The following is a 72,089-nucleotide window of genomic DNA, read 5'->3' as shown; positions in this document are numbered from 1 at the left end:
CAGTGGTACATGATATACATTATCATGAAATCTAGTCACATATAGTGATCAAAAGGAAACATGTAAAATGGAGGGATATGATCGTTTGCAATGTGTTATTATATCAAGTTTTTATCTATTATGTTCGAAAAAATTGAGATAAAGTTGTGTGTTCTCTCTCAACCTCAATTTGCATCTTGACCACTTTTGAGCATGACTTTGAAGGTCATAGTATCTTAATGCCACGTGCTCGTATGTAGCACGGCTTGCCCTAAGGGTGCATATACTCTCTCTCTCTCTCTCTCTCTCTCTCTCTCTCTAACTTCTTCAAGTTTCAAGCTCTTCATCAAATTGTATTTATCAAGGGTACTAAGTTACTAACTCCTAAGACCACATGCTCCTACGCACAATGGGCTCTTTAAAGGTGATAGAATTTGAAGAGCACATATACTCCTGCGTCCTAAGAGCTTGAGTGGCACATAATCTTGAGCATGACAAGCTTCGAGGACCAAGATTTCAAAAGACCACATGTTCTATAATAGGACGAGCTTTGAAGACCATAAAATCTAAATGCCCATGGGTTGTGATTGACCACACCTATGGAGAAGCTATTGTTTTTTCTTGAGCCACAAGCTCTTCTTCATGTTCTAGTTATCAAGGGAACTAAGCTAACAAAGTTCTCCCTTTGTAAACACTCTTTTAAATATTATAATTGGGGTATCTATAATCCAACTAAGGGTTTCTACTTAATTAGTAGCTTATTTACATTGAATCTTTGCCTAATTAATCATGACAGCCTCGATTGATTTAATCTCTTCAATTACAATTATCCATCTCTCTATTTAATTAATATCCAATTATGTGTCCATTTGCCATATAATCTACTAAGCACAACCTCCTTGTTCCTACTCTCACACGGTTCGAAACCCAATGGTTCCACTTGACATGCACATATCCCTCATTTTCAATGTGACAATTGTGCTTAGATCCATGACAACCAATGAATTCTTTGGCTCTACTCCAACCAAGACCTCATAGTCTGAACTTGGGCAATGTCCACGAGGTTACATGAATCCAATACATTGGACTTTTTGCACTTTTGCAACATTTAGTTTTTCTTTTTGGGCTTCTCCTCTTGTCCCATTGGAGATTGTGGCCTTTTCCATTTGTACTAATTACCATCGTTTAGTGCACTACGTGATTGTGTGTTCGAGACGCTGTCGTGAAGAAAACCGTCCATAAGCGGAATCGGCGCACCAAGGCGTGGGAACCGGTTCTTCACGCGCGCACGCTCCAAGTTGTACATAGAAGCGAATTAGGAGGATAATCGGCAGGAACGGGCCCTAACACGAGTGGAGACAAAGACCGCGCGAACAGTCTTTTCGGTCGCGCGCGCAAACTGTACGAGTCGGCGGCGTAACTACGCGGATGCGTGAAGAACGGAGCGGATCCCTATCAAAAAGGGACAGGGAATGAAGCTGACATGACGGCCTGCTCGTCGGCCTATATAAGGAGCAGGAAAGAGCTGTTGCAGGGATCTCGCGCAGAGAGGACGAAGTGCTGTCGGACCGTTTCTGGACGCTTCTCTCTCTGTTTCCTTCCTTCTTGAGCTCCATAGCTTTCCTGTGCAGGGTTCCGAGGAGGCCCGCGCTGTTTCGAGGAACGCCCGAGTGCTTCCGGCAGCACCTCCGACTTGCTACCCCTTTGTGCGTCGAAGCGAACAGGCATCGGCATCTGTTCGCCGGCCTGTTCGGTTGTAACCAACCTGTGCCCCATCGAGGGTTGTAGTCGTGTTAGCCATTTTTGTTAATATACGTATTTAGTCATTCGCATCTGTCTGTGTCGGTGTCTGTTCGCGTTCTCCGTGTTGAAGGGCCGTGTCCCTGTGTATCCCCGGTCCTGCGCAGCCGGTTCTCTCTCTTTCTCCTCCCTCGCTTGCTCTTTGGTTCGAGACCCCCGCGGTCCCGCCTCGTTTCCACACGCACTTGCGAAATATCTCGACATCTTTGGTGAACCCGACGTGAAAGAGGCGGCAGAAGAGCAGAAGATGAGGGGGTCGGACCTTGCAGAGGCCATGGCTTCGGCCGTGGATCGGATTGTAAACGCGCGCGAGGGCACCGGTGCCCTCGACAGAGCTATTGAGGCGGTCGTCGGCACGATCGGCCGGTTCGATGGGAAGGATGCCACGAAGTATTTGGCGTCCTACGGTGCAGAGATGCTGATGCGGGACATTCCGGAAGAAAGGCGTCTTGCCGGATTTCCCCGAGTGGCGATGCCGAGCATCCATGCGGAGGTGCTCGAGGTGCGGGCGGAGAGCCGTACCTGGGAGGAGTTCGAAGGTCGGCTCCTAGAGAAATACGGGCTGGACGACGCGCTCCGGCTTTCGAAGCGAGGGTTCATGGAATGGGTGGAGTCCCCGGGGAAGGGAAGAAACGCGTCGGCACTCCTCCGGGAGTTCGAGGAAAACTTTGCGCGCCTTTCGGCGCTCGACCGAACCATCCTGGACACGAGCCGGGTCTTGCTGTTTGTCAAGTCGGTCGACGAGCGGGATCGGGAGCAAGTGGGCCTCTTACTGGAAACCGAAGACGGGCTCACTACCGACTAGGCGGCTGTCAAGAAAGTCTGTGGCCGTTTCGACAAACGGCGAGAATGGGCGGATAACGGGGCAACCGGGTCGGGCTCGGTCGCAGCAGGGAAGCTCGAACCAGCGCCACAGGTGCGAAAGGAAGAGACCCGAGAGTGGTTGGAAACCGGTTCGGCTTCGACCGGCGTAGTCAGAGGCTCAACCGGAGGAGCGGCGCTGGAGGAATTGACGAGGGCGATAAAGGACCTCCAAATCGCGCAAGCCCGAAGGGAAGGTGGCGAACCGGCTCGTGACCGACGGCCGGCGGCAGGAAACAGGTGCATGTGGTGCGATGAAGTCGGCCACATTCGGAAGGACTGCGGCGACTTCGCGGAGGCGTTGAGGAACAGGGTGGTGTACCTGTGGGAAGGACGGGTGCATGCCAGCGACACCCGAAGGGCCCTGAGCCGAAACGACGGGCGAGGTGGTATGAAAAGGTTGATGGAAGAGGCGGCGGCCCGACACGCGGAAACCGTCCACTACTCGGCGTCGGCCGGCATTCGAGTCGGGGGCGGCGAGGCCCGAAGGGAAAACAAAGCCGGATTCTGGCTGACGATGCTGGAAGGCCTCGCCGGTGCAAGGCTTAAAAGGGAGGAATCGGACCGTGCGGAGAAACGGGTACGGGAGATGACCGGGTGGAGCGACCCGGTCGAGGAAAAGACGGGCTTCGTGGAAGCCGCTTGCCAGAACTACGAGGCTCTGGTAGAAGAGAAGCGGGTGGGGAAACCCGGGACGACCGGGCCCTCACAACGATACGAGACCCGGTCCGGGCCACGACGGCACGAAGCCGGCGGGGCCGGTACGCAAGATAAACCCCAGAAGGGCGGTTACCGTCTGGGGACGGAGATAGAAAGGACCACGGACTTACGAAAGGTCCTCGAGGAACGGATCCTCGACAGCAAGGTGGAGCTGTCGTTGCGAGAGGTGCTGGGAATCGCCAAGAAGGAGTTCCACGACTCCATCGTGGACTTGGTGAAACGGAAGAGGCTGTCAACGGAGGCAGAACCGGAAAGACCGGTGGAAGTGCGGACGACGCACCTAGACGACATGGCGCTGGGAGACGAGTGGGCGGAAAGCCACTATTCGAGACCACACTGGGCCCGAGCGACCACGGAAACCCCGGTGAAGATCGGCGATGTCCAGGAACCGGTGATAGCTTTGGTGGACCACGGATCGGAGATCAATTTGATGTCCATGGACTTCTATAAGAAGGGCAAATGGCCGATCAACACCAAGCACGGGTGGAAAATAAGGGCAGCAACGCGCGCCACCGAGGAACTGCACGGGGCCTGTCCGAATGTGCGAGTCAAGATCGGCGACATCGAGATTGACCAGCACTTCTTCGTGCAGGAGACGTCTTCGCATCCGGTCATACTGGGAGAGCCGTACATCACGGCGGCGTGAATGGAGACCAAGGTGCTGGACAATGGTTCGGCCTACGCGAGGGTCAAAAGCCAAGACGGGCGCCATTCGGTCCAGTTTCTGACGGTACGGCCGAACCACGAACGTAACCGCGACTCCCTCGGTTCCGGAAACCGAGAGGATTTTTAGAGAGGACTGCCAAGGCGTGGGGCCGCGACAGTCCGGATGCTCCGGGAAAACCCCACATCTGTACGATAAAACCGTGTACAATAGGTAGGAAATTTTGCTTCTCCGACAGCGGAGCATGTACGATGGTCGGCATCGCCGGCCGAGAGAAAACAAAGACGGAGGGGAGACTTCGAGCGTGCGGAGTTCTCGGCCCTGACGAAGAAATCAACGGAGCCGTGGAGGCAGTCTCCTTCGACGACACCTTGGGAATGCTGGGGAAGGTAGCCGAAGAAGACCTTAACGAAGACCGGACGATACCGGTATGTTCCGAAGAAATGTACGAAGTCATCGCGGACTTCGGTCGAGGGCTCGAGTCGGAACGGACGGCCCGAATTAGCACCAAGTACAAGACTGTGGACCGGAAGGTGAGGCCAGTTGCGGCGCCCTTACCGGAGGGCAGCGAATCCCGAATCAAAGGGGTTGCGTCGGACCCCAGCTTACGAGATCCGGCCTGCATAGGACACACCTTCACCAACGAGACGCTCCGCGAGCTGAAGATCGGTGGGGGCGGGTTCCTACTGCCGGTGGAGGAAGACCGGTTTCGGAGAATGCTCGGAAGGCATGGGAAAGCCTTCGCATTCTCACCGGAGGAAATCGGGTGCGTAGACCCGACGATCGTAGAGCCAATGGTGATATTCACGGTACCGCATGTACCGTGGAATCTCAAGCCAATTCCGGTTCCGAGAGCTCACATCCCGAAGTTGATGGAGCTGTTGAAGCAAAAAGTTGATATGGGCATTCTCGAGCCGTCGAGCGCCCCATATTCAAACCGATGGTTTACCGTACCAAAGAAAAACGGATCGTTGCGCTTCATTCAGGACCTGCAGCCGGTCAACAGAGTGACCATTCGAAACGCAGGGATCGGACCGACCATAGACGAGTTCGTGGAGGCCTTCGCCGGAAGGTCGATTTACTCGGTCGGTGATCTATACTCAGGGTACGACCAGTTCCAGCTAGCCGTGGAGAGCAGAGACATTACGACGATGCGAACTCCCCTCGGCCTAGTGCGGATGTGTACGCTGCCGCAAGGAGGGACCAACTCGGTGGCCCACATGGTGAATGCAATGAACAAGGTGCTGAGGGACTGCATCCCGGACATCACCATGCCGTTTCTAGACGACATCCCGATCAAGGGATGCCCGGTAGAAGAGAAGGACGAGACGATCGGGCCGGACGAATGCCGGCGATTCGTGATGACGCACATCGACGACTGCGAGAAGGTGCTGCAAAGGCTAGAGGATGCGAGGCTCACCTTCTCGGGGGAGAAGTCAGCCTTCGAGCAGTCGGAAATCATGGTGGTCGGGCATTTATGTGGACCATATGGCCGGAAACCGTCTCCGGCAAAGGTAGAAGCCATCTCCGCGATGAAGGCTGATTGCAGCTCGGTCACGGAAGTACGAAGATTCTTGGGAGCATGCGCCTTCTACCACATATGGATCCCGCATTACGCGCACGTCGCGGAGCCGCTGTACGGATTATTGAAGAAAGGGCGAAGATTCGAATGGCTAGACAAGCACACGGAGTCGGTCCGGAAGCTGAAGGAGGCTCTTTCGGCAGCACCGGCGCTCCGAAAGGCCGTCTACAGGAAGGGCACCCCAGTGTACATAACGGTTGACACGAGTCCGACCGGAATCGGGTGGGTCGTCAACCAAGAAGACGAGGACGGCAATCGGTTTCCGATCCGATTCGGCGCGAAGGTCCTCAGTGAGCGGCAGCGAGGATACGCCCAGGTTAAACACGAACTCTGGGGTATCGTTTCGGCGGTGAAGGCCGACAAGGACTATCTGATCGGGACGGAGGTAATCATAGAGACGGATTGCATGCCGATTCTCGGCATGGTTTCCGGATGCGCGACGCCTGACCTGGCAATGCTCAGGTGGATAGCGTACATCAAGTCCCTGGACCCGGAAATACGACACATTTCCGGGAAAGACAACGCCATGGCCGACATGCTTTCAAGGGCGAGATTCGATGACGAGGGCGGCATGGTTTCGGAGGACGAAGAGGTCGGCGTGGACTTCTTCGAGACTGTGTATGTAACAACCGACGGAACAAGCACTCCGGCGCTTAACGACTTCGACGCGAGCAAGTACGACGGGGAGTGGCTGCAGATCGGTGGGTTTTTGAAGACAATAACGCCCGATGCGTCATGGACGAAGGACGAGGCCAACCGGATCCGGAAGAAAGCGTACCGGTTCTTTCTCCGGGATGGCTATCTATGGAAGCACCCGAAGAAGAGGGACGGCGCTCCACTCCGGGTGGTGGCGATGAAGGAAGATCAGGAGGAGCTGCTAGCGGCCTACCACGACAGCCCTTGGGCTGGACACCGTGGAACATGGGCTACGTTTGAGAAACTGAAGGGGAAGTATTGGTGGCCGGGGCAGTACCAGGACGTGCATCGGTTCGTGACAACTTGCGAGAGCTGTCAGATGCACTCCATAGTCCGACATCGAGACGAGCTTCACCCTACGTACCCTCCGACCATCCACTTCAAATGGATGGTAGATCTGGTGACGATGCCAATGGGGGTAGGACAGATGCGGTACCTGGTCCTAGCGCGGGAGGATCTGACGAACCAGGTGGAAGGCCGGGCCCTTCCGAACAAAACGACCGCGGCCGTATGTCGGTTCCTAATCGAGGACGTGATATGCCGGTACGGGTGCGTCGGGAAGATCGTGGCTGACCGAAGGGAGTTGGACGCCGAAGAAGCCGCGGAGCTGTTCGACCGGCTGGGAGTCAAGCTCTCGCTCACCACTGCGTACAATCCGGAGGCGAATGGAAAGGTGGAGTGCGGACACGGACCGATCGTCAAGGCGTTGGTTCGGGCATGCGGAGGCCGAGTCGGTAACTGGCCGCGACTGCTACCTTATGCTTTGTGGGCAGACCGGACCACGCACAGTTCGGTAACCGGGTACATGCCGACGGAGCTCATGTTAGGCCAGAAGCCGATCATGCCGATGGAACGGACGATCTCCTCGTGGGCAACGGTCGACTGGAGGGATGAGATGAACCGGGAGGAGTTGTTGGCCGCGCGTATACGACAACTCGAGCGGAGACCGGAGGACGTGAAGCTGGCTGCGGAGAAGCTCCGGGTGGCGAGGACAAAGAACAAAGCCAGGTTCGACCGAACGCACCGGCTCCGACCGAAGAAAATCGAAGAAGGTGACTGGGTGCTCGTCTACGACAGCAGCCTCGACAACCAGCACCGAGCTACACGGAAGTTCGCACGAAGGTGGTTCGGGCCTTACGTGGTACGGAGCGCCAATGACAACGGGACATATCACCTGGCGGAACTCGACGGCACGAGAATGGCGGTACCGGTTGCAGGGAAGCGGATCAAAGCGTTCAAGAAGCGACACGACGACGAGCCAAACCCGGCTCTCCTAGTCAGCAGTGACGAACGATCCGAAAACGAGGAAGAACCGACGGGCGAGGAATGAAGACGGGCCGGTTTTCTCCGTCCCAACTCTCTTGGCGCATACCGGAGGATGCGCGGTTAGGTGGGGGCGGATGTCGTGAAGAAAACCGTCCATAAGCGGAATCGGCGCACCAAGGCGTGGGAACCGGTTCTTCACGCGCGCACGCTCCAAGTTGTACATAGAAGCGAATTAGGAGGATAATCGGCAGGAACGGGCCCTAACACGAGTGGAGACAAAGACCGCGCGAACAGTCTTTTCGGTCGCGCGCGCGAACTGTACGAGTCGGCGGCGTAACTACGCGGATGCGTGAAGAACGGAGCGGATCCCTGTCAAAAAGGGACAGGGAATGAAGCTGACATGACGGCCTGCTCGTCGGCCTATATAAGGAGCAGGAAAGAGTTGTTGCAGGGATCTCGCGCAGAGAGGACGAAGTGCTGTCGGACCGTTTCTAGACGCTTCTCTCTCTGTTTCCTTCCTTCTTGAGCTCCATAGCTTTCCTGTGCAGGGTTCCGAGGAGGCCCGCGCTGTTTCGAGGAACGCCCGAGTGCTTCCGGCAGCACCTCCGACCTGCTACCCCTTTGTGCGTCGAAGCGAACAGGCATCGGCATCTGTTCGCCGACCTGTTCGGTTGTAACCAACCTGTGCCCCATCGAGGGTTGTAGTCGTGTTAGCCATTTTTGTTAATATACGTATTTAGTCATTCGCATCTGTCTGTGTCGGTGTCTGTTCGCGTTCTCCGTGTTGAAGGGTCGTGTCCCTGTGTATCCCCGGTCCTGCGCAGCCGGTTCTCTCTCTTTCTCCTCCCTCGCTTGCTCTTTGGTTCGAGACCCCTGCGGTCCCGCCTCGTTTCCACACGCACTTGCGAAATATCTCAACAACGCCGACGACAAAATCTGGCTATTGGCTACCATAGTGCCGCTACGTAGCACGTGTACGTGACCGAAGGAAGAAAAGCAAAAACGAAAGACACTACAATCAACATGAACACACAAATGGGTAGCTCGCTCCCTAGCAGTGTTGCCTTTTGACGGCCGTTTTGAACGTTTTTGACAAATTTAACCGTATATGAAGGTTAATTTGAAAATGAAACCGTCAATCTTGATGGGCATATATTTTATAAAAACGTAAAAATGAAGGTTTAAATTTTGTTAATACCGTCAAAATTTGCTAAGGCCAAAACAATAGTACATGTATTAGTAGTTACAAATTACAATTCATAGGCCATAGCATATAGTTTTATTTAAGGAAAGTAAATGTGTAAAACATATGTTATGTGATATGATAAAAGAGAAGGAAAATAAAGTTAGGGTTTCTCCTATTTTCAGCCCATTCCTCTCTTTGGTTTGTTTCTTTCTTTCTCTCTCTCTCTCTTTCTTTCTTTTTCGTAAATAATGGGTTTCATTATGAAAGAAAAAACACCACCATGACTAACTTACAACAAACTATAGAACCCCTTCTATCCAAGGAATCTAAAGAAAACTACGACACCAAACTCAATGTCACCCTACACACCAATTCAAATGGCGAATATGATGATATGTGACCTTGCAGAGTTCTCTCTCTTCCTGGTTGAGATTTCGTGACTTCTCGAGCATTGTCAATTGCCACAAAAGAAGTCCTTTTAACTTTAGAACATATTTTCTCACCCCCACTTGTGAATCAAAAATGAAGGCATTCCGCATATTCCAATTGAACCATAGCCCACAATACCTCAAGAACTCAAAAATAATTTGAGAATGAGGCATTGGTTCATTATTCTTCATATGTGCAAAAACCCAATTGAAGGAAGATAGACGTACTCCGGTTAGAGACATCCACACTAAACTGATACACCTCCAAACCATCCTTGCCATCGGGCAGGAAATAAATCGATGCCTACTATGTTCCAATTCTACCGAACAAAAGAAACACAATCCTTTAGTCATGTTTATTATTTTTAATGCATCCCCCAATGGTAAAGCTCCAATCATAACACTCCAAACAAATACCCTGGCTCGTAACATTAATCGAGAACACCAACCTGCCTTGATCACATGAAACCACCAAGTAATGGGCTTATGAAAACCCCATATCTTTATAACCCTTTCTTCCAACCACTTATGTTTGTCAATCAACTTGTGATAAGCAACATTCGTTGAGATCATAGTCAATCTCTTATTTCCAACAAACCTCCAATCAAGCTCTTGAGATCGTCCATCAAAATCAAGAATTGGCTCATGCAAAGATAGTATTTGTTGCAACTTATCCCAAATAAAGTTATAACCTTTTGGAATACGAAATGTTGATCTTATTGTTCGAAAAGCCATTAATCTTCTTTGTGAAACCAACATAGCATCCTTAACTCTTACCAAACCCAATCTAGCCATCCAATTAAATTGAAGGTTAAGAATTTGTTTACCTTCCCACCTCAACAACCTTAATGTTGCCAAAACCTCCATTTGTAATGAATTGGCACATCCCCTTTCTTGTGGGGGATGCCATTCCACAAAATCCAACATACTTTGCCAAGATGTCAACAAATGATTAACTATCATAGACCCTGTACATTTGACATCCCTGTCAGAATTAATTACATTCCACCAATTCGCTTCAACCTTCATGCTTCCAAGCTTTATTCTGTTCTTCTCTATAAAGTATGCCACCATTTCTGTCCAAAGTTGTACACCTTCAAACATGAATCGAATGAAAGTAAATCGACGAGCCACCATATGCTCATATAGATTCAATATTGATGCCCCACCAAGACGCTTCGGAGTACAAACATGATCCCATGCCAACCATGACAAGGCACTTTTCCCTTTTCTTTTCCATAACAACATTCGCATCGAGCGTGACAACATTTCAAGAGCTTTCTTTGACCATGGGAGCAAAGGAAGATAATAAGATACCATAGAGACCATAATCGATTGGACCACCTTAAGTCGTACATGAAAAGGCCAAATTTGAGACCTTCAATACATAAACTTATCCTCCAACCTTTTGGATACCCACTCAATAAGTTTCACATGAGAAACTTCCACCCCAATTGGATATCCAAGATGACGACAAATCATACCACGATGTACTATCCTTCCTGACCACCCCAACCCTAACACATCTTGTTCTGTACATGAAATGATGACAAATTTATGTATATTAATTCTCAACCCCGAAGCATTTGAAAACAATTCCCACACATCTCTTGTCTTACTAATATTTTCCCGATTAGGTGCCAAAAACATAATATGGTCATCTGCGAGAGCTTGAACAATACATGGCTTCCCTGATGGCAACCTTAGTCCAAGCAATTCTTCCCCCATAGCCATATTGTGTAACTTAACAAGAATAGGATGTGTCACAATAGTGAATAGTAAAGGACTTACCGAGCATCCTTGTCTAACTGACCTCCGAATAGAAATCGGTTGGGTTACTCCTCCATTAAACATCACATGTGAAACCGAATCCTCCCCTAATGTGTATATCAACTTAGACATACGATCACCAAAACCCATATGAGACATCAATTGATTTATAAATGACCAATCCACATTATCATAGGCTTTCTTGATATCCAATTGTAGCAACACTAATTCTTGTTTAGACTCCTTTGCATAGTCGATTGCCATTTGAACATTTAAAATATTATGTAAAATGTCTCTTTTTGCTAAAAACCCATATTGAGAATTATGAATAATAGAAGGTAAAACCTTATGCAACCTATTGGCCATCACTTTTGCAAAAATCTTGTACATTCCCCCCATCAATGAAATAGGCCTCCATTGAGCAAAGGAAGATGGAGAAGGCACCTTCGGCAAAAGCTTGATCAAACCAATCTTCCAAGAATGAGGCATTTCCCCTGATGTCCACACCTTCTGAAATAAAATTGTAAAAGGCCCCTTTAACTTAATCACATATTTCTTAAAGAGTTCATGTGTTAATCCATCCCACCCAGGACTCTTATCATTAGCAAGATGTGACATGACATGTTCCACCTCATCCTCTGAAATATTAGCATCTAATGATTGTGCCACATCATGCGATACATGATTTTTCACTCCATTAAAAAATACATCTCTATCCTTTTTAACATTATCATCGATACACACTTGTACATCCAACAATTGTGTATAATATTCTATGCATTTCTTCACAATTTCTTGAGGATCGGAACACATGATACCATTTTCCTCTAACCTTACCACATTATGTCGTGCATGTGATTCATGAAGGTCATGGAAAAACTTATGTGATTGACAATTAGCATCATCCACTTCTTGTCTTAGACGATGTAGTCTAGCATGTTGATAATTTTTTGCCGTTAGGTCATGCATCGCAGAAATTAATACCTCTTGATATCCCATCAACTCTACATCCGTTGGCCAATAAGTTAACAATGAGTTACATTTATCAAGCAAATTAACTAGGAGACTTAATTTCTTTCTCCTTTTAAAAGCATGGTGAATTCCATAATATCTAGTTAACCTCTGAACATTTGCAACAAATACTTCCCACGCTTCATACCCATCAAATTGAACACGATAGGCAAATGCATCAATCAATTGACACATATAGGCATGGAAGACCTCATGATCCAAAAATGATGAATTAAAAATCAACGGTGGTTTTCCGAAAAACTCATGAAAACCTCTAATTGAGTGGTGATTGAACTCAAAAATTAATGGGAAATGATCTGATATAATTGACCCATAAGACACTAAAATATCCAAAATCTCTGGTAAAAAACCTTCGGTATGCATTACATACGTTCGATCCAACCTACTCCAAGTATCCTTATATTGAGCCGATTGAAAGGTATAACCAGGTTCATCTCCCTTGATCCATTTCCATACATCCCTTAACATGACTTCAGTCTCAAAATCTCCCCATTCTTGAGCCTCTGGTCCATCCATAATAGAGTGGATAGATGTTGATTGATCTGTCTCACAACAAACATTAAAATCTCCCATCAATAAACCCGGTCTACCATTATGAAGCACTGAGTTTAGAGATCTCCATAACAACTTTCGTTCTTGTGAAACATTTGATGCATACACACCAACTAACCAAATAGCTTGCCCTTCATAACATATCTCTACCACAATAAATCTTCCAAATTCATCTGAAACAATTACTTTTGGGTGAAATTTATCTCTTATAAACATGACAATCCCAGAATAATCCCCATGAACCTTGCCAGCATAACATAATGTATAACCCTTAGAATAACTATTTGAACCAGCATTCTGATGATCTTTATGCTCTACTGCACATAAAACATCCCATTGCTCACTTAACACAATCCTCCAAACCTCATGCATTCTAAATCTAGAACACAATCCCCTCACATTCCATGTGGTGATCTTCATACTTTATTTTTTCCTTTTATTCGAGAAATCTCCTTCTCCTTCACTGCTAATGTTTCTGCCATATCCTGAAATAAATCCCCTAAGATTGCGTATGAATTACTATGGGAATGCAAAACTCCAGACCCTGATGGCTCCTCATGTGAACGAGGCACCGATTTCCGTTTATTCCAAGGAACATACAAATTACCTTTATTATCAAAAGATAATTTCTTTGGATAGTCCTCTTGACGAGCCCATGGTTTATTCCGCATGGGATGTGTCGGTGTGACCTTCTCCATAGATACATTATGCCCAACATTTTTATTAGACTTCTTCATCTTTCCAAAAACTATTGACCATTGTCCTTCATCCTCTAGAGTCTTTCCATCCTTCTCATTCACAATTTGTGGTTCCTTTGTTTGCTCTGAAATTGTCAAATCTTGAATCTGATCATGAGTTATAGGCTCTTCATGTACCACTTCCACTACATTATTTCTTTTTTGAGGACATTCAGCCATAAAATGCCCCAACACACCACAATGGAAACAATGTCTTGCAAATGTACCCCATTTAAGCCGAAAATACATAGGTGGCATACCAGAACATGCAATCTGTAAACAACTTGGCCTCTTTATAGCAGTATTCCAAAGAATACACATCTGATATCGATTTTGAGCATTAGCACTAGGAGGCACCAAGATCTTTCCCAACTTTTCCATCGCTGACCGTAATATTGGCCAAACCACTGAATATGTGCACTCTACCTCAACCCATACGGGACACTCTTGCTTTAATATATCTTGATATTCCACTAATGGTCTCCACGGAACAATATGAACCAAACTTTTCTCATAAAAAACTGGCAATTTATTGAGTAATTTCTCTTTATACTCTTGTGATACCAAAACAACCTCATAAAATCCACGAGGACCAGCATAAACATCCTGAACACAATCAGCTTGTAAAATCCCACGTAACCATTGTTTGACCCTCCAAAGGAAAGGTATCTTTCCCGTGAAAAACAATATGACCCCTTTATCACACTACTTTTGATGAAAAACAATATGACCCCTTTATCACACAATATGACCTCTTTTGATGAAATTATGGCACACTACTTTGGTTATTCCATCTAGCACGGTTTCGTGTGAGAGAGGGTTCTCTAAGCAAAATCTCATCAAAGAGATGAAAAGAAATTGATTGAATATAGACATTTAGATGATTTAATGCGAGTCTCATTGAATGGGCCACACATTGAAGAATTAGAATGGAATTGTGTATATGAAATTAGGAAAGATGCAAAGGATAGAAGGGTATAATATATTGTTTAGTACGAATATTCAATGTATTTACTTTTTGAAGGGCAATTTTTTTGACAAACCATCATTCGACGGGCAAATGTTTTGGAATACCATTCTCATGACAGGCAATGTTAGCTGTCAAAAGGCAACACTGCTCCCTAGTGAAAAGCTAGACCGGAGCAATTATTCATCTTGGGAGTATAAGATGAACCAATACCTTGTCGGCCAAGGGTATTGGAGCTACATCAACGACGCATAAGAAAATCGACCCAACCTAAAGAACACTGACTACTCAACATGGGAGCAAGCGGTGAGTCGAGTCATGTATTGCTTGGCAACATGTGTCCACAACCACAGGCTTAGCCACATTCAAGACGCCAAGACGCCTAAAGAAGCATGATTGAACTTAAAGAAAATGTTCGCCACCAACACGACTACCCGAAAGCTTCAACTCCGACAAGAGTTGAACAATATTCTGCAAGAAGATATATCCGTGTCGGACTACACCACCAAGATAAAGAGCATTTGCGACTCGTTTGGCTCCATCAACATAATCGTCGACGAAGACGAGATGGTTCACGTATGCTTGGGCGGCCTCACACAACAATTCGACCCATTACAGACGCCAATCTTGGTAATAGAAAACCCTCCTTCGTTCTTTGACCTTCAATCAATGCTATTGGTCGAAGAGAACCACGTCTGAACCAAGACCAAGATGTCAGAAGGAAAAATGTTCTTCTTGAATTCGGATGGTGGCCAAGGACGAGGTCAAAGCAGTAGAAGAGGCTGATTCGACCCATCACACGAAGGGAATTGAAACCTTCGACAACAAGACGGAAGCCATCGAGGAACCTTCGGAAGAAGGGGGAGCTTCCATGCCGAACAAGGTCGGCAAATGTGGCCCATCACTTGCAACTATTGTGACAAAATCGGCCACTGCGAAGAGGAGTGTCGGAAAAAGAGAAGCGAGTCGGCTTCGACAAGCCGACAACTCACAAATTACACCACCAACTCCGAATACGACGACTATGGTGGGCTATTCGTAATGAGACATAAAGCAAATTCTATGTCGGTCTCCGACTACATGAGCACCTCCAACTCGGAAGACATGTGGTTTGTCGACTTCAGTAACTCACACCATATGACGTCACACCAAGAGTGGTTCATGACTTAAGAACGCCGGATCAACCTGGCTACATAGAGACGGGAGATGACACCACACATCTCATTCGGCACATCAGCAATGTCCCATTCGGGAAAGAAGGCGAGCAAAATTACATCAAGAATGTCTTGCACATGCCCACAATAACAAAGAATTTGGTCTCAGTCAGCCAAATCGTGGAGCAAGGCATGCAAGTTCGTTTCAACAACGAAGGATGCTTCATAGAAAAAGATGGTCAACTCATGGCTAAGGGACGGAGAGACGGCCAAATGTTCATCCTCGATTTGAACGAGGTAAAATTGGCCATGTATGCCAAAGGTCTCAAAACTGAGACGAGCATCGAGTTGTGGCACAAGAGAATTGACCACATCAACCTCCAACGGCTTCGAGCTATGCAATCAAAGGGAGTCGTCATCGAACTTTTGACATTCGAGTCGAAACGAGTTGACCAAGTATGCGAAGCGTGTCAACTCGGCAAGCAACATCGACTCCCATTCTCGAAGGAGAGCTCCGCAAGCAAACGCCTCCTCAACGTCATACACTCGGATGTATGAGGACCGGCTCAAACGCCGACGATCGGCGGATGTCGATACTACGTCACCTTCGCTGATGACTACTCGCGCTATACGTGGATCTTCCCGATGAAGAAGAAGAGCAAAGTGCTCTCCCACTCCCAAAAGCTCAAGGGCCAAGTGGAAAAAGAAAGTGGTCGGCACATTCGATGGCTACGATCGAATGGAGGCAAGGAGTACTTCTCCGATGAATTCACTTCCTATCTCCAATGTGAAGGCATTCGGAGAGATTCTCATGTTGACACACACCCCAACAAAATGGAGTAGCCGAAAGGAAGAATCGGCAAATACTCGAGGTAGCACGCGCCGTGATGCATGAGAAGCACATGTCAAACTTCTATTGGGCCAATGCAGCATCCACAGTCGTCTATCTCATGAACCGGTGCACCACCAATGGAGTGCATGAGCTAACTCCATACGAGCTCCTTGTCCGAAGGAAGCCGATCCTGTTGCGCCTCAAGGTGTTCGGAAGCATTGTGAATGTATGCATCTCGAACGAAAGCCAACAAAAATGTATCCTCGTCCGAGAAGAAGGCATACAAATGTTATAACCCTTCGACCCAAGTGGTTGGGGTGAGTCGAGACGTAGTCTACAACGAAACAGCATCATGGTATAAGCCCGATTTGGCTCCACCGAGGAAGAGTTGAACATCAACTTGGAGGATGATATTCGGCCAAGTCCTTCACCAAAGGACCGTCCAAGCTCTATCGAGCTAAGTGGACCACACGAGCCTTCAAGCATTCCAAGCACGTTGCGGCCAAGTACGACCTTGGACAAAGGCAAAGGTAAGATGCCCGAATACGAAGTCGATCACCCCGACGACAGTGATTCAGATGTGTCAAAACCCTCATTAGACAATGAGTTTGGTGTACCCATAATGCAGACACCTGGAGTAAAGAAGGCGCTCACATCGGCGAGCGAAAAACTTCGACGCTCTTCTAGAGAGAAGAATCTCGTCACTCGGCTCGGCTACAACGAGTATATGGCCCATCATTATGCCTTCATGATGAAGGTAGCGGCCGAACAAGAGCCTGAGAACTCTACAAAAGTGGCTCGTGACCCACGATGGGTGAAAGCAGTCGACCCAAGCCTTCGTCATAGGCTTAAGGGGGAGGAACCGAAACTGCCACGAAAATACCGACGAAGAAAGCCACAGAGAAGCTGACATTGAAAGCCGGACAACACTGAAAGCAAAATCGGATGTTGAACGCCTCACACTTGAGCTTGAGGAGGCGTGTTGAGAGATCAAGCTCAACTAAAGTTAGTTAGTTAGTCAACCACGAAACTTTGTAGTTACTTAGATAGAATCTAGTTAGAAGTGTTCACTATAACGCCTTAAATAGGACCTTGTACTTAAGTGGGATATTCTAGATCCTCCACTCCTAAGTACATTTAATATAGGACTTACACGGGACTTACTTAGATAGAATCTAGTTTAAGAAGTGTTGACAATAACACCTTAAATAGGACCTTGTAATTAAGTGGGATATTCTAGATCCTCCACTCCTAAGTACATTTAATATAGGACTTACACGAGACTTACTTAGATAGAATCTAGTTTAAGAAGTGTTGACTATAACACCTTAAATAGGACCTTGTACTTAAGTGGGATATTCTAGATCCTCCACTCCTAAGTACATTTAATATAGGACTTACACCGTTGTACCTATATTCTCCTCACACATGTGCACCCTTGCACATGAGATCTATACATACCTCATTGTAGGTATTTTTGTATTTGATGATACTAATTTAATATAGAGTTAATCATCCCCCATCTTGTGTTGTTCATAAGTGTCAACTTTCTCTCTCTTCCTCTCACACACATATCACTTAACCTTCTGCTTAACTTAATCACATAATTAGGTACTAATTAACCCTTGCTTAATTACCTAATGCTAACAACAAAGTAGACAATGAAAACAAAATACACATATGTTAGTGGAGTGCCAAAGCTCCAAAATTTTAACCCATCTATCATATTCAATGTGTTGCTTTTTCATTACCCATTCATTATGAGGATTGATTATTGGTGCCTGTTCACACCTAACAATTCACATGGCCTTGAAGAGCAAGTCTAAGCAAGACACTAAAATAAAATTGGCATAGCTACCAACCAAAGCTTTGCCATATGATAAATTCAAACTTCAAGCGTTCTTTTCCATCTCAATGTTAGAGTTGTGAGGATGTTAATATCTATGTTTGAATAATGATGTCACTCTTGTAATAGCTAATTCACCAATCTCAAACTTTGTTGTTAGAAGAGCAATAAGTGTTGAACCATAACAGATTCTAAGCATCCAATTTATTCAAGCATTATTGGTAAATATCACCATGAACATGGTGGGTATGAACCATATTTCTACAAAATAACATATTATCTACATATATCATTTTGGAGATAGAATCTTCACGAAACCATATAATCTCCAAATTTTGTTGGGATGCTTCGTGTAATTGGATTGAAGTGTACCTATGGTTCCATGAGACCCGACCTGTTCTTAATCTTGAGTTTTACTCCATAGTGTATACTATAACATATTAGGTGACCAAATGAGTGATTTCGGCAAGAAAACAATAAATCATTAGAATCATTATTACGTGTACAATTTTGACTCAAGTAGCAAATGTCAATGTGTGAATCTATGCACGATCAATAAATATATGTTTGGATGAAAACGTTATTGTAGCAAAGTTGATATTGTGTTTTATAATCACCATTAAGTTTTGACTTGCTTTATCCATATTGAGGAATCAATTTGCCTTTATTCAAGTATTTATCCTTTAGACTTCATGGAGAAAAGCATTTATACTATTAAGAGGAGGATACGTCTCAAGGTGGGTGACTCTTTGTACTCGTAAAAAACTATACTATAGAGTGACAACATAATGCCAAATGTGCATATGCGGCAAACCTTGATACATAGACTATTACAAAAAAAGTAGATTTTGTAAAAGTGTTCATTGCTTTTGATGATGACGACAACAATGATAATAGCAATAAGACAAGTGGGTCTTTTTAGTTAGAACATTCAAATAACATATGTCATAAGAACATTTACTTTGGTCCATGATTTATTGTATGCAAAGTTAGAAGAGGAAGCAATCATTTGTTTCAATACTATCCATACATAATTACATTATAACAAGTCTTTAAAGTGATGGTTAGCACATCGTCCATGGCAACTATTCGAGTTTTTATATTATGGGTTCTTTCCAATCACATCATAATCTATATCATGGATCTCCTTTTCGAACAAACTTAGGATATTGTATTAACAAATAGCAATAGGTTATTCTTCTTACGTATCTAGAAAAAGACAAAATGACTGACTAAAAAATAATGGACAATAGTATCTAAGTAAAAACAAAGTTGTTTGTTGAGACTCCAAACCCAAAGTGAGTCATAAAGAGCCTCTTCAATGAGAAGTACAACACAATCGACAAAGTTATTTCTAATAAGAAGAAAGAAGCGAAGAGTTGTGGCTCCAATTATCTTTACCAAGAGGCATTTTTTTGGATTTCCAATACATTGGCATTGATATTTTCAAAAGATAATAATCAATTACTAAGAACACATGATAAGAAGAAGAATGAATTAAAAACAACATAGAAGTGATTTTAATGAGAGGAAAACACCGTCACTCATGACTCATTTGCCTTATGTGTAAACATTTCCTTTGGTTTACTTGATACCCCAATACACTTCATATTTAATCCACACACACACACACACACTATCAATCACACGCATAACATAGGTGAAGGTAGGTCACTGATATTTACAAAACTTAAATGAAAGGTATATTCACTAATGTTAGAATGGGGCGTATGTGATAGGATAGATGGCATGAGAGGTGCATGCACTATCGTGATTTCGTTAACCAATGAATGGAGAGGTTTTTAGGAAAGCACATCTATTCAAGGGGCTTAGGAATAAGTATAAGTATGAGATCTAACTACCCTCATAAAACACATTATTTCTAAAGGTTGAAGTTTTTAGACACTTGCAGTGTGGGCTAGGCTTTCATTGGGACGATCGTTTTACCTCTTCGAAGGTATTAGTAATCCTAATATTCGCCAACATGAGCGGTATGTTGGCTATGTCTTAATCAAAGTTAGGAGGTGGTTTGGGGGAGCGGGTTCTTCTATACAATCTATCCATCTTTCTTTCACTTTTATTTTTTCTATTGATTAGTAAAAGATTTTTAACACCCTCGTGAATGTTCTATTTAATCGTACATGTTTCGATGTGAATGCTTGTAAAATATGAAGCATGAGGTATCTTATCTTTTGAACAAGGAATCTCTCTCTATCATGCAAGAAAATGCGGATGAGGAGCAACTTACACTATGATGTGACTCATTTATGGCCATTCGGAAATGCCTCTGCGATTAACTATCACATGTGCTAACCTCACACAACTCCTCCAAGGTGGAACAAATCCCTACCTATTAGGACATAGATACGCTCTCTACTTAATCATATGAGTGAACCAAGAATGAAGAAATCAATGGAACCAACCCCAACCATTTGACAATCAAGGACTTCAACACATGAAGAATTCAACAGAGAGGTGTGTGAATGCAAACTGCATTTAAAAACATTATGCATTGATTGAAGTGAGTTAGAGAACTCATTTGAAAAAACATTGGGAATCCGCACTCTTAAGGTAGAAGCACTCTTAATGTGGTGCCCGTTGGCGAATGGTTAGATAAACGTGGCGGCCCGTTAGGCTGCCCACTGTGCTCTCTACCTATTGAGTCTCTGAGACATTGTTTGTGGGATTGCCCTCAAGCTCAAAAGGTATGGGATAGAGTGACTCGCCTCCTTGTGGCATGTGAAGTTGAAGGAACAACCTTGTGGAGCGTTGCGGCATGGATTGATCACTCGGTCGAAGGGTGGACGGACGCCGTCAATGCGGATAGTTGGTGCTATGTATGCACGAGAGGCAAAATCGTCAAGATCCGTTTTGAAAGAGGCTTGCAACCCGCATCCCCTAGGTTTTCGGAAATCTGGATGTTGATCGCAGGTTTCACCTTGTGGTATATATGGAAAGCGCGTTGCCTCAAGGTCTTCCAAGGTACGGTACGGCCCCCGGAGGAAATGATCATGGACATATGGTTCACGCTTATCAGCTGCCTACGAGGGCAACTGGAAGAGGTTTGCAGCCACTCCAACGACGTGACCACTGCCCGTTTGCGCTTTTGGCAGAAATGGCGGAACACACCTATGGTGATGCAAGGCGGGAGTGGCCCGAGGTGGAACTACCAGCCCCCACGTTGGTTGTTTCCTACTCACCTGCCACCCTCTCTTCGGTGTAGGCCCCAAGAGCCGACTCGTACTAGGCAACATTGAAGGGTATCGCCTTGGATACAGGTAGCTTCTTACATTAAGTTAGGCCGCAAGGCAATGTAAGTGGCTCATCTTCTTTGGCTTGATCGGAGGAAGTCTCCCCGATGTGTGTATAAGTCTCCTTATAGACTCTATGTAATAATCCTTCCTAACTAATGGGAAAGTAGCTTTACTTTGGAAAAAAAAAAAAAAGAAGCATCATCCAATACTCTAGATCAAGCCACATGAATGATTCAACATAAAGGTATGTACATGACAACTACAAGGAAAATATTGGGCATATATGGCTACATTCACAATGAATTCTATACAAATAGCTATAGTGTTGAAAGAAGACAAAGCCAAGCTCCTCAAGTACATTCGATAAAGAACTAAGAAATCATAGATTGAGAACTTCATGAGTGAAGAAGAAGTCAAGAAGAATTGAATAAGATCATGGTAAAACATTACACATATAGAGATAGAATCACAAAGTGCATTGACCAAGAAACCTTAAAGAAGCATATTGAAAACTAGAAAGTGAAACCACTATGAAGAATGAAATCAATGTCTTGGTGTTGAACCACACATGGAATCTAGTTCCATTACGGAATGAAAGTAAACCAATTAGTTACGATGGATCTTCTAGTGAAGCATACTACAAATGGTATGATCAATCCGTACAAAGCTCATTGACGCCAAAGGACATATGTTGAACCAAGGAAGAGATTATCTAACTTAGTTGCCAAAATGGCAACCTTTCATGTGATATTTAACCCGGCTATAGAAAAGGGTGCTCTCTCCATCATATGGATGCCAAAATTTCATTTATACAAAGAGCACTATAGGAAGAAGTATATATGTAATGACCACCTAGGTTTGAGAGCCCAACGAATGCTAAGTTAATCTACATAAGGCGTTGTTTGGCCTAGAGCTAGTGCCTTGAGCATGATATTGTAAGCTCTCAAAGCCTTCATCTAATTGGAATTTATATGCCAAATTTGATGATTCCTTTGTATTTGCAACTAGATGAGGACTTTATGATGTTTACTTTGATGTATATAGATAATCTTATTGTGGTGGTGAATCATTGAAGCTCCAAACGAAGAATTACGCAAACTTCACTATTTTTTTGCATAGAAAATTTCCACACAACAACAATATGAGTAAAGCTCATGAAGAAATACAATGTGATAGAATGCAAAATATCCAACCCCTTGGAGAGAAATATTCATATAAACTTTGATTTAAAAAAATGCATATGAAGTGAATAACCACCTCCACAACTTAAAGTAATCTTACATAAAAATCCACTTGAAAGCAAACATTACTAAAGATCCTCATAAATGCAGATTTTTTGGATTCATTTTTTGTTGTTATCTAATTGGACTTGAGGGTGTAGAAGCAAGCTCAATGTTTTTTGTTGTTACCTAATCGGACTTAAGGGAACTAAGTAGAAACAAGCTCAATGTTTTGCACAACAATTAAGCTCAAGGGTAGGTAAGAATATAAGCTTAATGTCTACATTTAATGTTAGTGTAAGGGTGTCATAAAAATCCGTGCATCCATGCGAAATGTGGGTGGAACCGTCGGGATCTTGAACCATGGAAGATGGGGTTGAAGATAATGGCTTCAGAATTTGTTGAAGTCGAACTATCAAGGCGGTATGAAAGCCCCTACTCCATTATTTTGTTTGTCGGTAGGTGGGGAGCACTTTTGAATTGTGCCCAAAAGACCATGTATGCATATGGGTGCATGAAAGTAAATTTCCCCCTTTAGATGTGTTCTTGTATGGCAAAAGTGTTTGCCCAAGAAGGCGTGGAACTATGTGTTCACAAATGAAAGCTGCATTTTGTGGTTTATATGTCCACTACGTTTGCAAACATGTGGAATAACTTGTATCGATCTGAATTCAAGCATGGACACATTTACATGTGTCGGTGTATTAATATACATGTGTATGATACATATATGAGTGAAGAAGGTGTCTATGTTTAGCTTAATTGTGTGAGTGAAGGTGTATGAAAGTGGAATCATATGTATCATTAGTTATGTTATATTTCAAAGTGCACGTGTTTTTGTATTTGGATGTGTTTGTGTACATGAGAAAAGGGGCTTTTATTTTCAATGAGAAGAACAGAAAGGAAAATGACATTAGGAATAGGGGAAGGATAGTTAAGGACTTCAACACATTTAGGTGTGAGATGTTTTTTTAATATGTGGTGGTTGAGGAGGATGCCAATCACAAATTCCTTAAATGCTTAGTTTCTAAAGCCATTTGGGTCATCATGTTGCAATCGTTGGCATCGTTAAGGGATAAACTTGAATCATGCTCTCAATGAGTTTTTATTTAGGGAGATAATGTTGTGGCCTCACTCATTGTATTAAGGTAGTGTTCAAATACTAGTCTCAATGGAGTACTACAATAGGCAAGAAAGGTGAAAGAAAAACTTATTTGCTTGTTTTGGCAATCGGGCATTGCAGCCACATGTTCCCTAGAGTGATTGATTTACATCAAGTTAGTCTTCTATAGGTCAATAGAAATATAAGCTACCACCATTGTACGACCCCAATAGTTGTCACCTAAATCAATCATATCACTAGAAAACAATTAAAATTTGGAGTGAGTGCCTTATAACATTTGTCTAAAACGATGACACACATGCATGCGTAAACACGTGTTATGGATACTTGAAGAACTCATTAATCCATCCTAGATGACTACATTTTTTTTACTTGTTGGCGTGAAATATAAATAGGGAATGCGATTTTGTGTTATTTCCCCACAATTTCCTATTAATTTCATGGATGAAAAGGAAACTTGATGGGTCAATAAAGAGGGTGTACGCATGTGTGTTAGTGATTTTAGATCTAAAGAGGACATTCCAAATGACGAAGTGAATGTCATTACCGACTTCAAAATTGGAGCATGGAGCGTAAAGCTATTTACGAAGCAAGTTCGAGGAATTTTATGTTATATATGGAATTCAACTGAAAGCTATACATGTAATTTGGAGGACGAGTCTTTATAGAGAGGATAAGGCACACCTAAAAGAGTAAAGATGGACAAAGAAATAGTGATGACAAGGTGGAAGGTGTTTTTGTTGACTCTTTCTACAACCTTTTTAGAGGTTAGGAATCAACTACATTCTACAATGGTTGGCGAGAAAACGAGCCAATACACACTCGATATGGAGGTCACACGAGGTTGCAACGTGGTGATGGAGTAGAGGTGTTGATCTCGAAACCGTCCTAACAAAGTATTTGGATTTAGAAGCGAGAGCTATGTGGAAGGAGAATAGAGTTGTCAAAGTAATGTCATCAAAACCAATAAATGTTGCCATTAATCTTGAATAGTGGATTGATTGATAACATCCATCATCTTATCCACATCAAAGTAGTATTGGGAAGGTGATTTGAGAAGCATGGATACTTCATTTGTGGAGGAATTTGGCAACATATTCACATACAGACATAAAATCTCGAACAAGAAGAGTCTTAATTGGACATTGTTTGTTCCTTTAAATTCCTCTCTACAAATTCCATCATCCTATCTTGTTTCCTTATATATATATATATATAAATATTTGAATTACATATGTAGAAAACTCGAACTTGAGGCTTATTGCCACAAGGTTCTAAGTCATACTAGTTGTAATGAGGGTTGTTCGTGAATGATTTTTAGACTGTCTAGTTGTGAAACTGGTGCAAGAGCGATCTTTCCCTTTGCATCCTCACACTACACAATCGAGGCCAGATGATCGAGTTCACGAAAAACTTACATGCACCACCGATATGAAGTAATCTCATGAGAGAGAGAGTACAAAATCTTTCCTTCGTGGAGTGTTCATCTTGTCTATTGGTGGTTCAACATGTCCCACTACCCCTTGTAGTGGTGACCAGACTCAATTGTGGTACCATTCATTATAGCATTTGTTTTTACAGGCCTACCTTAGCCGCAGAAGGGGGCATGCAAACAAGGGGGGGGTGGGGGGTGTTTGTTCGGGGGGGTCTTTTATCCAATAACGGGTATCAAACGATGACAACTCGAGATCATAATTTCCCTGTAATGATTTTCTGTTCTAGGGATAGGAGTTCTGGCCGATCGCATCTTTGGCAAAGAATGAAGAAGGCTCCCAAGTCGGGAGGGTGGAACGTGTCCTCGCGAGGACGTCTTCAAAGATGGGCAAAAATCTCTAGGAGATATCGGATGGTTGAGCTGCAAGCAGACTGTTTGGGGTGGGGGGGGGGGGACATCCCGAGATACTGGACTATGGGCATCCATCCATCTTTATGTCTATCCATCCATCCATCCATCCATCCATCTATCTGTCTATCCATCCATATGTCTATCGGTTTGTCTATTTGTAGACTATCTATCCATCTGTATGTCTGTCTCGTGTGCATGCAATTGGGTGGACAAAAGGGAGAAGTGGGCGGACAAAAATCCAAGGAATGCCTACTGGTAGGGCGGCGATCGCCGAGAAATCGCCTGCCTACATCCATACATCCATACATCCATCCATCCATCCATGCATACATCCATCCATGCATACATGCATGCATGCATACATCCATCCATCCATCCATCCATACATACATACATACATACATCCATACATGCATGCATACATACACACATACATAGTTAGGGTTCCTGCACATCCATTGTCTGCTACCCTGCTCCTTCTGCTGCTGCTATGTTAGGGTTTTCCTCAGAACCAAACTAACCTAACCCTAAATGTGACCCCCCCCCCCCTTTCTTGGACTCTTCCCCCACATTATATACTACTATATATATATATATATATCTTTTGGAGAATTCTCAGAGCACACTGTCGAGAGCTCATGTGATCCTCAGCCCCTCCCTCTTCTTTGGCCACTGCCGACGGGATTCTGTAAATCAGAAGAAATTCCTAACCCTAATTGTGTAATGTCTGGTCATCTTGGTTTTATTTCCCCCCCCCCCCTTAGCTATGGTTTGAATCCACAAAAAACCCCAACCCCAACCCTTAACCCTAACCTAATGATTTCAGTTCTCAGCTCCTCTAAAGCTGCTCTGCGCACACACCTCAAACCCTAACTCAAATGCCCTAATTGTGCGTGCGTGTGTGGGCTGCAAGTGATCAAATTCACATTCCAGCGCGTTGTTGAAGAAAGTGTTAGCGGAGAAGAAGAATTAGATGGAACAGATGAGTATGAGAATCTTAGCATTGAGCAGCACGCCTATGCCTCCCTGGAAAAGAATTTAATCAAGTCTGAGTAGAAAGCTTTCTGGGAGAGCTTAATGCCGAGCTAATTAGACCACTCTCTCCTCTCAATTATATATATATACATATACGCATCTCATAAGAACCCTAAAAGAAACCTAAACATCCTAAGATAACTTAAGAAACCCTAAACGCCATTCAACTTTAAAACCCTAAAAAGCTTTAAAACTCTTAGCACTGCCACAACCTTAAACCCTAAACGCCTCTAGACCCTAGAAAACTCGTCGAGTTTAAACCCTAAAACCCCTTTTGACGCATAACAAAGAAGTAGGAAGCCTACTGTCATTTTTTCCAGCGTTCTAATTTCGCTGGTCGGAACTTGAAAGGGAAAAAAGAGACGTCTGATTTCGAGAAATTTCATAAGAGAAGCGGTGCTTAGATTCGACCAAAATTCAGAGAGCGAAAATAGCAATTCAAAGAGAATGAAAAAACTCTGCTTGTCATAACAAATTCATTGACACAAAAAGGAGATGCTCGATTCCAAATTCAAAAATATATAAGGAAAAAATCTGTTCCATCTCGATAAGAAGTTTGGAAGAGGAAAAAAATCACTCTGCTTGATTCATAACAGATTGCTTGATTCCGGATGAATATCTCATACCCGAAAGGTGCTTGATTCCTGAAGATAAATTAAGACGCTGAAGCCACTTTTGAGAAGAAAAGAGTTGTTTTGATTTCGTGTGAAACAGATCCGAGGTTCTTCTGTCTTTTGGACAAACAATATGGAACTCCATTATACACTGCAGAACTTGTGTTTCGAGTCAGGATGGTGTTATGCTGGTTTCTGGAAGCTCGATCACATGTAACCATCTCTTCCTTCCTTTTGTCACTTCCTTCTGTTTGAGCTTTTCAAATAAGAAATATTTGTAACGAGGGATCGGTCCTACTCATGCAATTAACGTAGTAAAACAGTAATTAAGAAATTAACATAATTCATACATGATTGCATGAATTAACAAAGAGAACGACCGGTGTAGAATTCTCCTAGTTGAGCACATCAAGACAAAACTGGCCATTGCTGACTTCAAGGAGGGCGGGTTTCTCCATTTCTCCATAGATTGTATGAAGTAGAGGGATGAAGAAGAAATAGAGAGAGAAAATAGATGGTTAATCCTTTATATACAGTTCATGGCTAGACTATGGATGCTCTTCCGTTTGATTTAATTCATAAATCCTCATGCATAACTAAGGCAGTGTTGCACTTATGGCTGTAATGATTTAATTATGTGATTATGAATGGTGAAATTCAAGTTATCTCGTTGCATGCAGGATAGAAAGATTTAATAATGTAATTATGAACCATGAACCTCTCTTTACCTCAAATTATGAAGTTGTAGGGAATATTGCGAGATGGAATTATGTCGCTATGAATCTTGAAGGTCTTATTATGCCAATGCATGAAGCGTTATGATATAATTATAATTCTGCTGACTTCTGCTCTCATTCTGCTCTCATTCGCTCTCATTCTGCTGACTTCAGGAACTTCATTTTGCTTTTTATCTTTCAAGTCTGCTGTCCTTTTTCTGTTAAATTTGTTGGTAACACAGTTTGAATTGTAAGTATGAAACTTATTTTTGCTGTTTGTTCTGTATGCTTATTGTGTGTATTCTTTCCATATAGGGCTCTGAGATGGGAGGAAGGATTCTTTCAACATCCACTGTCCAATACGTACGAAGATGAAGGAAATCCTTCTCATAAAGGAAGTTGTGTGTCTGAAGCAACAAGTTATTCAAAAGGGCGAATTATAAGTGCTATGACGAAGATGTCTTACTCTGTTTACCCAATGGGTGAAGGGTGAGTGAGCTCTGTTTATTTTTTCTGCGGATTAGCTTTTGAGTTCAAAAACTTTATCCTCTTGTCTGGAAAATAATTTTGTAGTATTATTGGGCGTGTGGCTTTTACTGGAAAATATCAGTGGGTTTTTGCTGATGGGGGAGGGAATAGCAAATTGGGAATAGCACCTAGAAACACTGCAAATATTCAGATGCTTGAAAAGGTGGACACAACTGGTTTATACAATATATTCTTGGGCTAAAACTTTTGGATTTGTGCTAAGTTTGGTTCTTTCTCTACAGTACCCCGCTAGCTTTGGTATGCAGTTTGCTGCTGGAATCAAGGTAATGTACGCCCTATCATTAACTCACATTTTTAATGGTATGTATGTTGGAGAGAGCTTGAATATCTTCTTCTCCCCTTTTTGTAGACAATTGCGGTAATTGCTGTTCCTCAAGGAGTTGTGCAACTTGGCTCCAGCCAGATGGTTAGGCTAATGGCGTTTGCTTATGTCAATTGAGGATTAAATGCATGCCCATCTATTGATGCATTTGAATGGTCACTTTATATCTCTGTTTTTTCTCCTTATTTACTGTGATTCTTCTATCAATCATTCTATGCGTGATGCACAGATAATGAAGTGCATGCCTATCTGCTCATGTGTTGGATCGATTCTCTCTTTATAACTCTTTTTCTTCTCATTATCTAACATTCTTTGATTAATAAATCTATGTGTACTGCAGATACCGGAGAATGCAGAATGTGTAAATCGTGTTAAATCTGCGTTTGGAGCCCTTCGAAATATACGCATGTCATCTTTTTCTGACCTAGTTCAGGGAAGGAAAGCAAGCGAAACAATGGTAAGTGGTTCAGGGAATGATACTTATTAGAAACCGATGTGAAAGTAACCACATGTTTGATCTAGACCTTTGTTTTTTGTTCTCTTTGTTGTTTATGTCCAGGATAGGGGGCTGCAATTGCTTACATATGAGTTACATGGACAGTCAAGCAATGTGGAAGAGAAATCAAACATTTCAAATCCTCTGGCTGTTTGGCAGGAGATAAAAGCCCTCAGATATGATATGCATATTGCAGATCGAATCATGTGTACATCGCAGTTAGATGAAATTTCACATTCCACTTCGAATAGCAGTGGACAAGCAGCTTCTGTGATACCACTTGGAAGAAGTTTGGGATCAGAAATATATGTCAATGGGCCAGTATGCTTGCAAGCTCATATGTTTACAGAGGATGGAAATAAATCAAGTGTTGATTCACTGCTTTCCTGTAATAGTATCCTGGATTCCAAAAGTTGCGTTTCTGCTACTTCTGTCATTGGCAGTGCTTCACCAAAGTCAGAAGTAGCACTATGCAATTTAGCACCCCCATTAAGTGATAATTGCAGTGTCCCTGCAGCAGCCTCAAATTCTAAACTTCTAGATGAAACTTCGTTTAGTTCTCTGGGTGCTCCAGATGGTGAGGATTTAGTAGGATACAGGGACTTTGCAAATTATGGTATTGTACATGGAAGGAGGAAATGGGGTTGCTCCTTTCCAATTGGGGATGAGCTATCACAGGCATTAGTTCCAGCATTCAGGCAGGTACCGGATGAGAAGGAGATGTGGGATGACAATTTGAATAAGATGAGCACCACACAGCAATCAGGAACAATGTATGGATTCCCTGAGGAGAGTATGGTTCAGGTAGTACCAAGTTGGATTTCAAGCATTATGAAAGAATACGGACACTTGCAAGGAACTAAATCCGAACCTTTGTTGGATGCCGTGGTGGCTAATGCGTCTAGAAGTCACCATTCAGTTTCCTCCATTGCAGATCAGAGTTTCTCTGCTAGGGCTTTTTCGGGGATGGACAATGAAACGTCTGTTCTTGATACCACAAAAGAAACCAGTTTCAAACGGGCAAGGTGTAATTTTTCTTCAGATGAGGTTCTCTCAGGAGGATTTGTGAAAGCTTTCCATAGAGATTGTGATTTCTCTGGTGAACAACACACTTCGAATATGACTAGTTTGAATGCATCTGATGATGGTCTGCCACTGAAGTCGATTCTTAGTTTCTGCATGGAAGGCATGCCAAGTGATAGCACACACATTTCTCAATCAAAAAAATCTGAAGTTCTATCCAAAGTTGCAAGAAAAAGAGCTAGACCAAGTGAGAGCACACGACCAAGACCTAAAGACAGGCAACAAATTCAAGATCGTGTGCGTGAGCTGAGGGAACTTGTTCCTGATGGATCAAAGGTTTCTTCCATCTCTCACCATTCTGTTATTCTGTTGTAAAGCATTACTTTCATAATTCTGATTCATCTTGTGAATTTTGTTTGGTTGCAGTGCAGCATAGATGTGTTGCTGGAGAAAACCATAATGCACTTGCTTTTCTTGCGGAATGTAAATTTACAAGTTGACAATCTAAAGCATAATAGGGAAGAGCTTAAAGTAATTGGCTTGCTTAACGCTGGTGTAATCTATGTCAATATTGCCAGAAGGTAACATAATACTCATTGTTTAGTTGTGCGTTCTCATATCTTTTGCTCTGACAGGATGATGGGCAGTGTGGAACAAGCTGGGCTTTTGAGTTATGTGGCGAGCAAACTGGTCATCCAATCCTTGTGAAGAACCTCAACCAATCTCGTAAACTACTTGTCGAGGTAATGCAATCTGTTGATGCAACTAACCCAAAATTTTCAAAGCCATGTGATTTGATTGATTATTAGCTCATATACTACAGATGTTTTGTGAAGAGAAGAGCCATCTCCTAGAGGTTGCTGATGCAATACGAAATTTAGGACTTTCCATTCTTAAAGGTGTGATGGAATATCGCTGTGGCAAGATTTGGGCACAGTTTATTGTTGAGGTATGCAACTATGAATGCCTCTCTCTCTCTCTCTCTAAACTATACCATATTCCATGCCTCCATTTCCTTAGCACACTGTCCAGACACCATATTCCTGGGAGTATGCTCCAAACTTGTTGGTACGACGCAGACTGTAAAGAGATGCATTGATAACTTTGTACAAACGTAAACCTTGGGGAAATCACACAATAAATAGCTCGCAAGCATATGTGAACATTACATGCCAAAAAAGGCACACTGATTAGGAAGCACAGTATTGGAATTTATACCTCTTCATGAGTAGAGACTCGGTCACTGTCTGATTTACGGGCATAACCTTAGGGACCAATTCTAAAGGCCAATTTAATCTGGTTTAAGAGTATGAATGACAAATGATGAAGAAAGTCAATCTTTCTTGAGCCTCAAAAGCATTGGGAATCAGCCTTTATATTAAAACACTGGATGCAATCGCAATCGCGATTACATAACGCTGATTTCTTCCATTGTTCATCACCAACCAACTCTTCCACTAACAACGTGCCGAGGAGTCATTGTAGACAGAGCAAAGGAAAGCCCATGACAAAGGAATCCATAAGTAACCAGGACATGGGCGCGCGGGCTGTCTCATTACCAAATAATGGAGTCCATTGCTTGTCATATCTGATCGCACGAGGACAGTCTCATAGTTAAGCTATAGCATTTCCAGATAAGTCACTTTTTGAATTTCATTATAACCTCATTCCACCGTATCAGCCAACCTTACATATATAAATCTACAAGCATAGATATATAAATCTCTTTCTCTCTCTCTCTCTCAAAGAGCATTATATAGATTTGGTGCATCAACTTTTCTTCATTTGGAAGAACTTTCCATTTTGGATTGACCGATACTAGCAATCTTTTTGAAGTAAAAAATTACAATCTATCAGACTTGAGAATCGTACATGTATAGATAACAACATTCTTTACTCACATTTTATTTTTATTTACATTTACTTATTTACTCACATTTATTTTGGTTCGTTCTGAAAGACGAGAAAACATTTAATGATGTAATAATCTCTTGTTTGGTATTGTAGGCCATTTTTGGCCTCCGAAAAAGACGTCATTATATAATATTTCTTTCCAAAGTAACTTGATTTCACGTCGTTTATGATATTATTCACTTAACTAGATTATTCACTCGATTGTATTAAGTTCATTTCATTTTTTTCTCATTATGCCTCCCCTGTCACATTACCTAACCCATATATATTAGTTATTGACTTGATGCTTGTGAAGAATCTAAAGAATCTTTAGGAAACCTATAGCTTTTGTTTTGTTTCAGTGTGCTGATTTCAGTCTCTAGTAGGCGTGACATTAATATAAATCTATCTGATTTCATTTTCATTTCAAGAACACTGAGGTAGGTTACAATGCCTTAACAACATCTTATTTACTCGACCTGTATTTTGCTGAATGTCAAGTGTTACAATTGTGATTTGTTAAATAAAGAATGCTTTATAGGGCTAATAATTTCTGGGCCTTGGGACACAGTCTAGCAGGGATGTCCATCGACTGGAGATAATTATGTCCCTAATGCATCTTGTTCATGTCAATGATAATGCCACATCATCAATGACCAATTAGTAAAAGTTGGGTCTCCTCGGACAAGAAACAGTAGCAACAGCTCTCAATATCGAGTGTATGCGGATTTCAGCTAGCACCACTCATAACCTTTTGTGGTGTTCTTTCTCAAAGTTTCAATACTCCAGGTGTTGTGACCAGGAGCTCAGCCTGGTAGTTGCTCCATTTTTTACCATTTAATAACTGATTTATTTAGATGGCATTTCAGGCGCTTCTCATAACTGTGGTTGTTCACAGGTAGCATGGTTGTATCAAGATGTGTCGACATTCACCATTGGTCTGCCTGCTTTCTGCCATGAGCCTATCTTGATTATCTCCTGAAACCAAGAAATTAAAGTTCAATACACATGGGTGATACCCTGAAATTGTACAATATACTGGGATTAATAAATTCAAGATGATAATTATAGTTTACCTACCTCTATTGTTTCCTTGATATAAATACCATATTCATATACACAAGATGTGAATGACAGTTCACCTCTATTGTTTCCATTATGAATATCATATTAATAAATACATGTTAATAACAGTTAACCTCTATTATTTCCCAGTAGCATTGCTTCAGAAAAACCCCATATTTTATTCGTTTCTCAAGATGAATAGTTTTCAGCCTCATTATAGATAAGTATCTTAACAATCAAAGTGATGGCCTTTGTTTTTAGTGTTTTATGTGTTGCTTCTCTCCACAGTAGCTGGTACATTTACCCAAGATCCTAGATTATGTCCAAATTATGCCTCACATTTACAAGAGTCCTATATTGATATTACACCTGATCATGTGATAAACATTTGTACCCTGTTTGACTATTCCTGATTTGCAGATTGTTAGGTAGCAAATTGATAGGACATTTTTTATTCAATATTCAAACACCCATGACAACAAAACAATAGAGAATATTAGGAGCAAGTCATGGTATCGCAGAATCTGAAACACAATAAACATGCTATTATTTACTCAACCAAACAAATGCCTAAACACCACCAATAATCAAGTGTTACATATAGACATTCAACAACACCGATGATGCTATTCAGATAACCTGGTGAACAAAAAAGTATCATACAATTAGGAGAACTGGAAATACAAGCAGTCATAGTTTACCCAACCAAAGAAACAGAAAATAATTGTCAGCATCATTAAACTAGAACGAAGAATACATGAACTGAATGTCTAGTTAGGGAAATTTTAAACTATACAACAAATGACCATTAAGAACATGAGCAAATACTTCACAGCACTGATATTACTCTGAAGTTTGGGGGACACCATGACATACAGAAAAAATGTTACCCCTCCAGTTAAATATGTTTTTGACATCCATTAAAAACTTCATGTCCAATTATCTTGTTCAAGGCGCGAAACATTTGATCGAGACACATTTCCCAAAAATACTTCTGTCAAAAGAATAAAAGAATAAACCCTAATATATATGAACATAAAGCCCTTATCAAAAGAAGTGAATCATTCCCTCATTCACCTCATTTAAAGAGCAATCACTGAGGTCAGTGATATACAATAATGTCCATATATATCTAGTGCAACCATTCATCCACAGATTTTCATCTTTGATTTGGACTCGGACAAAAGTATTTGTTACACCTCATAATTTAGATCAGGTAGAATGAATAAATACAAGTGTCCATTACATCGAGAAAGGCCGATATGCACGTATAAAAAATGCACCGGTGAGGGCAACTACAGGAACAAGGATATAGTATTTAGGAATTGTTGTCCATAAGGGTACCTTCTTCGGGACCTCCATCAAACTCTTAACCTAAAGAACACGAAGTTCCAAAGATTTATCACAATAGTCTAGAAACAAATACAAGTTCAATGAAATATTTCACAAGATATTCACATCCATTGATTCCTTACTCACCGAGATCTCCTGTTCCCAGTATTTCTTTATACCAGGAACATGCCCTTTGCCAACCACTGCGACAACCGATGAATGCTTTTCAGAGATCTTTTGTAACACTGCAGTCATGAACCTGAACAAAGGTATTTCAGGTATTAACACGAGGACAAAACTAATCCCAAGCTTGGTTTTACATGAGAGTAAACTACATATAGCTAATCAAACATATGCATGAAACACTCTTGCATTCAATAAAACTAGAACACAATAGTGGATCTAAATTTCACGATGTTCTGTATATCATGTATCAATGATTATCTGTTCATATATGCACACGACAGAAAACCCATAACTTTTATGACGTCTGCATAAATCGAAAGAGAAAGACAGAGTTCTCTATGTTAGCATAAATACTAAAGGCCAAATTGTCCTTTACTACAAATATGGGAACGAGTGGAACTATTTTCGCCCTTTCAGATATATCAATCTAGATTTCCTTGCCACAATCATGAAAGTAGTACATGTGTCATGCATGTTGAAAGCAAAAGCTCCAAGAGCTGCATTGAGCAATACATTATAGTGATATTTACTCTAGCATTAAATAACATGGAAGATGAGACAACACATTCAATCCAAATGATATATGTAACTTACGCCACAGATTAGGGAGCTTTTATTTGCATAGGTATCATTTTATTGACCAGACTGTTTTTTGAGTGCAATAGAAAAGAGTAGCTTACATATCTCTTTCAATCACTAATGTCTCCATGACAGTAGGGAATGACTTTCCTAATTCTTGGAAAGCCACTGTAAACATATCTGCATCTTGCAACTGCTCAATCTGAAATTCAAGAAAATTTATGTTCATTGATGCAACTGAATATTTTGAAGTTTTATATAGCAACTCACAGTAATAATACAATTGTTGTAAAATGCCGCCTGTAGATAAAATGCATAAAATGTGTTCATCATCACTATTCATGCACACATGCAAACAGCTTAAAACGTCTAACGTTTAGATATACATTATTAAGCTTGCGAGCCCACTTTTATTCGGAGATTACATGTTTACGACAATCTTCACAATCCAAGCATGCACATATGCAAAAAGTTTAAAATGTTCTAATATTTGGAAATACATTATTATGCTTGCAAGCGCTATAATTTGGAGATTATGTTTCATGCAGCACCTGATGCCAAAAGTAACTGATTCCTTTTTTGCTCCTTGTTTCAGGCTCGTCAGTCAATTATTGGAGAACAATGTACAGCGCCTTATTGAGAAATAAGAAATCCTCATGCAGGTTACCGTCTTATTTGAAGTTCTTTAGGCAATCACTTGCATGTAAACTGAACTATATGGATGGTGGCTTTTATGCATGCACATATACATGATTTAATAGTGTTTCTGTGAAAACAGTCAAAACTATGATGCGCATAATTGTAATTTAATAGTGTCTCTGCAGAACTATGATATATGTAACTTGCAAATACATGAGCTGTAAGAATAATAGCTTTTATATATGCACATGATTGTAATTTAATAGTGTCTCGGCAGAAACAGTCAGCATTGTGATTTCAATTGTTGGCTTTATGAGACCAAGTTACAATCAGCATCTAAGACCGTAAAATAAACTCAAAGAATGCAATAACCCTAAAACTAAGTGGTAAGTATGTGGTCACAAAGTATAGGTGGTGCAAAGCATGAGGAAACCTACAGTAGAAATACCAGATAGATCTAATGGAAACAATAATCCTGAGTACAACGTGAGGTGTGTATATTACAAAATGAACTCTATTATAGGTCTCTATCATGTTTGGCAAGTACATCATATCTCCATTGATAGATAGTACTGGCAGAGAGGTTGTGTGTCTGGCAAGTACATCACATCTCCATTGACAGGGGGCACCCTAGGCATTCCATGTATCCAGTTTCTGAACTGCTCTATCAAATAATATTCCATGTGAGGAGTGTTAACGGGATTGAGAAAGAAAACTAGACAATTGTGACTAATGGAGGCCAAAGTCAGCCTGTGATATGTTAGAAGAAGAGGATATTGAGCTGTATCAAATATTACCAGAAGAGGTGGCCATATTCAATCTTGTGATTCTTGACATCAAGCGCATTCCATTGTCTCTGTTACATTTCCCTGTTTCGGAGAGAGGTCTCTAATGGTCATGTAAATTTCCCACAGGAAAAGAAAAGAAAAATGAAATGCCACACTAACATATGCAAAAAGGCCAAGGACCTATGAGAACAGAATTACAACCTAGGAGCAAAAGAGAAGCTAAGAAATAAACTCACTTTTACCTCCACGGATAACAGTTGGCAAGGTTTGAACCAAACCAAACCGAACCGCGGCTTAATGACTCAACGGTTTAACAATTTTTCATTTTTATTTAAATTTTTAAATTAAAAAAATAAAAATTGTTTTGAAACAATCTTTTCATTTTCAGGCCTTATTCTCACATTTTAGGAAAATCTTTAAAATTTAAAATTTAAAATTTGAATTTTGACCTAAGTTGAAAACCGAAACTGAATCACGAAACCGCGGTTTTAACGGTTTGAAATTTTTTAATGGTTTCATGGTTCGGTTCAAATTTCACAAATTTGTAACGGTTCGGTTTCAAACCAGTTCGGTTTCGACACTCTCAAACCGAACCGAACCGTTCCCGATTGTTATCCACGGCGTACCTTGAACGTATATAGTAGGAAAACTTACAATAGGCAGATTTTTCTTAAGAGAGATGAGAGAGCATGAACTTCTTTACCAACATGCTACTTAGAAAACGCATTCAACAATTTGATACTCAGAAGTGAGAACAGGATGATTAAAACCAGAAAGAGAAAGTAGAACTACATTTCTTTTCTTTCTTTTTTCTTTTTCTTTCATGGTTACCAAATAAGCTTTATCTCACAGAGTGAACAGTTCCAAAATTTTATATGTTGAAAATTGACTTTTGATGGAATTTCTGCAAGTAACGAACATCTAATAAATCCTGCTACCTGAACTGAGTGTGCTTAACTCTATGGGTGTGTTCCATTAATTATGTAGCAATCAATTGTAACATTTGCATGGAATTCTATGGTGAATAACATATCAAAACGATGCTATTGAACGAAAGCTTACCATCTCTTGTAGCTCCTCCATATTAGGTAGTGCAATGGCTTGGAAGACCATTCCGAAGATGAATTTTATTCTGTACCACAGATTCATCTTGCCCCATGTTCTCCTCAAAGTTACCTACAAGATATCATTTTGAAATAAGCCAGCTCCAAAGAGAAAAAGCAAGATATAACCAAGAAAAAAAGTAGATAAAAACAAAATCGTTGGGAGAATCCTGTTATCTATACATGTTTGATTCTCAAATCAGATAGATTGTAATTTGTCTTCAAAAGCTCTCTGCCATAGGTAGATACAGAATTAAGAGACTTCCGAACTGAGGGAAGCACCTAGTATCATGGGAGAAAATAGCCTTTATCTGTTGATGACAAGGGTAATGAGATAATGCTTCACAAAAAATTGTTATTGCCTGATCTATTGTAACCCCTTCGTGATTGGAGCCCCATGTGTTGCCCATGGTTGGTTTGGTTCTATTGTTGTCACAACTTCTCTCTCTCCCTCTCTCTCTCTCTCTCTCTCTCTCTCTCTCTCTCTCCCTCCCCCTCCCCTACGCATGCTCTCTATATAGAACCACCAAATCTCTCTGTGCAAAGTGATACCTCATCTACATAGAAACAGAGATCATCCTAGTTCTACTCCGATAGTGCTATCAATAGCCTCTGTGTTTTTTGTTAAAACGGAACACCAAGTGTGTACTACCAAAAGGACCAAGGTATCACAGGCATAGAGAAAGTGCTCACCAACCAGCCTGCATTGCTCTTCGGCTTGCCAAATTGTAACCTATAAATGGATTTTCTTAGATTTTGTGGGGTAAAACAGGTAGATTCACGTGGGTATGAGCCATGTGGGATGGGCGCTGCCCAAGGATATCATGTTGTAGTTCTGCATATCTATATCACACATGAGGTGAGGCCTTGCTATTCCTTGTGATGAAGTTCAATGTGGATTTTTCTGCCACTGTTGACGATGCTACTATAGCAAGATCCAAGCAACTGTTCCCATCCAAAATGGAGTCTTTGGGAAATGCTTAACAAAACAATGGTGGCATGTGAGCTACAGCTAGACTGGTTACAGCAGCTATAAGTAGATGCTCCAGGTCTTTCTACTCCTTCCTAAATGCTAGATGAGATAACCTACTCTATAGGATGGGAGGGTGGTTGCTAAGATAACTCCTTTTCAAGGTTGGAAGGGAGGCTGCAAAGGAAGAAAACTCCTCTTAACGTGGGAGGGTGGGATAACAGAAGATAGGCATGTGTGATCTTTTGTAAAAAATCAGTAACTCTCTCTACAGAGTTTATGAAAGGTCACACATGCCTATTGTTCTGCTTCTATAGTGATGTCACAACTCTGATACCATGTGAGAAAAGCTGCTAATAGCAGCGACAGAACAGTTGGAAGAAAAAATAGTCACAACCAAGCTGTGAGAAGGCTGTTAGAAAGAAGTAACAAAAATAGTTCTAAAAAGTAGAGATAGACAAAGAGCAGACCCTGTTTGCAAGAAGCAGCAAAAATAAAGTTCTTACAAAAGATGCTGGTATAGCTCATTTATACAAAATTGGTATACGTGTATATCTGTCTACCTCAATCACACTGTGCAGCGCATAGGATAGATGTATGTCCATATAAGGTGGCCAGATGATGAATCCATCCTCTGATGTGTGTAAGAAGTGTGTCTTGTAGTGGGCCATCTTCGTACCAAGTGAAAATTTGGGGCGGATCACTCTATTCTTTTCTACTTTGGTCATATTTAGATGGGGAGAGTCCAAGCTATATTGGAATGGGGGTAGCGCATTTATACTTATGCCATGTGACTCGAACCATTGCTGCATTTCAGCATACCAACAACGAATGTCTCCATTTTCAGCCAGTTGTCTTCGTGACATAAGTGCCAACCTTGGGTACCTTTGTTTTAGGAGCTTCCAAAGACGGTGGATACATGTAACTGATCGGAACAATGCCTCAGTGATTATAGGTGCTGCTCCCATCTCTGCCCGGATTATATCATGGGGCACCGATGCTTTACTCCTTATCATGCAGGCAATCATTAACACTAGTGGTTTCTCTAAATCTTTCTAATGATTCATCTTGTTAAGGCTCAGTCCCCATGTTTCTACTCCATAGAGAATAACCACAACTTAGTTCGTGGCACTTGGAACTGCAAATGTGCACGTTGTCTCTCGAGAGCACCAAGGGCTGCATATCCACGAGAAAGTCCAGCACAAGCAGCCTCCCGTACGGAGAACCTAGGCCTTCAAAAATGTTACTCCTAGGTATGTGTAGGAGTGTGTGTATTCCACCTTTTCTTTGACCAAGAAGAATTCTGGTTCTGATCGAGTTACCAATGCTTGAGTGGTGTTGAACACCATCCCTTTAGTTTTATCCATGTTTATTGACAAACCTTTGTTAGTACAGAAGAGAGAATGTAGAGGGGAGATAATAAAGATCCAAGAGAGTGCAGGTATGAACTTGTGACCCTCCAACACAATCAGTCTCCCGTAAGGAGAACCTAGGCCCAATGAATGTTACCGTGGTTCTAATCTTTTTACCCATGCTTATCTATTGCTCAACACCATCCCTTTAGTTTTATCTATGTTTATCAACAAACCTTTGCCCGCACAAAATACTATAAAGACATTTAGATGTCTTTGTGGTTCCTCCAAAGAGTTGGAAATCAGCAAAATATCATCAGCATATAGTAATGTTTGTATGGCTATACCCGCTAAGCATGGTTCCAAATCCCCAATTCTCTCAATGTAATGTGATAGCTCATCTATATAGAGACCAAAGAGAATCGGTGATAGTGGTAATCCTTGTTTTATTCGAATTGTGCTAGCCAAAACCTCTAACAAACCATTGGGAGACCACACTTTTCTCGACATGGTTTTCTACAGTCAATAGATTTCCCATCGCATATCTATAGGACCTAGGGATTCTAACCATTGCAGAAGCCGAGAATGCGGCATGTCAAAGGCTTTTCAGAAATACACAACGCAGCAATAAATGTTCTTATTATGGGCTCTATGCTCCTCGATAAGCGATCCAAAGTTGTTAACCCCCTCCGAAAGTCTACCTGTCCAGTTGAGCAGCAGTCATTTCACTCTGCCCATATACTTATAGCTTATCCAAGTAAAAGACAATCATGATTGTCCTGTAGTTGCTCAGCATCATGGGGTCTCAACTTTTATGATTGGGTCAATGGTATGTTCTGTCCATCTAGTAGGAAAACTTTCACACATAGCTCTATTAAAGATGAGTACTAGCAACAGGAGCAAGATGTCATGGGCATAGATAAAGTGCTCACCTACCAATCCATCATGATCCTAGCCCTTCCCAAATTATAAACGATCAATGCATTTCTACATTTTGAGTAAAAAAGGTGGATTAATGTGGGCGTGAGCCATGTGGGTGGGTGAGTGGGGGCTACCCTGGGATACCACATAGTAACTTGCATATTCATGGCACATCTGAGTGAGGTCAGTCGTGTGGTATGTTGCCTCTCATTAAACACTTTGCATACTCTTTACTTTCTTGTCCTAGGAACTAGCAATACACATGCTCTTCAAATTTAGCTAAAGACAGTCTTCTTCCTCATGAGGCGTTGGAAGGTTGCTCTTGCTTGCTTGTGTGTATAAAACCCTGAGTTACTTCATGCTGTGAGAACAATGCAGTAAATGTTGTAATGAAGTAGTGGTAGATTCAAAATGTCAACTGAAATAGATGCTGGAAAAAATGTATTATAGAAGTCTCCGAACAGTATTATATCCCCCACACAAGCAAAGTTTTAGATATCATATAATGGTGGATTTGGTGCAAACCTCGTGTGGGCAATGAATTTTTCATCCTTGAAGACTGATAACTTTCATCCTCTTGAAATAAACATGACTCCATGCAACTTCTAGACTTTAGCAATGCTGAGAACACAAGTTATAGTGCAAGAAGAACAATGCAATCACCTGCACATCTCGATCACCAAGGATAACCTTTGCTCCACATGCTTTGGCCTCTTGATATGCAATACGAAATTCTGATCCAGGAAAAACCTCCATTTTTGATGCAACCTGCAGGAAGTTACAAAAGCTTAAAATATTAATTGATAACTTATGATAATGAATACTAGCAGTTGATTAAAGCAACAGTTTCTGATAAGGGTTGAAGAAGATAGATAAACTGCCACCATAACTATTAGATAAATATGTGTATATGTGTGTGCAAACATGGATATAAGTATGTATTTGTTAACATTTATGCATGTAGATACAATAAGTGAAGAAAAATTTGGAAACCCCCCGAAAAATACAGCTATATCATTGATGATGATCACGCGAAGAAAAGGTCAAAAGTTTGCAAAGTATTTGGGGAGAACAGTTCGATAATGTTTCAACGGCATGGAGAGTCCAAATTGGAGTGTGTAGCATTTATGCTAAGATAAAAATCTTGACTTAAAGAGGATAAGGTAAATGCCTAAAGCTCACTATAACACATCACTGAGAAAAATCCATAAACGAGCCTAAAAACCTTTCTGCAAAAGTAAATAAAAAGAACATGCTTAATCTTTTGAGCCATCTACTTGGTAAGAGCTTAAGGCCAATATTAGAAAGTAATGAAACAAATATCCCGGTGCTGGAAAGATAAACAAAGAGTACCTTGGCCAAGAACCAGCTGTAGATAACTCCCAATAAGTTCGAACGTTTATGCCTCAATGAGCTTAGCATATCTGACATTGTTGGTACCTGCAACAAAATACAACACATTAACACTGCAGTGAAGATAAATGAGTTTATATCCATAAATTTGGAACAGTTGACAAGATGCTCAACCTAACATCCTGTATCTACCACACAATAGACAAAGCAATATGTTGGCAAGTTTTTATAGTATTTTCTCTTTTACTATGGTCTGAATTTAGTTTGAGAGACGGCAGTCATTTGGATGACAACCCAGTCCTAGAACCTCGTGTACAAGGAGGCAAGATGTCATATTAATTAAACTCTGTGTGCAAAATGAAATAACAACTAAATGTTCCAAAAGGATTCTTTCCTGATTCAGTGATTGACTTATTTCTCATTTCTAATCTCTTCCCTTCCTCAATCTCTCATTTCGAAAAGCTATGATACACACTCAAATAAGTTGAGAATAATTTTTCAAAGCTCTCTCCAAGTAATGATGACAAAGAAAATTGTCAAGATTTGAAAGATGTTATCCTTAAGGTAGGATACTAATACATTCAGATGCATGTCACTGTGTGAGAAAAGCTGTTAATAGCAGCAGCGGAAGAGTTAGAACAAAATAGACACAGCCAAGCTGTGAGAAGGCTGTTAGACAGCAGTAGAAAAAATGGTTGCAAAGAGTAGAGACACAGCCAAGGAATAGAGCTTATTTTTAAGTAGCAAAATAGAAAATAATCTTATTACAAAAGAGGCTGGTATAAGCCTATTTATATAAAATTGGGAATGGTTGTTTGGTAGTTAAGAGACCAAACAGGTACAATAAACTAGGAATAAAAAGGGAATATCTTGGAAAAAGTGGAAGAGACAAATGGCATTTAAAGCATTGCAGACTCTAGAGAGAGAAGGCATTTAAAGAGTTGCAGATTCTAGAGAGAGAAGAATCTGGGAAGAGAGAGAATGTAGTACAAAGATAATAAAGATGAAAGAGAGTGCAGGTCTGGAGCTGCCACCCTCCAACACACTGGACATAAAACATTTGGTTTCCCATGTAATTATTGGTTTGATGAGGAACGATTTTGCAAAAGGAGGAAGTAAAAGGGCCATGGCATGGCACAAACATAGAAAGGTAGTGAAGAGAAAGAAAAGACAATACTTCCAAATGCAAGAGAGAACAATCAATTCTTACTTTTAAGCCAAAACTAGCATAAAGACACCTCAAGTGTAAGAAGGACAGTGGAGTCGGCTAGTCGGGCCAACTGGAAAGTCGACTAGTCAGGCCCATTGGATAGTTGATAGAGAAGTCGACTAGTCAGCTGATTTAACTGGGATTATTATTATTGTTATTAATAATAATAACAGCTATATTTGTAAATAGCCCATATTGTGTATTAGTATAAATACACCTAGGGCAAACATAATGATGAGTGTAGTGCAGAACATAATGAAGAGTTCCTGTACTAAGTGTAATAGAGAGGAAAACAGAGAGACACGAGAGAGCGCGACTGAGCGGTGGCACAGTTCAGTGGAACTTGCCGTAAACCCTAAGGGGTATTGGGTATTCTCTGAGTTTCAGAGATTTGTAATCTTCTTTTTCTCTCTCTGTACTCCTGTTGATATAGTGGAATACATGTTCCCATGGTTTTCCTCTGTTTAGGGTTTCTACTTAAAACTGTCCACTGTGTACTTTGCTGTTTTCTGTTTACCGTGTGAATATTTCAGCACATCTTTCTCGTCTACTTACGGTCCTATCTCAACAGAAACACCTTGTAAAACATTCATTGATATTGAGGATGTCAATGATGGGAAAAATGGCTAATGGCAAAGCAGCAAATGTAACTCTCATTACAAGTGTTTAGGGTTTCCACTTAAAACTGTCTACTGTGTACTTTGCTGTTTTCTGTTTACCGTGTGAATATTTCAGCACATCTTTCTTGTCTACTTACGGTCCTATCTCAACAGAAACACCTTGTAAAACATTCATTGATATTGAGGATGTCAATGACGGGAAAAATGGCTAATGGCAAAGCAGCAAATGTAACTCTCATTACAAGTGTTTAGGGTTTCCACTTAAAACTGTCTACTGTGTACTTTGCTGTTTTCTGTTTACCATGTGAATATTTCAGCACATCTTTCTCGTCTACTTACGGTCCTATCTCAACAGAAACACCTTGTAAAACATTCATTGATATTGAGGATGTCAATGACGGGAAAAATGGTTAATGGCAAAGCAGCAAATGTAACTCTCATTACAAGTGAGTTCTTAAAATGGACAATGTCACAAACTCGTCATTGGATAACGACTAGTACAAATCAAGCTATTAAATAAGGTTTGCCAAATGATTGGCTCATAGATAGATAAATATTTTTAAAATCCATAGAGAGGCCAATATTGACCCATGGAACCTATGTACAAGAGTTATCTTGACGTTTGTCTTTTTCCTACAAAGGAATATTCATACTTTGAAGCACCAAGTCTCAACATGTGATAAGGCATAGACATATGAGGTCAACCTTTTGGGTGTTCTTGTTAGTGTGACACTCAAGTCATCACCCCCTCTTAATATATCATCATAGCTTTCAAGAATTGCACTATATGCAGAGCATGTAAAAAGTAAGTGCTACTCATCCTCTACTGCCCTTCCTTGCACACCTTACATGACTTTATATTTGGTCAATTTGATTCCATAATGCAACTTCAATACCTAGATTGTGTGATCAAATGCGAAGGAGTGTTAGGACTCTACAGGAGTTAATATTCATGTTAGTAATGAGGTAAGGTTGAATACAATCAATAGGCCTTCTTGCCTTATATAGAACCCAACATTCGGGATTGATGTTTGCAATGTAATATTCTAATTTTGTCCTTTTAGCATATTTTCACTTCTGCCTTAGTGGCTCCATTAATATTTCCTTAATAACTACATATTTCATAGCATCACTTGAAAGCTATAGTGGATCTTCCATTTTTTTATGCCAACTACCCAACCAGATGAGAGAATTTTGCTCTTGTGATTTTTTTGTAGTTTACATCCAACATTCCAAGCAAGATTTGGTAATCTATGATTTGAATAATCTTTACTTTCGTAATGTATCTATATACTCTCTGTAGTACCAATATTTCCATAGGTTGAACACCTGTTTCCAAATGCATAACTTGATAGGAGGTAGTAGATTTAACTCCTAATTGTCTCCTTAAAAACATCTTTTGAATCTTCTCAATCTCATTCCATGCATTAAGAGAGATAGTGCCTCTCCACACTTCTACTCCATAAAGCAAAACTCGTGTTACCATAGCATTAAATAACATTTGTTTCACTTCCCATCCATGAGTATCACTCTGGTTGCATCTATTTTCCAACATAATAACTTTTCCAACCAGATTGAAGTCTAGACTCAAAGCATACACTTTGTTTATTTGTGGTAGGTACATCAATATCAAGATACTTAAAGCTTTGTACAAATTGTAAATGTTCTCCCTTATATGTAAGCATAGGATATTGGTGAGGCTGGATAGTTTGCATTACCATCATTTTTGTTTTATCAGCATTTACAATTAGTCCACTATTTTGGCAAAATACTTCTAAGCTCCAAGTAAACATTGCATACCACCAACAAAATATGAAAAAATAACCATGTCATGAATTGATTTAAGACGATATTTTGGTGAATTTCGAGGTCAACTATTACTAAATGATAAGTTCTAGGACTAAAAATCAACAATGGATTCTTAGAATACTTTATAAATTACATGGGGATTAGTATGCAGATTTGGAGGCCTAATTTCAAATGACATTGCAGATCTGGAGACATCTATGATGGGTGGTGATTGATGGAGAAACATCTTGTATCCATTCACGATCTCCAAAATGATTCAAGGTAAAGCATTTGTATCCAGGCTGAGATCCTATTGGTGGATCATGGATACAACCAAAAATGACCTGAGCGGATATGGCTGCACCACCAATCGTCATAGAGACTCTTCTCAGGTCACTGTAATTTGTTTATGGTAATGAGAGCTACCTCAACATATATATACCTGGTTGACTCTGGTTTCCTCTGAAACAATTGGAAAGTAGGAGCAATTCTTCATTTTGGTATGCCCATACAACATCACGGTTAAACTTCCATGTTGTCATCATAGATTGACTATCTCCCTCTCAATACTTCCTTGGATGCACCATCTTTCACATTATCTTGCTCAGAGGTTAGCTAAGTCGGCAGCCAAGACAAGGAGGCCGATTTTGGGATCTGGTTTAGATGGCTGATTTGGATATGTGGCATCCTCCACAGGGTTTTCACTGCAGGAATTAGGGAAGCATTTGGTTTGCTATCAGGAGGATCATATTCTCCCTGTATATATGGTTGTCCATCGGTCTCACGGATTGAAATGTAGCATTGAACAGATTTACACCTCATCACATCAATTGGAGATAGATAGATAGATAGATTTATTATCGTCCTCGGACCAAAGTGAAATTTTATACAGTACATATGGATTTTACAAGTGGAATCATTCTGAAGATAGCTAGGTAATTAAGTGTACCTCCCAAAGTAGAGGACATACCTCTTTAGGGAGGGGTTAGGACAATTATCCTAATTTATGAACTTCTATAATCAGAGATGTTAGGGCTACTTTTACTATAGATGTATGGGCCCTAATGGTCGACTACTCATCATGAGACCATGCTAAGAAACCTCAGATCAAGCACAACCACTTTATTTGGTTTTTTCATGAACCCATGCCAAGAAACCTCAGGGAAAGCACAACCAGCACCTCCAAGAGGGGATATTGCTTGGCTAAGCAGTTCATTTGGCTTACAAACACCAAAGCGTACATGAATTGTCACATAGAAGACACGTCCTGCATCAAAGGATATATAATATCATTGCACAAGATCGAGCACAATGCCCCAAGTGGTTCAGTGCAGTGTACATTGATGACATATGCCACCATCCTATGGAGAACATTCATGGGCTGATACACTCGCAGTAACTTTCCTACAAATGTATTTGTTTTGTAAGTATTCCCACATTACTTGTACCCACATATCATTGTGCTTTGATCAAAGCCTAGTTACATAGGTAGGCTACCTAGTTTAGGTAGAATCTATTTTTGCTTTACTTTACCAGACTTCGACAAGATTCACATGAATGTAACTTTTGGTATCATCAATGACTTTGCCCTTTGACGATATTGATATATCATTTCAATTTCTTGACCATTAAGTATCATTGTTTCTCTTGATCTTTAATATTCTATCATTGAGTTCTTGCACTAAAATATCTTTAGCAAGTTGCAAAAATGATATTCAATTGAATATCTTACCTCAAACTCTGTTGTACTTAATAGGAACCTCCGCTTCTCACATAACTCCAAAAATACCACCTGTATATGAAACTCAGAAACATACCTGGATATTAGTTTACAAGAAAGAATGTACAAATAATACCTGTGGCTTAAGGAAGCTGGTTACTGCCTGAACATCTTTACAAGATTCCTATAATGCATTGTGATAAAGATCAGCAATGTCAAGATATATGGACAATGTTTCACATAAAAAACCGTGGCCAGAACCTTAGAAACATGGGCAGTGCCTACTAAATAGACATAGCTGCAACCTCCAGGTGCTTGAGATTCTCGTATTAAAGTAACAACTCCTTTGCAAATTTCAGGCAACATTTTCCTTTTAACATCCTCGGGAATTTCTTCTTCATCTCGAAAAGCAGAAGGATTCTGCAGTTCAAAAAGCAAGGAAGCATAGTGTCATCTCTACATGAACTTCTTACACAAGGCATCCACCAGGTCACTTCATCTATGTGTGCAAAGTAAATACTGTTAATATTATGAACATGTTTTGAAATAAAAAATCATGACTTTTTATTTCTGAAGCTTTTCTAATCTTAGCATTGAAAAAAATCAAATAATGTGCATTGTACCAGTGACTGACTTGTCTTTTCAGCCATAGTTTCAGGAAATTACAAGCATCCTTGAATCCCAACAATTGCGATTCATGACAGGTTTTCTTTAGTGGCTTTTGATAGTAACTGATGTATGTACTGGATTTCATGTATCGTCTACAGGATCAAACACTGCATTCAGGGTACTGATAAATATGTTTTATTAGGCAGTTGTCATGCATAAGTAATTTAGAATGTAGGATCCTGACTATGAACCATATAATGAGTTCAATATGTTACATTTTGTTCTGACCACAGTAATCACGGTCATGAACTTATAATGATTTCCCTGTCATGGTAATTATATCTTAGTCAAAATCTATAATGATTAAAATATATGACTTTACATTCCCATCATAGGAACATATCTAATACTGAACTTATAATAATTTCAATGCATGAATTCTGTTCCTATTATGGTATGAAATGTTACTCTTATGATGATAGCGTACTTAGAGTCATGAATCAATCATGATTACAGCACAAACGAAAATCCAACGTTCCTATTTGAGGCTTTGAAAAAATATGATCATGGTTAACCGTAGCTGAGATAAAAAATGGATGGAAAGTCAAAAAGAAGGAACCATTTGAACCAACAAGCTCAAAGCTGCCTCTAAAAGAGAGACCATGGTCGAGTGTGTTGGCCAAATACCTTAGAACTCGATCAGCTGCTTGCCAATGACTTTGTCTTGGAGCACTTGAGAATTGGTTGAGAATACTCACTATAGGACAAATCAGGCCGAGTGTAAGTTAAGTGAAGAAGAGACCCAATTAACCTTCTATATTTCGTGATATCTTTAAATATGGGAGAATCATCTTCACGAGATAGCTTTGAGTTTGGATCCATTGGACAAGAGAGTGGCCTGCACTTTGACATGCTATAGGTCTCAAGGAGCTGCCTGAGATACCTATGTTGGCTGAGGAAGATACCACCATATGATTGATAGACCTCCCTACCTATGACGTAATGGAGAAATCCTAGATTAGTCATTTCGAATGTGGTTCTTAGGTCAGCATGGAGCTCCTCGATTTTACAACCAAGGGACCTTGTAATTAGAAGGTTATCAACATATCATATGATCAAGCATAACAAATTATAATGGGAAAAGACATAGAGATTGTTGTCAGCATAACAGTGCTGAAACCCAAGAGAGAGAAAGAACGAAAGAAAGATATATTAACGTCTTTTAAGAGGCCAAAATGGCCTATAAGACCAACCAAGAGAAAGAAAGTATCAATTTGTCATGCCAAGCTTTCGGAGCTTGGTTTAAGCCATAGAAGGCTTTGTGTAACTTGTAGACCATGTTTTTCTACTCTGAAATCTCGAAACCTAGAGGTTGTTCAACATAAACTTCCTCTTTCAAGTCACCATTAAGGAAGGCTGACTTGACATCCATTTGAAAGATGGGCCATTTGTTGTGAGCAGAAAGTGCAAGTGCACATCGAATAAAGGTGTACCTTGTTGCTGGAGCAAAAGTTTCCTCATAATCCACTCCTTTGACTTGTGAGTAGCCCTTTGCAACTAGACGTGCCTTATGCTTATCCAAAGTACCATTAGCATGGTACTTGGTCTTGAAAATCCATTTCAATCCAATGACTTGCCTATGTTGAAATAGGAGATTCTGGAGCAATTGGGATTGCAACCATGAACTCAGGTGAAATCCTAGAGTCACCCAACTTAGACTCCACAAACAGAACATCCCTAGAGATGACTAGGGACTTTGATTCTAAATCCCATAACCTGTAGGCTTTATATTGTATGCTATTACCAAGAAACTTGCATTTCTTTGTTTTGGACTCAAATTTAGTCCTTTTATGATCTGAAATGTGAACATAAGCATCACAACCAAAGACTTTAAAATGAGAAGTTGAGGGATTTACACCTATAAATGCTTCTACAGGGGTCATTGCAACAACTACTTTTGTTGGGCAGTAGTTGATGATGCAGACTGCTATGTTGACAGCTTCACCCCAAAACGAGAGAGGAAGATCAAGTTGAGATAGCATTGTACGAGCCATCTCTTGGACTGTCCGGTTCTTTCCACAACACCATTTTGTTGAGTATTGGGTGTAGAAAATTGACGAGCAATGTCTCGTTGAGAGCAAAAACAATGGAAAGAGTGCGAGATAAACTCTCCACCGTTATCAGACTTGTTTCGAACTTTCTTTGATGTCTCGTTCTCGACAAGAACTACCCATTCTTGAATTTGGAGAAGGCTTGAGATTTCTCTACAAGAAAATAAATCCAAACCTTCTAAGAGAAATCATCGATGATAAGCATGAAGTAGCGTGCACCACCAAGAGTAGTGGTTTTCATGGGACCATAAATATCCATGTGCACTAACGCCAAGATAGATGTTGCACGGTCAATGGCTTGATGAGGGAAAGGAGAATCGCAATTGAGATGACCAAACCTAGCATGCCACAACATGGGATCTTCTTTTGCCACCATGGCATGACAACCTTGAGGAACATGAAGAAGATGAGATTTGGATTTTTCGAAGTGGCTATGGGAACTTTTCAGGCAGTATAAATCCCCTTCTTGTGTGCCACTAGCTATAATTTGTAGGTTGTTGGTGTCGATGACTTCCAAAAATGAGCTATCACAGTAGACTTCATAATCTTGCTTGGTGATTTGGTAGACCGAAAGTAAGTTGGTAGAGATGCAAGCACATGTAGCACATTTTGAAGAGCGGTAGGTCCGTCATTTGAAGAAGTGTTAAGAAACACATTACCCACACACAAAGCCTCAATGCTTGAGGCATCTCCTATGGAAATTTGGGAGGAGCTACGCTTCACATAATACAAAACGGATTTGTCATAAGTCATGTGTGCAATGGCACCACTGTCTACTAACCACTCATCAATGGTTGAGGTAGTTGGTCCAACCAAATGTGAAGAATGTTCCTTAATGCCAAAGAAAATTGTTTCTTTGGCTGAGTAGGCCGAGTTTGATTTTGGTGTAGGTTGACTTTCGGTCGAAGAAGATTTCTTCGCATTGTCCCTTTTCTTTTTCCAACAATCGGACTCAATGTGACCTTTGTAGCCAAAATAATGACAAGTGAGCTCCTTGTAGGTTGGGTTGTTTGGTGGTCTTGGATTGGGCTTGTTGTGGGAGTTGCCATTTTGCTTCCACAACAAATCAAAATAAAATAAATATTACTCGATAAATATGATAACAAGAGACGAGAGAATTTGGTTTTTGCTACATGTGAGATTCTCAAGTTAGATATATTGTAACTTTTTTCTTCGAAAGATCTCTAGGATAGGTTGATCTAGAATGGAGAGGTCTTCGAAGAGAGGAAAGCACCTACAATGGCGGGAGATAATGGGCTTTATATGTTGCACAAGTGTGTTGAGGTCGTGCTGAAGAGAAAGAATGTAGAAAAGAGATAATAACGATGAAAGAGGGTGCAGGTCTGGAGCACCCTCCAACAGCCCTCTCACAGCTTGGTTCTGTCTATATTTTTCTTCCAATTGTTCTGTTGCTACTATTAACAGCTTTTCTCACATGGTATCAAGGTTGTGACATATCCAATGTCTTAGCCTGATTTTTACCAAAGATCACACAAGCATATCTTCTTTTATCCCACCCTCCAACTCTTAAGAGGAGTTTCCTTTTCTTTGCAGGCTCCCTCCCAGCCCTAAAGAGGAGGTTATCTTAGCAGCCAACCTCCCAACCTATAGAGGAGGTTCTTCTTTTTACCTCATCTAAGTCTCACCTAGAATGGGAAGAGTAGAAAGACCCTGAGAATCTACTTACATCTGTTGTAAACAGTCCAGTAGTTGCTCAAGAGGAGGATATATCCATGGCCTCACATTCCATCATTGTTTTGTCAACCATTCCCCAACTCCTCAAAGAGTCCATCTTGATGGAAACACTTACTTGGATTGGGAACTGCAAATGATGACCTTGCTAAAGTACCATCGTCTATGGATTGTCATCAACAGTAGTGAGAAAAAACCATTGGTAACTTCATCTTCTTCAACCACATCAATTGCTACTTCAATCTAAAGCTAGACTAGATAAAAATTCTCATACTCATGTTTTCTTTGTGCTTAATATTAAACCTACCATTGCCCTTCAATTGAAGATATAGATGAAGAGACAGCCAATGAACTATGGGCAGCTATCAAAAACAGGTATCATAGCGCTAATCATGCTTGAATGATAGCTATTCAAAGCCAACTAGCAAATCTCAAGATTCATGACACTCAAACATCATGGATCAAATGATACAATTTGTTATTCTCCAAAAGAAGTCAACCGAAATGATCAAGTTGCCTGAATCATTCTCAGACTTTTGTAAGACAATTTCTCTTCTTCCCAACACGCCTGATATGAATACATTTGTTGGCATGCTTCAAGACCATTCCATGAGGGAGAAAAGTGCTCAAACTTCACATGTGGGTAATGTGTTCCTCAAATAACGAATATCTCGTTTTTCAAGATGTGCTACATTTGCATCGCATCTCTGCCAGCTTACTTTTGGTCTACTAAATCACAAAGCACGGTTATGGTATCTACTTTGATGGCTTAGTTTTGTAAGTCATTGACAACAAAAGCCTACAAATCGTAGCTAATGCCACACAAGAAGGGGGTTATACCACCTAAGAAGTTCCCACGGCCCCTTGGAAAAATCCAAATCTCATCTTCTTCAAGTACTTAAGGCTGTCATGTCATGCCTTGGTGGACAGCATGCTTGGTTTCCACAGTTTGTGCTCTCAATTGGGCATTGCTCACCAATTATCTACACCCAATACTCCTCGACAAAATGGTGTGGTAAAAAGGAAGAACCAGAAAGTCTAGAGATGGCTCATATAATGCTCTCTCAATCTGATCTTCCTATCTCCTTTTGGGGTGAAGCTGTCAACACAGCACTCTACATCATCAACTGTTGCCCAACTAATGCATTTACTGCAATGACCCTGCAAAAGCACTTACAAGTGTAAAAACCTTAGTTTCTCATTTAAAAGTCTTTAGTTGTGATGCTTATGTTCACATTTCAGATGATGAAAGGACTAAATTTGAGTCCAACATTAAGAAATTGAAGTCACTTGTTTACAGCAATCTAAAGCTACTTGATATGGAATCTAGAATCAATGTCACTCGTCCTCTCTAGGGATGTTCATTTTGAGGAGACTAAGCTGGATGACTCTAGGATTTTACCTAAATTCATGGTTGAAAACCCAGCTGCTCCAGAATCTCCTATTCCAGATGAAGATGTCTTATCTTCAAGGCCCCCATTTACACATAAGCTTCCACCACTTCCGAGGTGGCTTCAAGCTACCATTTGTGATTCCCATATCTCTGATGCTGAGCTTCATGAGTGTACAACTGGTTCTCCTACCAACACGAGAAGCACTCCAATCACAACAGTCTCTTCACTCATGCAACTTTGCCTCACTATGCATTCTTGTGAAATCACAAGAACCCACTACAGCAAAAGAAGCTCTTGTTTTTCCAAAGTGGAAAGTGGCAATGGATGTTGAGCTTAATTTCATTGAGCGTAATCACACATGGGTGCTAGTCTCTCAGCCTCAACATAGCCAAGTCATTGGACTAAAATGGATTTCCATGACCAAGTGCCATGTTGATGGTACTTTGGATAAGCATTAGGCACACTCAATTGCAAAAGGCGACTCACAAGTGGAAGGAGTGGACTATGAGGAAACCTTTTTCGTCAATAGGCAAGGTACACCTCTATTCGATGTGCTCTTGCACTTGCTGCCCACAACAAAAGGATGTCAAGTCAACCTTCTTTAAGGTGACTTGAAAGAGGAAGTTTATGTAGAACAACCTCCAGGTTTCGGGGAAAAACATAGTCTACAAGTTACACAAAGCCTTGTTATGGCTTAAAGCAAGATCCCAAAGCTTGGCATGAATATTGATGCCTTTTTCTCTATTGCTTGGGCTTCAGCACTATTATGCTGACAGCAATCTCTATGTCTTTTCCAAGATGATTTGTTATGCTTGATCATATTATATGTTTATGACCTTCTAATTACAAGGTTCCTTGCTTCTAAAATAGACCAGCTATGCTGCTGACCGCAAAACCACATTTGAAATGACTGATTTAAGACTTCTCCATTACTCCTTACGTATGGAGATCTATCAATCACATGTGGAATCTTCCGTAGCCAACATAGGTATCTCAGGCAGCTCCTTAAGACCTATGGAATGTCAAATTGCAGGCCACTCTCATGTCCCATGGATCCAAACTCAAAGCTATCTAGTGAAGATGATTCTCCCATATTTGAAGATATCATAAAATATAGAAGGTTAATTGGGTCTCTTCTTTACTTAACTTACACCGGGCCTAATTTGTCCTAGAGTGTGAGTATTCTCAGCCAATTCTCAAGTGCTCCAAGACAATCATTGGCAAATACCTATTCGAGTTCTTAGGTATTTGACCAACACATTCAAATATGGTCTCTCTTTTAGAGGCAGCATTGAGCTTGTTGGTACTTAGTAGCTAATTGGGTAGGTGATATTGATTCTAGAAGGTCCACATCTGGCTATTGTTTAATGTTAAGCTCAGGCTTGATTTCTTGGAAATCAAAGAAGCAACATTCAGCTTCTACTTCATCAACCAAAGCTGAATATCGAGCTTCTTTGGATATTTTTTGCGAGTTGCTTTGGTTAATGCAATTGCTCTGTCACATTGGTGTTTTGCAACTGCCCATGCATTGCCACATAACATATTGAAGTGCATTTCCATTTTGGAATTAGTGGAATCATAAGTTTTATCAACTTGGCCTCAATGTTGGACCACTATTCTAGAGCTGAGAGGAGGTGATGGATTGTGCAACTCCACACCTGCACTCTCTTTCGTCTTTTTATTTCTCAACATTCTCTCTTCCGAAAAGCCTTTGACACTATGCCACGTGCTCGGCTTATGCAGCAGCTAGAAGACCTTGGTGTTCCTACAGATATGTAATGGGGAATCTATGCACTCTATAAATCCGTGTCAAGAAAAGTGTGGTCTTCCAAGGGCTTGTCAGAGGCGGTGGCTAGCACAATTGGAGTGAAGCAAGAATGCCCACTATCCCCCACTCTCTTCGGTCTCTATATAGATGAGGTATCACATTACATAGAGAGATTCGGGGGTTCCGGAGCACGCCTAGTAGGTATAGCTATACAAATATTACTATATGTTGATGACATTGTGCTGATCTCTAACTCTACGAAAGGACTACAAAGACATCTAAATGCCTTTAAACTATTTTGTATGGACAAAGGTTTGTCAATCAACATGGACAAAACTAAAGTGATGGTGTTTAACACCACTCAAGCATGGGTAACAAGATCAGAACCAGAATTATTCTTGGGAGAGGAAATGGTGGAATACACACGCTCCTACACATACCTAGGAGTAACATTTACAAGACCTAGGTTCTCCTTACAGGAGGCTGCTTGTGCCTGACTTTCTTGTGGATATGCAGCTCTTGGTGCTCTCGAGAGACAATGTGCACATTTGCAGTTCCAAGAGCCACGGACTAAGCTATGGTTATTTGATACACTTGTCACACCAACTCTTCTCTATGGAGTAGAAACATGGGGACAGAGTCTTAACAAGGCAAATCATTGGTGCCACAAAAACACTCAAGCTAGCAGCAAAGAACTATTGGTGGGCACGACTGTGGAAGCTAGTCATTGAATTCGCCAAATTGTGTGGTACATGTGCCTACGTGAAAGCTCCCCATCATCACAATTATGGTCTTCTACAAGCTCTTCCAATCCATCTCCAATATTGGGCTTTGATTGTAATGAACCTCATATTATTTAACGGATAGTGGATGAGTTTACAAAGATGGTTCATTATACATACTATTTTTATTTGATGGGTAACTTGATCGGAGTACGAACTTTCGTATTTGGCTAAATTTGAAGCACATGTGTACCACTTGTTGGCTAGGACAATGAGTAAAAGATCACAGGAAATGTTTAAACAAGAGGCACCCTACCACACAACTCACCGTACCTCAGGTGTGGCATGAAAATGCAAAGGGCCTATATGATATCCCTGCACAGCCCCCATACACCCACCCTCATGACTCACGCCCATGTGTCAAATCTTTTTTAGTACCCAAAAATTTTAAAACCCCATTGATTGGTTACAATTTGGGAAGACCTAAACCCTGGTAGCTGGACAGAAAATACCATTGTGCCAATCTTCAAGAGCAAGAACCCATGATGCCTGTAAGAAGGATTCATCGTATACTCTCCTATGAAAAGCACTCATAGATGATGACGTCATAAGAGGGAACTATGACGAAATAATATATAAATTTTATGCACAAGGTTATGAATAGTAGAGTAGAAAGACATGACTTTACCTCTTGAGGTGCGCAAGTATCTTCAGTAGAAAGAGATTCGGATTCCACGGAATCTGGTTCTGAGTCATCATCTGAAGAGATATAGTAACTAAGCTCTTGAGGAAGCCCTTCCGGGATCTCTTCTTCATTTCGGGCCCATTCTGAAGAATCTCTCTCCCCTGAACTCTCTTTTGAACGCTGCTCTTCTTCTTCTTCTTCTTCTTCTTCTTCTTCTTCTTCTTCTTGATCACACAGAGATGGGTGGGTTTCAAGCTCCTGGGATGGTATTTCTTCTTCTTTGGGCGTTAAGTCGCTATTAAAACTGCCGTCTCGGTTCGGCATAATGGATTCTCTCTCTCTCTCTCTCTCTCTCTCTCTCTCTCTCTCTCTCTCTCTCTCTGCACAAATTAGGGTATCTGTAGAAATTAGGGTTTCTTTTCTATGAAGACTCTTCTTCTTCTTCTTTTTAGTTTGTGTGGAAGTATTTAGTTAATCATTGATGACATTAAAATTTAAGAATAAGACCTCTCTCCCTCCTCACACATATATGCTAAAATGAGTTCTTGGAGGCCAAGCTTGGGCTTTGTACTAACATGCCAAATGGGGTTGAAACTCGAGAGGCACGTCTTTTCTTTCGGCTTGCCTGCCCGATCAAGAGGCATTGCTTGAGCCATAGAGCCTCTATTGGAAAAGGCTTCTGTAGAACGAGCCGAATCATTGAATGTGAACTCCCACTCTCGTAAGTTATGCATCAGTTGCAAATGCTATTACTCTTGGCCTTGTTCTTCCAATCGAGCAAACACCTGACGTTTTCGTGTTGTGCACTTTCAATCCTGAGATTATGAATGAATTCTCATTTGGGTTGGCAAGGAGGCAGGAAAAGGGGAGGGCATACCGAATCAAGATCATTCATGAGGAACTACTCGATACAATGATCATATTGGTGGGGGTAGTTTCCATGAGCACATATACAAAATACCATGGTCATCATGTCATGACATCACAAAAGAACATGGAAGGCAGTAAAATATGATGTTGTTCAATCTATTATCTCCCAAGAGGATGGGTAATGTGATTTCATGCAATAGTTGCTCATGCTAATTCATGTTCAACAAATAGTATGCTTGCATGAATGCCTAGAGGCAATCACGCATGGACACGAGGTAATGTGGATGTATGTGTCAACCATTCTATATAGGTAGGTGCTCTAGTCATTGGTGAATCATTCCAATTCAATGTTCGTCTTCAACATATTCATGTAATCTTGCTCTTATTAATACAATTACATTCTTCTTTTATTTCCCTATTGTTTTCTTATTATTCTTTTCTATTCAATATTGTAAGTCCTTAGCTACAACCTTCACAGTTTGAATTAGGGTGTACCCTTCTTCTTCGCTCTTTTTTTTCAAGAAACTTTTCACCCCATATTCTTATAATCATGGTACTAATAAATGAAAAATAATATATGCATGTTCTTACCAATCTAGAATGCTTAACAACCAAGTTTATGGGCCCAGCGCAAGAAAATCAATGGCTTCTTGGGAATATACACAAGTGAATGTCATCACTTAGAATATATTATTAGGAGCTCAACATATTGTTGTTGCAATTATTCCAATGGAACAAAATTTGTAGAGTCGGAGGCCGACATAGAGTTCGCTCAATGCCTCATTACGAATAGTCCGTCGTAGTCATCGTGTTGAGAATCAAGCTCAACATAGCACAACGTGTGAACACACCTTTTGAGAATCCATGATTACTCAAAGGTCAAGAGTCACACCACTACTCTCTACACATTAACTATGTGTCATAGAATCATATTCTATGACACATAACTAATGAGTCACATATTCCCCATGACTATGAGTATTCACATTCCCCAAGAGAGAGAGTGGTTATTGTAAAGTTAATGAAGAGAGAGGAAGCGTGGGAGAATCTACGAAAGATTTTCGCTGCCAACACGACCGCGAGGAAGCTTCAACTTTGCCAAGAGTTGAATAATATCCAACAAAGGGATATGTCTGTCACAAGCTACACTTTGAAGATCAAGGAGCTTTGCGACTCGCTCAGCTCGATAAGCGTAAACGTGGAGGATGACGAGATGGTGCAAATATGCCTCGGCGGCCTTGCACCACGGTTCAGCACGATGCGGACCGCCATACTAGCACGGGAGAATCCGCCCTCCTTCTTCGACCTTCAATCCATGTTGTTGGTCGAAGAGAATCATGTTCGAACAAGGAACAATGCCTCGGAAGGCCAAGTGCTCTACACGCATTCAAATAGAGGAAGAGGACGTGGTTGTGCAAGAAGAGGCCGATTCGGCCAAGGTCGTGGCAGACAAGGCCCGATTTACGAAAACAACTCGCAATTTCGGCATCAAGACGGAAGCCATCGAGGAACCTTCGGAAGAAGGGGGAGCTTCCATTCCGGTCCGAACCGACAAAGCTTAGTCGAATGCGGATATTGTGAAAAATCGGTCACCACGAAGAAGAATGCCATAAGAAGATACGCGAGTCAGCTTCCACTAGCCGACAACTCACCAACTACGCCATCAACTCCGACTATGACAATCACGGCGGAATGTTCGTGATGAGACATAGAGCGAATTCTATGTCGGCCTCTACATCTACTAATGCCTCCGGTCCAGAAGATGTATGGTTCGTCGATTCAGGTGCCTCGAACCATATGACGTCGCATCAAGAATGGTTCCGAGAACTTCAAGAGCCAGACCGACCTGGCTATATCGAAACCGGAGACGACACTATGCACCCGATTCGACACATCAGCAATGTTCCGTTCGGAGAAGAAGGTAAGCAAACTTATATTAAAAATGTCTTGCACGTATCAACTATCACGAAGAATTTGGTCTCCGTTGGCCAAATTGTAGAGCAAGGAATGCAAGTACGATTTAATCAAGGCGGTTGCTTCATCGAAAAAGAGGGCCGACTCATCGCTCGCGGACGAAGAGAGGGCCGAATGTTCATTCTCAACTCACATGAGATGAAATTGTCCATGTTTGCAAAGGGCATAAAAACCGATTCCGACATAGAGTTATGGCACAAGCGGATTGGCCATATAAACCTCCAAAAGCTCAAGGCAATGCAATTGAAAGGAGTCGTCATCGGGCTCCCGACATTCACGGAGAAAGAGATTGAAGGCATGTGTGCCGCTTGCCAATTCAGCAAGCAATATCGGCACCCATTTCCGAAAGAACAGAACGTGAGCAAAGGCGTACTCAACGTAATTCATTCCGATGTATGGGGTGCGGCTCAAACGGCTACATTCGGCGAATGCCGATACTACGTGGCCTTCATCGACGACTTCTCCAGGCACACCTAGATCTACCCCATGCGACAAAAGAGCGAAGTGTTTAGAAACTTCCAAAAATTTTAGAATGAAGTCGAGAAAGCCACGGGCCGACATGTACGATGTCTTCGGTCGGATGGAGGCAAGGAGTACTTCTCCGACGAATTTTCGGCATTTCTATGGAAAGAAGGAATACAGTGAAAATTTTCGTGTCGACATACGCCACAACAAAACGGAGTGGCCGAACGCAAGAATCGGCACATCCTCGAAGTGGCACGGGCTATGCTTAACGAAAAGCACATGCTGAAATCGTATTGGGCGGAAGCAGCTAACACGACCGTCTATCTCATGAATCGGTGTACGACATCGGGTGTGCAAGAACTTACTCCACACAAGAAGTTCTTCGGAAAGAAGCCGGACCTATCGCATGTTTGGATATTCGGCTCCATTGCGTACGTGCACATCCCTGACAAGAAGCGTCAAAAGCTCGACCCGAAGTCGGAGAAATGTATCCTCGTATGATACTCACTGGAGCAAAAGCGGTACAAGTGCTACAATCCCTCAACTCGAAAATCTCGAGTAAGTCGAGACGTCGTTTTCGACGAGTCCGCATCCTGGTACACACCAGAGACAACTTCGACTCCGATTCCGTTCGACCCGGAATACGCTGAAATAGAGATAGAAGCCGAAGATCGACTCACGCGCATGTTCGAAGAAAGCCCAATTACGACAAGGCTTAGTGGGCCACAAGAGCCCCCAAGCGATCAAAGCACATCTCGGCCGAGTCCAAAGATGGACAAAGGGAAGGCGAAAATGTCGGAGTATGAAGATGATCACTTCGACAGCAACGAATTGACTCACTCCCTTGATAGTGAGTTCGAAGGCCTTGAGATCCGGACAAATGGAGTGGAGAAAGCCATAGTATCCGCAAACGAGAACCTTCGCCGATCCACCCGTGAAAAGAACCTTGTAAGCCGATTCGGCTACAACGATTATATGGCGTACCATTACGCCTTTATGATGAAGGTAGCAACAATAGGGGAGTCGGAAATGTTTTCTGAAGCCGCGAAGGACCCCAGATGGGTTGAAGCGATGAATGAGGAGATGCAAGCACTCTCCAAGAACGAGACATGGGATCTTGTTCCCCACTCACCGCATAAGAAGGCGATCGGTTGCAGATGGATCTACAAGGTGAAGTATAACGTCGATGGCTCCGTAAACCGTGACAAAGCTCGACTCGTAGCGAAAGGATACGCTTAGACGCATGGCGTCGACTATGAAGAGACATTTGCCCCCGTGGCAAAGATGACGACAGTGCGGACCGTGATCGCACTTCCAACGGCAAAAGGGTGGCACCTCCACCAAATGGACGTCAAGAATGCCTTTCTTCAAGGCGAATTAGACAAGGAGGTGTACATGGTACAAACACCCAACTTCGAATGGCGCATTCATCCAAAAGTTGTATGCCAACTCAAGAAGTCTCTCTACGGCCTCAAGCAAGCACCGCGTGCTTGGCATTCGAAGATTACGCAATATCTTCATCAAATCGGCTTTCGAATGTCAAAATCTGACAACTCCCTCTACGTACGACACGACTCTAGAAACCTAATTGCCATCATCCTATACGTGGATGATCTGGTCATTGGAGGTGAGCATCTAGTCAACATCAACAAGGTCAAGTCCCTCCTTTCCAACAAATTCAAGATGACCGACATGAAAGAGCTCCACTACTTCCTTGCATTGAGGTAATTTGGACTCCAACCAGGATTATGATCTCCCAACGACACTACATTCTCAACTTGTTATACAAGTTCCAGATGACTGAGTGCAAATCGGTCGCTACGCCTCTCGATCGAAACCTCAAACTAGATGTTGACGTCGGCACAGACGAGTGTGAGCCGACCCAATATCGCCAATTGATCGGGAGCCTCATCTATCTCACGATCACTCGACCCGACCTTAGCTATCCAGTCGGACTCCTCAGCCAATTCATGCAAAAACCACACGGCATTCACTTGGATTGCGCTAAGCGAGTATTACGATATGTGAGCGTCACAATGGATTACGACGTTCTCTACGCATCGGCAACACCAATACAACTTGAAGGGTACACAAACGCGGATTGGGCAGGCTACAAAGCTGATCGACGATCGACCTCCGGATTTGACTTCTCGCTCGGTAGCGGAGCAATATCTTGGAGTAGTAAGAAGCAGCCTATCGTCGCACTTTCGAGTACAGAGGCCGAATACAGGGGCGCAACCGTAGCAACATGTGAAGCTGTATGGCTCAAGAGGATTTTGAAGGATCTGGGCGTCCCCATCAAGGATCCGACTCCCATTTACTGCGACAATATGAGCAGTATATATATGGCTCAGAACCCGGTGTTCCACGCGCGCACAAAGCACATCGAAGTGCACTGTCACTTCATTCGAGAGCGCGTACAGGCCGGAGATGTCGACCTTCAACACATCAACACGAATCTTCAGACGGCCGACATCTTCACCAAAACCTTAGGAGCCGACAAGCTTCGACAATTCATGTCCGACCTTGGATTGACGATCCCTGACTTGCCAAGCTTAAGGGGGAGTACAAGCGAGAATCGGATACCGTCTGAACCGGGTACGAGCCTAAGCGGACACCGGAGATCGTCCGAACCGGATACCAACCGAAGCGGACATCAATCGAAAGGAACCAACCCGAGTTAAGCTTGAGGGGGCGTGTTGAGAATCAAGCTCAACATAGCACAACGTGTGAACACACCTTTTGAGAATCCATGATTACTCAAAGGTCAAGAGTCACACCACTACTCTCTACACATTAACTATGTATCATAGAATCATATTCTATGACACATAACTAATGAGTTACATATTCCCCATGACTATGAGTCTTCACATTCCCCAAGCAAGAGAGTGGTTGTTATAAAGTTAATGAAGAGAGAGGGTGACTCTATATAAAGCACCCTCCTCATACTTCATACCTAGTCGGTTGTGACTCCTTATTATGCTACATTTTGTAATTCTTATTCTACTTGTGAAATATACACCTTCTTCTTGAGTATTATATTTCTCTTGTCTATCTATCTAGTGTTCTCGCATCTCTCCTCTAATTCCTCTCACACATACACATAACACACATCTCTTCCGCTACACAAGAATCATACTCGATTCTTTACACGTCATATTCAGAGTTGGTTGCGTAATTCGTGAGTTGTCGACTTGTCGAAGTCGACTCACTTCTTCTTTCTCGGCACTCCTCCTCGCGGTGGCTGATTTTTCCACAATAGTTGCAAGTTGCGGGCCTCATTTGCCAACCTTGTTCGGCATGGAAACTCCTCCCCCTTCTTCCGAAGGTTCCTCGATGGCTTCCGTGAAGGTTTAAGTTCCCTTCGTGTGATGGGTTGAATTGACCTCTTCTACAGTCATGACCTCCTCGTCCACCGTCCCAATTCGAGAATAACATTTGTCCTTCCGACGTCTTGCTTTTGGTTCGGATGTGGTTCTCTTCGACCAATAACATTGATTGGAAGTCGAAGAATGAAGGAGGGTTTTCTCTCGCCAAGATTGTCGTCCGTAATGGATTGAATCGTTGTGCAAGGCCGCCCAAGCATACTTGAACCGTCTCGTCTTCGTCGACGTTTATTTTGATGGAGGCAAGCGAGTCGCAAATGCTCTTGATCTTGGCGGTGTAGTCCGACACGGACATGTCTTTTTGCCGAATGTTGTTCAACTCTTGTTGGAGTTTATGCTTTCGGGCGGTCGTGTTGGCAGCGAACATATTCTTTACGTTCTTCCACGCCTCTTTAGGCGTCTTGGCGTCTCGAATGTGGCTAAGCATGTGGTCATGGACACATGTTGCTAAACAATACATTACCCGACTCTCTCCTTGCTCCCACGTTGGGTAGTTGGCGTTTGTGATGTTGGGCTTGTTTTTTAGTGCGTCGTTAATGTAGCTCCAATAGCCTTGGCCGACGAGGTATTGGGTTATCTTGTACTCCCAATATGAATAATTGCTCCGGTCTAGCTTTTCACTAGGGAGCGAGCTACCCATTTGTGTCTTCATGTTGATTTTAGTGTCTTCTCTTCTTTTGCTTTTCTTCCTTCGATCACGTGAACGTGCTACATAGCGACACTACGATAGCCGATAGCCGGATTTTGTCGTCAGTGTCTTGAACACACAATTATGGAGTCAGGTGGGCTTAGTGGATTATCTAAACCACACGCTCTGATACCATGTTAATAATTAGGTAATTAATTAAGCAAGGGTTAATTAGTACCTAATTATGTGATTAGTTGATAAGCGAAAGATTAAGTGATATGTGTGTGTGTGTGTGTGTGTGTGTGTGTGAGAGAGAGAGAGAGAGAGAGAGAAAGAGATACACTTATGAACAACACAAGATGGGGGATGAGTAACTATATTAAATTAGCATCAACATCATCAAATACAAAAATACCCACAATGAGGTATATATACATCTCATGTGCAAAGGTGCACATGTGTGAGTAGAATATAGGTACTAAGGTGTAAGTCCTATATTAAATGTAGTTAGGAGTGGAGGATCTAGAATATCCCACATAAGTACAAGGTCCTATTTAAGGCGTTATAGTCAACACTTCTAACTAGATTATATCTAGGTTACTATGAAGTTACATTGTTGACAAACTAACTAAACTAAGTTGAGCTTGATCTCTCAACAAAGTCTAAATCACGTAAAAGTGACTTCCTGATAGAGGAACTACCCGAGGACATGAAGTTGCTTCGTTGGCTGTCATTGCAAGGGATAAAAGATGACAAATTATTAATATAAGTATTATCAAGAGTGGCCGCCAAGGACTTTAGCTTGGATGAAATGGTCACAAAGTTGAAAAAGTGAGTAGTCTATGTGATGATTGTTTTTTAATGGATTTCTTTGTTAATTTGCTCTTTATCCTAACCTCTATGTGTAATGTTTTTTAGTCATATGGTTTATATGAAGATACAAGAGTTGATGATGAAAAAGTTATCCCTGCCTACGTGGGAAGAAGTGGAGCAGTCTTGCCCAAAAACATCATCGTACAAGGCTCTTGAAGAATTTTTCATTGTGTTTCGAGAATGGGGACTCGAACACAGTAAAAAGTTTTTTACACAATGTTGATCCTTTCCGACAACTGTATTATAGTGTATATAATGGTGATGTGGGTAATATGCTTGACATATTACCAAAGAGGCATTATACGTTGCTCGTTGTGGACATACCATATGGATTTCAAATAACAAGGTCCACATACGACGATGTGCCATATAAATATCCGCAAATAGAAAAGATGGTGAAAGACTTTGCAAAGATGACCCTAGCTCCATTATGGCGAATAGTAATATTTCACAGTATGGGTCGGGCTTTATCGGTCACTACTACACTAAAGTCAAAATGCCATGCCACCAAACACATGCATTGGTAAGCTTTAAGTTGCTATATATTTAATATATGGCTTATATTGCACTTACTATATAGATATTGACTTGTTTCCATTCCATTACAAATAGGGTTAAAACGAATATAACTTGTGTCCCGGGTGATCAAATGGTGAGCATTATGGAGCATTTGTACGTGGGGTACTACGATGCAATTTCTAAGAAGAAGGTTTGGGCACATGTGAATGAGAGAAACGTCGTAAATTATATCATGTGCCTAGCAGTAACGAAGAAGTTGCGCCACGTTTCTGGTGACAAGTGTCTAGTAAACCTATATCAAAAGCCCCGATGATTAATTAATTGATTGGTCAAGTTGTTCTCCAACCCTGATGATTGGGTGCTCAACGTATTCTCTGGAACAAGTATTCTCATAAGTGTGATTAATTTATCTTAATTTATCTCGTCTTTGTTTTCTTACTTACGCATGTATGATTGTTTATTCAAGAACGACGACTACATGTGCTCTCAAATTGTTCAGGAACTGCGTCACCTTGGAGAAGGACCCCTCCCAAACTAAATTTATTAAAATGAGGATCCAAGGTATCTAGGATTGTCCCAACCAAGACCAGGAGGTTGGGGTAAAGCATATCAATGAAACAGAGATGTTTCAATTGACATCCAGAGAACCAATGGAACCTATAGACGAAGGAGGGGACCTTGTCGACCTCGAAGATATACCAGAGTCTAAACAAACACAAGATTCAGCTAAGCAAACGAAACAAGTGGATATGACACAACTGCCAACTAATCTTGGAGACCAACCTCTTCTAGACCTCCTAATGGAGTGAATTGTATAATATTTTGTATTTGTAACTAAATTATTGTTTTGAAATATAACAACTTTTCGTTTGAGTATAATTTCTTTAATTTATCCTATTGGTGTCTCCAACTTTATGTGTCTATCATATGTTTACAAAGGTTGACTTATAAAGTATGTGGTTATTAAAGTATAGTTTCCATTGAATAGATAATTTTAACTTATCGATTGTATGACAAATGTTGGTTATAATTGTTTCTCAATTAATATAATTGAATTTAGTGTTTATTCTATGATTTATATTGTCTTTAATCTTGGTAAACTAGTTTCGAGTAAACTCAATAATATTAAATCAACGTCGTTGCTCATATGATCATGCATTCACGTTGTTCATGAATGATTGTCATATAATGTTTGTAGTTTATTTTTGGCATGCGTGCCATATGGTGGTATATTCGTTTGTGAAAGTTTTTCTAATTATATCCAATAATCCTATTTACAAACTCGGCATAACAATCTTTATAAGATTAAGAGACAAATATAGTAACAAAATTGCATTTCTAAATTTGTTAAGTTAGATTTGAATTTAACATTATGTACAATGAAGCATATTACAATTATAGTTGGATGCATTCCCATCATCTTATCTAAGATTCGGATAAATTTGTATATGAATTTTCCAAATATTAGTTAAATTTTTAATCTTCAAAATATTAACTGCATTTTTTAGTGATGTTTTTAAAAATCATGTGTGCATGCGTGATAGGTTCTTGAAAGTTTGTTCAAAAAAGGTAATTCTTGACATCTCGCGTATTTCTCAATAAGGGAATGAGACATATTGCATGATTCAAATGTCCAGGTTTTCTGGCATTTGAGTCGAAACGAGTCGACTGAGTGTGCGAAGCATGCCAACTTGGCAAACAATGTCAACTCCCATTCCCAAAGGAGAGTTATGTAAGCAAAGGCCTCCTCGATGTGATCCACTCAAATGTATGGGAACTAGGGATCGTCAACGGCTCGGCTCAAGCCTAAACCGTTTGGCTTAGCTGGCTTGAAAACGTCTTAGCGGCTCAGCTCAACTCGGTTTAGGCTTGAACTTGCCTTAATGGTTTGAGCTTGGCTCGCGCCAAACCGGCTCAAGCCGGCTAAGCCGTTTATAAACTTTAGAGAGAGGGGGAGAGAGACAACAGACAAGGTGAAAGAGAGAGTGAGGGAGACTAAACAAACGATGGGAGAGAGAGAGAGTGAGTGAGGGAGAACTACACAGACGAGGAGAGAGAGAGGGAGGGAGGGAGAGCTTGTGCAATGTATAGTATATTGTATATAGTATATAGTGGATCATCTAAGAGAGAGAGAGGGAGGTTTCTAAACCGATTTCCAAGCCGTTTACCAAACCGGTTTAGGCTAAACCGGTTTGTGAACCGGCTCAACTCAAGTTTGAGATCCCGTAAATAGTTTAGGCTTAGCCGGTTTGGCTTGGATTAGGCCAAACCGGCTAAGCCTAAACCGAACCGTTGCCGATCCCTAATGGGAACCGGCTCAAACATCGACCATCGGAGGATGCCGGTACTACGTCACCTTCACCGATGACTACTTGCGCTACACGTGGATCTTCTCGATGAAGAAGAAGAGTGAAGTGCTCGCACACTTCCAAAAGGTGAAGAGCCAAGTCGAAAAAGAAACCAGTCGGCACATTCAATGCTTACGATCGAATGGAGGTAAGGAGTACTTCTTCGACAAATTCATCTCCTAGCTCCAAGGTGAAGGCATCCAGAGAGATTTCTCATGCTGACACACCCCAACAAAATGGAGTAGCCAAAAGGAAGAATTGGCATATAGTTGAGTTAGCATGGGCCAGGTTGCATGAGAAGCACATGCCAAATTTCTATTGGGCCGAAGTGACATCCACGGTTCTCTATCTCATGAATCTATCTCATGAATCGATGCACCACTAATGGAGTACATGAGTTAACTCCATATGAGATCTTTGTTGGAAGGAAGTTGATCCTTTCACACCTCAAAGTGTTCGGAAATATTGCAGATTTACGCCTCCCAAACGAAAAATGACAAAAGCTCGACGCGAAGCTCCCACAAATTCATCTCCTACCTCCAAGGTGAAGGCATTTGGAGAGAATTCTCATGCCAACACACACCCCAACAAAATGGAGTAGCCGAAAGGAAGAATCTGCATATACTCGAGGTAGCACGGGCCATGTTGCATGAGAAGCACATGCCGAATTTCTATTGGGCCGAAGCGGCACCCAGGGTTGTCTGTCTCCTAAATCGATGCACCACTAATGGAGTACATGAGTTAACTCCATATGAGATCTTTGTTGGAAGGAAGTCGATCCTTTCACACCTCAAAGTGTTCGAAAGCATTGCGGATTTAAGCCTCCCAAACGAAAAACACCAAAAGCTTGACGCGAAGTCGGCGAAATGTATCCTCGTAGGATACTTCTCCGAGAAAAAGGGATATAAGTGCTTTAACCCCTCAACCCAAGCAGTTCGGGTAAGTCAGGACATAGTTTTCGACAAATGCATTATGGTATGATCCCAATTCAACTCCATCCAAACCGACCGAAGAATAGTTGGTCGTCAACTTGGATAACGATATTCAGCAAAGTCCTTTACCAAAGGACAATCCAAACTGCATCGAGCTAAGTGGACCACACAAGTCGTCAAGCATTCCAAGCACGTCTTGACCAGGGGCCGGATCAAACAAAGGCAAAGGTAAGATGCCCGAATATGAAGTCGACCACCCTGACGACAATGATTTAGATGTGTCAGCTCACTCACTAGACAATGAGTTTGGTGTACCCATCATGTGGACACCCGATGTAAAGAAGGCGCTCACGTCAGCAAACGAAAAACTTTGACGCTCATCTAGAGAGAAGAACCCGATCACTCGGTTCGGCTACAACGAGTATATGGCCCATCATTATGCCTTTGCGATGAAGGGGGCGACCAAACGAGAGCCCGCAAGCTTTACAAAAGCGGCTTGTGACCACCGAGGGATGGAAACCATGGATGACAAGATGCAAGCACTCGGCCTTGGACCATTTGATACTACAAGCCTTCATCTCAAGCTTGAGGGGGAGGAACCGAAACTGCCACTGCCACAGAAATGCCGACACTGAAAGCCAAACAGAAGTCAACATCGCCGAAAGCCAAATCGGATGTCGGACGCCTCATACTTGAGCTTGAGGGGGGGTGTTGAGATATCAAGCTCAATTAAGTTTAGCCATTTAGTTAACCATATAACTTAGTGAATCTAGTTAGTGTGTTGACCTTTTAAACCCTTAAATAGGATCTTGTACTTGTACGTAAGTGGGGATACATTCTAGATTCTCGACTACCAAGTATATTTAATATAGGACTTACATCCTTGTACCTATATCTACTCACAACATGAGTTGTATATATATCTTATTGTGGGTATTTTTGTAACTTGATGCTTATTAATATAGAGAAAGGTCTTTAGCTACACTCTTGTAAATCATCCCCCATTTATCTCATTGTTCATAAGTGTAACTTCTCCTCTTCCTTCCTCTCACAAACATATCACATAATCTTCCGCGACTTAATCACATACGTGATTAACTTCTCACATAATTAGATACTAATTAACCCTTAGTTAATTACCTAATTACTAACATGGTATTAGAGCGTGTGGTTTAGCATATCCACTAAGCCTAGTAAACTAAGAAATTAAACTTACGAGATTTATCAAAATTAATTTAATTATTTAGTGATTATAGAACTTTCAACTATAATCATGCAACTAAAAATACGAAGAGAAATCTTAGGTTGATTGCAGACCAAAACCTATTAGATTTTATTTTAGAAAATCAATTTAGAGTTTTGTCAAGCCCCCTTTCAATCTAAGTGCTTCTTATACACTTATGGGCATAGAATGAACCATACGTATCATACGGGTGTTCGCATTCGAGAATGATTCAATCAAACGTGTATGGTAAATCATCTCAAAGTTGGATTGGATTGACTATGGTCTATATTATATATTGATTCACTCTCAATCCCAATAAGCGGACTCTATCCATTGTGAACCACCAATGTAAGTATGGTTGCAATATTTGCATTGTATCACATGCATACTTTTGGCATGCTTCTTAAGAATCAAGACATCTCTATCATCCTCACTTCAAAAAAATGAACTATAGAGATTGAATCGAAATATGTCATTATAAATTATAATCAAATGTTCAAAAACTCATAAAACGTATATTCGAGAATATGAAGAAAACATGACATAGGCAGTAGTAGCATAACAACTTACCACATTATAAATTATAATCAAATGTTCAAAAACTCATAAAACGTATATTCGAGAATATGAAGAAAACATGACATAGGCAGTAGTAGCATAACAACTTACCACATTATAAATTATAATCAAATGTTCAAAAACTCATAAAACGTATATTCGAGAATATGAAGAAAACATGACATAGGCAGTAGTAGCATAACAACTTACCACATTATAAATTATAATCAAATGTTCAAAAACTCATAAAACGTATATTCGAGAATATGAAGAAAACATGACATAGGCAGTAGTAGCATAACAACTTACCACTAGGGTGACCTAATTTCTAATAACAAAGATAGAAAAATATTTTTTAAAAAAAGAAACGATAAAAAACTCATAAAACGTATATTCGAGAATATAAAGAAAACATGACATAGGCAGTAGTAGCATAACAACTTACCACTATGGTGACCTAATTTCTAATAAGAAAGAAAGAAAGAAAGAAAGAAAAAAGGAATATGACACTAACATAAAATTTTGCCATGACAAAGACAATAGTAGCATAACAACTTGCCACTAGGGTGAGCTAATTTCTAATAAGAAAGAAAAAGAAGAAAAAGGAACATGACACTAACATAAAATTTTGTCATGACACTAACAAGAGGATATGAGAAAGTTAGGAATTAAACCCAAGACCCAAGTAATAGTAGCATGGCAACTTACCACTAGGTTGTGCTTAGTTCTAACAATAAGAAAAGAAAAGAAAAACTATTATAACATTAACATGACAAGAGGATATGAGAAAATTAGGAATTAAACCCAAGACACAAGTAATAGTAGCATGGCAACTTACCACTAGGTTGTGCTTAGTTCTAATGATAAGAAAAAAAAAGAAAAACTATTATAACATTAACATAAAATTTTGTTGTGACATGGTACTAATGAGAGAGAGAGATGAGAAAATTGGGCATTGAAACCAAGACATAGACAACAATAGCACGACTCCTTACCACTAGGGTGACCTAAATATATAATGTTGGTAAATGAAAAGAAGGATAAAAAACGAGTATCTATTTTTCCCTTTTTCAAACGCGTTTGTTTTCAAACGTTCGAATGCTTGCACGAACACGAATATTACGTTCTATGCAAGTTATGGGAATTCTCTCGCCACATGAGTTTAAGGAAAAGCCAACCAAAGGCTTTGAGCAATGCCCTAGACATCTATTTTATTGTTGGAGAGACAAGTAGGAATAGGTGTTACTCCACTCCTAAGATTACTAGAAAATACTTTTAAACAAGCAAGCAAACTCTACATTCAACACTGAATCAATTAAATATAAACACTAAAGCTTTAACACAATAAACAAGAAAGCAAGGAAAAGCAAGGAAAGAATTAAACAAAACACTGGATTGAGGGACAAGACCCTTAAAGAGGTACAATAATTGAGGTTAAAAGTTTGGCTATCAATACATTACAACAAGCAAAACTCATGTAAAATCTCCAAGTGTAGGTAGCGAGGAGTGGATTGAGGGACAAGACCCTTAAAGAGGTA

At 41.2% G+C, this 72,089-nt stretch overlaps 2 protein-coding genes across 3 annotated transcripts; one reads left to right on the top strand and one right to left on the bottom strand.

Moving 5' to 3' along the window:
- Window positions 1-27,058: 27,058 nt before the first annotated feature.
- On the top strand, window positions 27,059-33,241 carry LOC147864346 (transcription factor LHW-like). Of its 2 annotated transcripts, none has more exons than XM_087320106.1 (12): window positions 27,059-27,377; window positions 28,196-28,369; window positions 28,454-28,571; window positions 28,651-28,692; window positions 28,779-28,835; window positions 29,092-29,208; window positions 29,311-30,606; window positions 30,697-30,801; window positions 30,906-31,013; window positions 31,094-31,219; window positions 32,735-32,922; window positions 33,062-33,241. In XM_087320106.1, the coding sequence occupies exons 1-11, from the start codon at window positions 27,298-27,300 to the stop codon at window positions 32,825-32,827; spliced, it is 2,316 nt and encodes a 771-aa protein (XP_087176232.1). In that variant the 5' UTR covers window positions 27,059-27,297; the 3' UTR covers window positions 32,828-32,922; window positions 33,062-33,241. The 2 variants fall into 2 exon arrangements, with proteins under 2 accessions (XP_087176232.1, XP_087176233.1); XM_087320107.1 differs by having other exon boundaries at window positions 32,735-32,977.
- A 989-nt stretch (window positions 33,242-34,230) lies between these two features.
- On the bottom strand, window positions 34,231-57,234 carry LOC147864345 (uncharacterized). Its single transcript, XM_087320105.1, has 10 exons — window positions 56,774-57,234; window positions 48,051-48,209; window positions 47,926-47,973; window positions 47,802-47,861; window positions 42,452-42,538; window positions 41,762-41,866; window positions 37,815-37,928; window positions 35,427-35,527; window positions 34,708-34,819; window positions 34,231-34,602 (listed from the first exon to the last, which is right to left on the bottom strand). Exons 1-10 carry the CDS (start codon window positions 57,092-57,094, stop codon window positions 34,471-34,473), a joined length of 1,239 nt encoding a protein of 412 aa, XP_087176231.1. The 5' UTR covers window positions 57,095-57,234; the 3' UTR covers window positions 34,231-34,470.
- Between the last annotated feature and the right edge of the window lie 14,855 nt (window positions 57,235-72,089).

The sequence above is a fragment of the Azolla caroliniana genome, unplaced genomic scaffold (genome assembly GCF_043228905.1).
Source record: "Azolla caroliniana isolate FFs.n. ecotype wild unplaced genomic scaffold, voAzoCaro1.0.p SCAF_5, whole genome shotgun sequence".
Lineage (NCBI taxonomy): Eukaryota > Viridiplantae > Streptophyta > Polypodiopsida > Salviniales > Salviniaceae > Azolla > Azolla caroliniana.
This window is presented reverse-complemented; position numbering and strand designations above follow the sequence as displayed.

What these genes read in the sequence shown, in the direction of transcription:
- LOC147864345 (XM_087320105.1), bottom strand. Translation starts at nt 57,094, where the DNA reads ATGCCGAACCGAGACGGCAGTTTTAATAGCGACTTAACGCCCAAAGAA. An exon ending in ATACTTGCGCACCTCAAGAG is followed by an intron (nt 48,210 to 56,773) that starts GTAAAGTCATGT and finishes TTTGAACTGCAG; the next exon opens with AATCCTTCTGCTTTTCGAGA. An exon ending in TTGGTGATCGAGATGTGCAG is followed by an intron (nt 37,929 to 41,761) that starts GTGATTGCATTG and finishes GATATCTTGTAG; the next exon opens with GTAACTTTGAGGAGAACATG.
- LOC147864346 (XM_087320106.1), top strand. Translation starts at nt 27,298, where the DNA reads ATGGAACTCCATTATACACTGCAGAACTTGTGTTTCGAGTCAGGATGG. An exon ending in AACTTGGCTCCAGCCAGATG is followed by an intron (nt 28,836 to 29,091) that starts GTTAGGCTAATG and finishes TGTGTACTGCAG; the next exon opens with ATACCGGAGAATGCAGAATG. An exon ending in GGGCACAGTTTATTGTTGAG is followed by an intron (nt 31,220 to 32,734) that starts GTATGCAACTAT and finishes CTTGGGACACAG; the next exon opens with TCTAGCAGGGATGTCCATCG.